Source organism: Sprattus sprattus, assembly GCF_963457725.1.
Source record: "Sprattus sprattus genome assembly, chromosome: 4".
NCBI lineage: Eukaryota > Metazoa > Chordata > Actinopteri > Clupeiformes > Clupeidae > Sprattus > Sprattus sprattus.
The window spans coordinates 15,895,449-15,967,537 of NC_137923.1; the positions used below are offsets into that span (position 1 = coordinate 15,895,449).

Below are 72,089 nucleotides of genomic sequence, written 5' to 3' on the forward strand. Positions count from 1 at the left end.
CTATCATAGGGAGAGAACTTAGCATTGTGGGTTGCTTGCCACTCAGCCCTAGCAAAACTCTGGCCATAGCCTCATTTGAGTGCATAGTGTTTTTATTTTACAGATCTTTAACTACACAAGGGTTTAGAAACCAAGTGGATAAAACATGACAAATACATGCATGCACATTCTTTCATGTATCTACTGATGGACCCAGATATCCAATGCAGAAGGACACCCACATGATGTATGCAATGTTAAATAATGCAGTGCTTTTTGCAGTAAGTAAAGTAACACATCTCTAAATATCTCTAAACACGCTCATATTTGCACTCAGAGGATTGGCATTGGATTGCATTGGAAGAATCTCAGTATAAATTCCATACAATTTACATTTCATTCTGCATAAATTAACTTTCCCCTTTACTGTGGAGGGCTATGTGATAAGATAGAAGAGCTATAAATGCAATGATTTACAACTTCCTTTGTTGGTGATACCTCTGGTTGATATAACTTTGCTGGATGAAATGTGTTTTCAAGGGATTGTGTTTTGGTTAAACTAAAGTTTGTTGAAGATTTGACTCTTTTTTAGAAAATAGACACTTCACTTCATAGACAATCTTCTGGGTTTCTCTACCTCTAAATTATCGTTGTACCTGTCCTTGGTTGGTTGGTTCTGTACATGTATTCCACTGTTCAACTTTGAAAATAAAGCACATTTTCCTTACTCAGTGCTTACCTTTAAAATCTATCATAGGGAGAAAACTTGCTTGCTTGCCACACAGCCCTAGCAAAACTCCATAAAAAAGCCATAGCCTCATTTGAGTGCATAGTGTTTTTATTATATAGATCTTTAACTACACAAGGGTTCTAAAACCAAGTGGATAAAACATGACAAATACATACGTACATGCACATTATTTCATGTACCCAGATGGACCCAGATATCCAATGCAGAAGGACACACACAGAATGTATGTAATGTTAAATAATGCAGTGCTTTTTGAAGTAAGTAAGTACCAGATCTCTCAATATCTTTGCTTTAAATTCAGTCACACTTCGTTCCCTTACTGATATACTTCACCCAGTGATGTATTTTCGAAATGTTTAACCATTCTCCTTAATTATGGGAAAATGAAAGTCCCCCTGTGCATCCTCACACAAGTACCCAGGTGCCCACCAAAACCAAGATCAATGTTCGGCGCCAAACTATTTCTCACATGTTTTCCCCGAGGAGTCCACGTATAATTGAGCAAACAAGTTCCCCCTTACGGCCACAAATTAGTCTTCTTGTGCATCCTTCTGTGGCATCACAAAATAGTTCCCACATGCTCTTACAAATCGGACCCCAAACCGGTCTTCACATGCTTTACCCAAGCAGGCCTCATATGCTCCATCAGAGTGGCTCTCATAGGCACCCCCAAACAAATCCCCAGCAACTATTTTTGAACCCTCAGTAGAGACAACGTACTGTTATTATCCAAGGCAGATGCTTTGCGGCTACAGAAAGCTAGCTTGAGCATAAATGCCTTAGATGTTGCCCTGCCTCTTCATGAACAGAGAGCACCAAAGGCTTGACAGCAATATTAGTCTTACTTTCAATAAGATGACAGACATTCTTGCAAAAAGACTATTTTTGATTACTCCTAATGAATATGTTTTCCCAGGACAGATGCGTATTTTTGTACAGAGAATGTGGTACTAATGAGTTTCAGATCAGTTTACATGGCTTTTAACCAGCACACTTATTCTGTAACATGGATGATGACACATGAGGTCACCCCGGAGAGCTCTGTTTATTTATTTGATTGTCTGTGTGAATATTTGTCAGCATGACATTTAGGTGTAATAGTCCTTGCACCACTAGAGGGCATCCTAAGTTTATCATCTGCAGAAGGTTGACCAAAATGTGGTCTTCTTAAAAGAGAGAGGATACTAAGGGTTGTTTTCAGTGTATGTCAGAAGGGTTGGAAGGTGAGACATTGTGCAGACTACAGTGTTCTGGTAAGATTTCAAAAGAGAAATTCTTATTTTTTTTAAGTCAGTAGAAAGTGAATCACTTAGTTGCAAAAGCTGATTTTGTGCATTTGTAAAGAGAGGCCAGAATGATTAGGAATGAGATTAGAGTTGAGTGCATACTGTGTTGTTTTGCTTAACATCTGTTGATTTGACTTTTCTGTTCTTATGGTCATTGTTGAACAACATTCACAAAGAATATTTGCTGTATAATATATCAGCCACTCTAATTGAAGGATCTCACTGGGTTTAAAAAAGCCTGAAAAGGAGCAATGAAGTGCATTGGAAGAGAAGTATGTATTATGGGCATGTGATTGTGCAATGCACTGCGGTTGCCGGTAAAACAGGGATGTGAAATAGCAAATTAAACTGGGTTATTTTTGAAGACAAATGAAAGATTTGTGTTAATGTTCTCATTTGTAGTAAAATGTAAACTTTAAAGTGTTGAAATACTTAAGTCACCCTCAATAATTTAGAAAGACATAATGTCAAGACAAAGGAATGTGCAATTATTGGTTAAAAATATCCCCGACAGACAGATGTCATTCCATTATTTCATCCTTAAGGCTGCTCATGTTTTCAAACCTTTGACTGGCTGATGTATAACAGTATGAGGATATCTAAAATGACCCCTCTTACTATCCAGCGCAGTCTAATTAAGGGTTTCTTGTCCTCTGCCTAGGCAGACAAGGGAACAAAAACTACAGCGTCTGTTCTAGTTCCACGTTACTGCTGGCGTAGCACAATATTTATCTTTTTTTAGTGTGCCCACTACAGCTGAAATAACCTAGTATTACTAGTGTAACACTTGCCCAAAGACTAAATGAATATAGCAAACATATCAACACTGGGAATGGTTGGTGAATGTAAACAATTTAACTGTAGACAGTTAAGGTTTAAGAAATAACATGTCATTACAAATTCAGTTGAACCAGGCTTTTGAAAAACTAGTCACATGGCGGGTTTGAACACTCGCCTGAGTTATTTCCTCTAAACAGTTGGAGGAAGGAAGAGGTGATATGCACTCAAGATATGCCAGGCATTTCAGGCTGGTTTCATTGGAAGAGCGGACATAAGCTAACAACTCTGTCTTTAAATGATCCTTCAGCTCTCTTGGTAAATTGTACACAAATGTGTTAATGGAGTAAGCTTTATTTTGGTCCACATTTTTTGTTCGGTTGCACTGTACAAAATGTAAATGAGGTCCTATCTGAAAATTACATTTGGGTTTTAAAATGTTGATAGGCTTACAATGTCTGGTGTTTCAATGTTTAGTTTACATTTTTGTTCAATGTGGCCTTTTGGGTTTATATTAACATCTCTCTTCTTTGTTTTTCTAATATCATATTCAGGGTTACAATGGCAGGTTGGGGAATGTGGTATACTTCACTTATGTTCTTTGCTGCTGTTACTCTAGAAGTAAGTTTCCTGTAATTCCTTTACCTCGTTCATGTTTCCATTTTGTACACTTGACCACTGTATTGGGTGTAGATTTATAAACACCACTTCATCTTGTCTAGAGTAAAAACTGGTAGCCTCAGTGACATGTCATACTTTCTTTTAAATTTAAAATGAGGTAGGGTCCTTCAGCTGGCATATCGTTGTTGATTAGACTTTTTGTGGCCATCATAGGTATCTTGTATAGAGATGGGTTTCGCACCAGAGGCAGTAGATGATGCATACACTGCATGCCATGAGGAGATGCTGAAAAAAATGTTGGCAGAGAAAGGAATTCTTCAGGAGGAGCTCAAGAACAACAGTGTGTTCCAGAGAGAGTGGAACACATCTAGCCACTGCCAAAAACAGATCCCTGGAGGTCTACTGCTCCATTCACAGGCTTTGCAAGCTTTTGGTAATTCTCGTTCTTTGTCTAAAGAATTCAATGAAGCTGTTATGACCAAAGGTGGGACACCCAGCATCTACAAAGACCAGTTCCGTTTTAAGTCCCTCCATTTCCTGCTGATGGACACCTTTCGGTTGCTGAAGAACGACTCACAGTGTAGTACTGTGTATTCCGGCATCTTTAAGGACTTCACTGCCGTGAAAGGAACTGAGGTGCGTTTCGGGGGGTTCTTCTCAGCAAACTTTGATAAAAGCACAGAGGAAGAGGGCTGTGCAGATGGTGGAACCCTGTTTACCATTACCACCTGTTCTATGATCAACTTGGAAGAGCATGCCTGTTCTCAAGAACATACTGTGCTGTTAATATCACCAGTGGAGGTGTTTAAAGTGGAGGATGTGAAGACTGGTGACACAGACTGCAAAAGAGAGATTGTGTTGACCTCCTCAAGATTCCATAGCAATCACAATTGTTATCTATTCCCCAGGTAAGACAATACAGAAAATGTTTAAAACAACATATTATATATTTTTTCATTTTTGGTGTGGGAAAGGGACTTAATTTTAGTATACTGGCCCTTTAGACTTTCAAATGTGCGCAATGTAACTTATAATGTGCATATTGTAGATACTCTTGACTCCTGCCTAAGTATGTATTAATGTGTGGCTATATTAGCTCTATTAGAACATTAGCATTTAAGGGTACAGCATTGTCTAGTGAGAATGTGGGAGCCACATTTTGCTACCCTCTCAGTTTACACCAGGATTATACAAGTAACTTTGTGTATGATTATACCCAGCTACATTTGTCATCATGAGACACATTTCACTATTGTTGTTCATGTTTCCTGACAGATGCATGATCTGTTTTCTGGGTATAACTAGTGCTCACATTGTGATCCACGTTTAAAAAGCTTTTCTTTAATTTTCCCAGGGATCCTACCACTTCTGTTCCAACAGCTCATACTACTTCAGCTACGGCTGATTCCCCTGCTGGGGGATCTTCCACCCAATGGGTGAGCTCCAGTGGGGTTGTTCTCCTGACTGCAGTTCTTCACATCTGCCTCATTTGTCTTGCACCGTGACTCAGATGCTGATCTGTGAAACCCTAAATAAAATCACACACACACACACACACATATCTTTCAGACCCTTCCTCAACACACGATGAGCTATGTGCTTCAAAATGCACGGAAAACATTTGCATTAAGAGGATTGCATTGTAAGAATCAGTGTATAAATGCCATACAATTTACATTTCATTCTGCATAAATGAACTTTTCCTTCTACTGTGGAGGGCTATATATGTAATGACTTAAATTGTCCTTTGTTACTGATAGGCCTACCTCTGGTTTATATAACTTTGCTGAATGAAATGTGTTTTCAAGGTATTATGTTTTGGTCGAATTGAAATATGTTGAAGTGATGAAGGATTTGACACCTTTTAAGAAAATAGACACTTCAATTTATAGACAATCTTCTGGGTTTCTATACATCTCCATGATGGTTGTACCTTTCCTTTCCTACTGTTCAACTTTGAAAATAAAGGACATTTTTCTTACTCAGTGCTTACCTTTAAAATCTTTCATAGGGAGAAAACTAAGCATTGTTGGTTGCTTGCCAGTCAGCCCTAGCAAAACTCTGGCTTTATCCTCATTTGAGTGCATAGTGTTTTTATTATACAGATCTTTAACTACACAAGGGTTTATATATAAACTGTAGTGGATAAAAAACCAAGCGGATAAAACATGATAAAATACATACATGCCCATTCTTTCATGTATCTTCATAGATTTATCTACTGATGGACCCAAATCTCCAGTGCAGAAGGACACCCACAGAATGTATGCCATGTTAAATCATGCAGTGCTTTTTGCAGAAAGTAAAGTACCACATCTCAAAATATCTTGCATTAAATTCAGTCTCACTTCCTTACTGATATACTTCACAGAGTGATGTATTTTCAAAATGTGTAGCCTTTCTCCTTAATTGTAGGAGAAAAATATAATTAAAAGGGTATGCCTCCCTCATAATGGAGTTCCTGTACAGGATGTTGTCTCTACGTACTTGAAGATAAACTCGAATGTAGTGTCAGTCCTGTTTTTTCCATCACTGTTGGCTGTTACCATGGAAAGGAAGAACTTAGTGGATTTTCCAGTTTAAGTCATTATCAGTGCAGTCTCTGAACAAGCAGCTCAGTGAGTGAGTGACCTTGAATGTTGCTTTCTCCTGGCCATGTTTTGTGGTCCAATATATTAAAGACTCATATATAAGGTTTGATTACTCAAGGGATGGAAGCTGAAGTTTACAATTTATCCATTAGGTTATATTAGAGATTTTTACTGTTAGTTTCCATGGTAGATTGTCAACAGTGCTTTCTGGATTTCTAAATGCAATGATACGTTTTTTTAAACACAATGTTTTTTGCTTTTGGTCAGTATAGCACCAAATCTTTCCTATACATATATAGAAATGACATTGATTGTCTTAAAATATATGACAACATTCTATGCCAAAAACCTTTAAAAGATATGGTGTCAATAGAACACCAATCAAAATATCAACAGAACATATCAACGAAAACAAAAGCAACTCTGGGTTGTTGATGTGAGATGGCATTTTTACTGTCAAGATAAAAATGTAATTAGTATTGTCATCATTAAAATGCAATGGTTAAACATTTATTTGATTTACATGGACCTGAAAAATTGCTTTGTTATTAGATGTCTCAAATTTCAAAATGTATTTATGGTGTGACGTTTTCGAGCATGGTTCAATACATTGTAATTTTAATACATTTAAAAGAAAATCAAGTACAATTCACATTGTCTTTATGACACACAAAATAACAAAACATTTGTTTTTATCTCATAGTATCTTAAAAAAACAGTTGAGTATTGCATTAAGGGTATCTCCCTTAATGCAATACTCAACTGTTTTTTTAAGATACTATGAGATAAAAACAAATGTTTTGTTATTTTGTGTGTCATAATCATCTCTCATCTTAAATTTTAACAGTTTAAAAAGGATGACAGCAAGATTTGACTCGCATTTATTGTACTAGCTCAACAAATTATGGGTGGAAACAATTTAATTTTAGATAATTAACATTATTTGTCTAACAATGACCATTTACATTTAGTAATTTAGCAGACACTTTTATCCAAAGCGACGTTCAGCGAACAATCAAGGTACGAGCAATAGAGACCTAGTATTACAATGAATACTACTTTACCACTACTTTACCACATTCCTGCACTCAAATAGAAAGTGCAGGAATGTAACAACTGTAAGTGCAAGTTAAGTATTAGTTAGAGGAGATAGCATTCGAGGAAAGATAAGGAGAAGTAGAGGAAGGAAGAGGAAGGGAAAGGAAGATTATGAATGAAGATTAATCTCTCTTGTTTCATGTCACACCAAAGGTCACATTTAAGCTGCAGTTCAGTTAAAAGAAAGTATTGACATAGTTAGTGACCCCTTATTTGTTCTCATATTTGTCAACTACCCATTTGCTCTCCCAACTCTCCTCCCTGCATTCCTTACAAATACCTCTCTCGGGTTCTGAATAATGGCTCCTCTCTCTTTCTAATCTGCTTCTAGCTTTCTCATCACTTTATAAATCCCTCCATCTATCCCTGTCTCTCATTAACAATAGCTATTTTTATCTGATGGCTCAGAGTGACAAAATGGAGGACATAGGAAAAGGCTTCTTCTCAAAATGTCTGATGGCAGCCCTTACTTAGACAGTAAGTAATTTTCTTTGTTAATCACACAATCAAATTACACACCTCATAGCTAATCAGTTTTATCATGTTCATATTCAAGGATTTACTGGGCTAAATAATGGTATCCTATATTGAAGCAATCACCTTTTTATTTTTCTGTAGTCATCTTAAGCAAATGTGTCTCACAAAAACAAAAACAAATAAAAGGTTTCTGTTTGTGTTGAAGTAACTGCGTGAGGGAATCACCATGACTCTCCTGAGGTGTCCCAACGTTTGGATATTTGGTTTGAAATAAAGAGGGGAAAGAACTTTGAATAGCAGGTGCATCAGTGCCCATACAGCTTGAACAACAACAAAATCAGTTGACCAGTCAGACAATGAAAGGTAAAGCTCATGTTTGACTCCAATTGACTGTCATGGAACAATAGTCCTTTGGTTGTCCTTAGATCCATGTGACCATGGACAAAGCCCTGAATGCTGTTGACAATACATTCTCCACCTGCCTCAAGGAGATGCTGCAGAGAGTCATGGGTCCAGGAGGCCTACTCCAACGTGTGCTAAGGGGCACACAAATTTCAAGGTGGCATGGCAAGGGTCCAATAAACCATGTCGGTCATACACATCTTACTCAAGAATCCACTGGCCTGCCGGGTCAGCATCCAGTGGGACTCTTTTCAGACTGAGAAGGCGTTTGTTACACCGTTACAATGGTGAAGGAACTGCTAGTAAATAAGTGCTTAAAGTGTTTAATTGACCAAACAACGGCCAATAGCTCCATTGTAAGTGGCCCATTTCTGTGTGAGAGAGAGTGTGTGACTGGCATATGCTGTCACACACTCCTGTTGGTCATTCACCTGATCAAACACAGATCCATTGGCAGCCTGAGCAGCATCTGTATACAACTTCAAGATCTTGTTGAACACTATATGGGCCATCACTGGAGGACTGGTTATGGCTTGCTTTAACACACTAAATGCCTCCTCACATTCATCAGACCAGTTGACAGCAACACCTCTCTGTGTCAGGAAGTTCAGAGGTGCAGCTGTGGCAGCTAAGCCTTGTACAAATCTTCTATAGTAAGAGCACAAACCAAGGAAGGCATACACTTCAGTGGGGTGGTATAGGCCAATGCTTGACATTCTCCAAGTTCTACATCAGTATGTAGGCACTCTCTGGAAACGTGTCCGAGGAAAGATACATGACTGCATGCAAGATGACACTTGCTGAGCTTACGTTTCAAGCCAGCAGTTTGGAAACAGGTAAACACTTCCTGTTGTCTTTGTAGATGTCCCAGGAATGTCTAGCTAAACACTAAAACGTTGTCCATGTAGATAAGACAAACTGTCCAATGGAGACCCTGCATTATAAGCTCCATAAAACTTTGAAAGGTAGGGGGGGCATTTGTGATTCTATTGGCATGACTTCAACATGGTACAGTGAACAGACAGTGGTGAAGGCTGTTTTTCTGTACTTGTTGTCTAATTCACCTAGCCAATAACCACTTGACCAGTCTGTTGAACTGCCATGGAAGACTATCCAAACCATCAGCAGTTCATTGCAGACGATATGCATCCCAGTAACTGAATAAAGTAGAAATTGATGCAAAATCTGTAGCTCTTATCCTTTTTTTACTTTGACCACGGGTAAGGCCCAGGGGCTACAACTTTCCTCAGTGATGTCATGGGCTTACAGCTGCTGAATTTGCTACTCCAGCTATGCTCTCACCTCTGGAAAGCCTATGCTGTCCTGATGGTGTGTCTGACAACATTTGTGCGGCCATAATCATGGTCATGGGCATTGAAAACATAGTCAGTCAAAAGTCTCTCCAATTGTTGTGTCTCATCTCTGTTCAATAGACAGTGACTGAGGTCTGGATGATGGCTGAACCTGCTCACTGGGCACAGTAGGCCCCATTACAGTGAACTCCTAACCCTGTTGTACATGTAACCAGGGACCAAATAGACTGAGTCTGAATAGTGCAGAAATGGCAATCCCATTTTTCACTTGTGACACAGTGCATGCTTTATACAACCCTGGGATGGTGCTTGAACATGGCTCAAAAACTCCTACAGAGCCCTGCAGTCCAGTTCCATACTGTAGGTGTTGCTCCCTCAAATCAATCACCACATGATGTGTACAGAGGAAGTCCCAACCAAGAATCACTTGTAGACTGATGTTTTTGACTACCAGTACATTATGTGTTGATGCCTACACTCCATGTCTAAAGGTACTGGTCAATGTCCTCACAGTGTCTAAACATTCTTCAGTTACTGACCTTGCTAGCATGTTTGACCATATCTTCCGGACAGCAAAAACAAAGACTGTGGGGGTTTCCTCTGCAGATAGGGGGTGTATAGGGCCTCTCTCTCCATAGCAGCAGACACTTGGCCCGTAGTGTCTGCTACCTGTCGTTTTCCTGCGTCAAGTGGTCTGTGGTGTCAAAGCACACATGCTGATGGTGTTCCTTTGTGGTATGGCGTCCTGGCTGGAAAGATCAAATGATCTGGAGAAGTGTCCCTTTGAACTTTGGGCAGCAGAGTATGGCCGCGTGTATGTGCTCATCTGTTCATTTCGGCTGGTGTGACATTAGTCCTCCCATCTGGGGCGGTAGTAGTCATGGTTGCTGGTTGCCCACCTGCCATCTTGCCTATCAGTATTATACTATAATAGTTTCCTGATATGCTCGGAACTGTGGTCATGTTCATTGTTGTTTGCCAGCCCATATGTTTATAAAGTATATGACTGAAGTGAAAGCTGCACAAACTCTGACACAAATTACATTTCATAAATTCACTAATATATGTGTCCATTTTTTTCAATTTCATGTCAGAGAGCACAGCCTTAATTATGAGAACGCAAAAAGTAAGTCATTGAGTCATTTTTAGTCCATTTGAAAGGCTTTCCCCCCATTTTTCAAATATACTGCCAAGGCTAAATTACTACATGTCCACATTTTATCCTTGAGCCAGTGACTTGAAATTGTTTTACAAAATTAAACAACTCAAATAACACAATGCCCTTTCAGGACGTAAATAGCACACCCTGTGCAGTCAGTAGTCCTTTTATACAGAGATCCCGCAATAATCATCTCAAGAAGAACCCTCATCATGCCGTCTTCACTTGTATGCTGAACAGAGGTGGCATAATGACGCCCCAGTTAGTCCTTTAACATAGTTTTTCTCGGATCAGAGGAGTGTCATTTAACATAGCAACTAACTTTATCTATAAAGCCGCGTTCGAGACCACTTGGATCTCAGATATTTTCAACTCTCAACTTTCAACGAAAATTGCACTGGAACGCCACTTGAAGATGTACATCTGTCATAGAAACTCCCCAAATCCACGGCTTCGGTGTAACACATCATTTCATCAAAATTACATTGTTGTCAATATGGTGAGGAACCAAACAGAGACGTTGACTATATCGAAAGTTAAAAACATGTAATGTGTGAGAAGCTGCTTGAAGAGGCAGTGTCAAAATGAACAGGAAATAAACATAATTGTTTGTAATAAATGTACATAATTATTGATAGCCCGCAGATAGAAGAAAAATCCACTGTTAAGTCGTCACCACATTATTGGGTTCACATTTGGCTCGAACGCATTAAAGTCGGAGCTGGGAAATATGTGGACGTTACGAACTCCGAGGTGTCTTGAATGCGCCATAACAAATGCGTCGGGTAAATACAATCTAGCCCATTCTTACTTTCAAAATCAATGATTAGTGACAGTGACACTGAAAATGAAAGCAATGTTCAAACTTAAGCAAAGTTGGTGTTAATGCTTATCATATCAGATTTGTGGGTTCTGACAACACAGTAGGCCTAGTCCTGACTGTTTTGGTTAGCTGTTGAGCTGCGCCACACCCCTATTCCGCCATGCCGGCTGTCCCGTTTGCACAGACGTCGTTCAGCCTCTCCGCTGCTGGATCAGTGGTGGAACAACAATGTTGCCCCCGCAATAGTCCCGACTTGAACGCGGTGTGTAAAAAGCTTCATTGTTTGTTTCTAATATTGAAAACCAGGCTGGTTCCTGCCGTGTAATTTTGAAAAAGGCGATGGAAATGAGTGGTAGCGGGGCGGGGGTGAGATTCCTGCTGCTGGATTCAGAACAGTCAAACAAGGGAGGGAAAGGAAACGAGACATTTCCGTTCATTCATCTCCACATCTCTATTTTATATGCTTCACGTCTTGCCTTGCAACTACTTTTCCTTTCCTTGATTTTCCCCTTTACTTACGAAATTAATCTCCAGGCCAGTGTTATGTTGTTTTCTATTTTTAATTTTTTTATCCTTCTGTATGGATTCTCTACATTTTGAAATATCAAATGCAATTTGTTTCTCAGTAATGGCTCTAGTTTGTTTGGAAACATAATTTAGCATATTGTAGCCAGCACTATGGAGGTGTTTCTATGTCATCTTTATAAAAAAAAGTGTTGTTGTTCTGCTTTATATAATAGGCTATGACCACCTAGATCTTGCTTTTACTCCCTTAACCTCCGGAAGATTACTCTCAACTGCATTCAACATTTATGAAGTGAGCCAGCAACGTCAGTTAGTATACCTCATAGCAAGTTACATTCAGTAGGGCCTACCATAAAACACAATTTCTCTGATGGTGAGACAATTTACTAACTGCATTGTCAAACCTGAAGGCAGGCTAGAATTTGTATTTATTTATTGATATTGATATTAGGATTAGAAGGGTTAGGAGCTGTTTGACTACATTGTAAAAAAAAAATAAATAAATAATAATAATTTTACAGTTAATAACTCTACATTTTTACAGTGGTTTTCTGTTTTGTGAAATTGTATACAAAACTACGTATAATAATTGAGGTTAACTATAAATTAAAAACATGACTGCTTTTTTAAGGCCAATGCCAATAATGACAAATTACATGGATTTCATTTTTTTTCTACAGAAAATAACTGTATTATTTATACATAATTTTTCCATTTTTCTAAAATACATGCAAATGTAAATAATATTACACTGATAATCTGTAATTAAATATGTAGCTCATTATATTTAGGTTTATGTACATACTTACAATTTATCATGTTTCTATGTACATTTACAGTGAATTCCTAAAAAATTCAGCATAAACATTTTTGCAACCCATTTTCATTAAACTGTTAGAACCTTGATGTTTTTTGGCAAATTCTACCTAAAATTCCATGCCCAAATGTAAAGGCCTACTAAAAAGTATTATTTTATGTTTTCCACGTACAGACTTAGCAGAGTTTTCCATAGCAACCATAGATATATGATAACAACTGTAAAATAGTTTTGGGTGCGCGCGTTGTGACAGACTGACAGGTCAGTCAACCTATGATATTAGTTACTGGTTCGCGTATCTTGCTGGCTGATTGGGTTATCCTGATAAGCAAGGGGTCATTGAAGAGCTTCTAGATGATGGCCTTTCAACCATAGATACACCTTTGCTTTTTACCGTGTACAACACAAGACTTGCCTGAGCCGGAAGTAGTTTCCATTCCACACAAACCACTTATCCACAAGATTTTGGAGTGTCTGTGGGAATTGGTGCATATTTAGCGACAAGATTTTCGCTCAAACCACACCACACTCAAAGATTTTTGTACAGACCTCACTTTGTTCATTCGGTTTAAATCAAGCCACCCCTGAACTAAACACCGCTATACATATTTGGAACCCATTCTAACGGCATCGGCAAGCCTGGTCTAGTCACACAAGAGCATTGTCCAAATTCCCCAATGCTGAATGGGCACTAAATCCAACAGACCCACTCCAAAATATTGTGGAAAGACTTCCTAGAAGAGAGGCAGCTGTTACAGAGTAGTTTTGGAATGAGATGTGCGTGAAACTCATATATGTGTGATGGTCAGGTGTCCCAATACTTTTGACCTGACCTTACCTTGGATCTGGCTGGCCCAGAGCAATGCAGAACAATAAAGACGAGACAAGGGGGAAATTACTTTGCAATGGACTGACTCACTCCATGTAGTTTAATATGAGTCTGAAGTCAAATGTTGTAACTGTTGTGGGTAGAGGCTATTGTCATGTTCCTGCTGAGCTCCGCTCCGTCCACGCCCCCATCAGCTCACTCACTGCATTCAGGTTCCCAATCACACAAGCACATACACCTGTTTCACTCTCACTCATACTCTCAGCTGCATGTCATCAGTATCTTTCACCGTCCCAGCTGCACTGCATTCAGGTCCCCAATCACATGATCACACACACCTGATTCACTCCCTATATATAACCTGCACTCCCCTCACTCTGTGTTTGGTCTCATCGCTACAAAGACAAAACCTTTGTCCGAGACCTCTAGCTATGTGACCCACTCTCGTCCCTGGGATTCCGCCTCCCGGCCACCGGCAACTACAACCCCATTGTTAGCTGGCTTCCAACCAAGCAAGCTCTCTGTCCATGGGCGTCCAGCCCCGGAAGCTCCCTGTCTGTTGGCTTCCGAGTCAGCCAGTTTGGTGCCGCCAGACTTTCAGGACGGCATTATCCAGAGTGCCGTGCATACGGCACCGGGAGTAATGTGACTGTCTTGTTCGGCTTGTAGCCGTGTACCTCTGTTCTTTGCCCTTGCACTCGGTAGCCAGAGTGAGACTCTGTGCGATCTTTAGTTCATGTTCCTAGTTCTTGTTCTTTGTGTTAGAACTCTGTCTGTTAACCCTTTCGTGGATTTGTATACTCTGCTTATGTTTTTTCCTGTTCCCGATTGTACTCCATCAATAAACTCAGCCTCACCCGAAACTCTCCGTCTGACACTCCGTCCGTCAGTTAGCAGGCCAATCACAGTCTTCGCGAGCTGTGTGGGGCCGGAGTGGCTTTGTCGGATAGTCAGACATTTTGGGGAACGCACTTAAGCACGTAAAAGAGGGTTATGTAACTGCGCAAGGGGCTCTTGTGTATCTTCCGTTGTTACGCGTTGCGTTAAAAACTGAGTATAATCAGGCCTTGAGCCGCTACGTTCAGTGACCGCTATGTTGCACTGTCGACTTCCGGTACAAATTAATTTACCTTTTGTGCCATGCTTTTTTACTTCACTTAATTTTAAACATCTAGATGTATCTGTTTTGTTTAAACATAAACTCTAAACACAAACCCTGCAAGTCAATGTTTGAAATAATTGTAATCCATTTTATATAGTACCTTTAGAGTTTTTATTTTCGTCTTCCAAAATAAAACCATCATTTTACAATCTTGAGCATGTGTCAGCACTTTATTGAATGTGTATGATCATAAAAATGTAGGAACAATCTGTAAAATGACAGTTTCTCTGCTAAATGTAAAGTACTGTCACTTAATTGAAGGTGTTTCATTTTAATAAATGAGGTAAAATCTGTAATATACCAGTGTTTCTCTGCAAAACTGTTAGGGCTGCCACTTTATTGAAGGTGGTTAATCTTAATTTAAGAAGCCTGACCTAATTAATGGTGTTTTCTCGTAATAAATTAGGAATATTCTGTAAAATAACAGCATTTTTTGCTAGATTTATAGTACTGTCACTTTATTGAAAGTGCTCAATATTAATAATAGATACAAAAATCTGTAAAATAACAGTTTTTCTCTGCTGAACTGTTAGGACTGCCACTTTATTGAAGGTTTTTAATCTTAAATATCGAGGAAAACATTGTAAAATAACAGTGTTTCTCTGCTATACTTTTAGTACCCTAACTTAATTAAAGGTATTTGCTCGTAATAAATTAGGAAGAATCTGTAAAACTGTTTTTCTCTGCTAAACTGTTAGGGCTGTCACTTTATTAATGGTGTTTGATTGTATTAATTGAGGAAAAATCTATAAAATAACAGTGTTTCTCTGCAAATCCTTAAATGGAAATATCTGTAAATATAGTGTTTTTGCACTTTATTTGAATTAGGATGATTTACTTTAATTTTAAGGTTTTTGTTCTGCCAGTAATTTACTGTTTTTTTTTTACAGATTTTTTTTCTACAGTGTAGTGTGAACAGAAGGATTTGATCAGTCAATATTGAAACATAAATCCCTCTTCATATCCAATATGTGAACACCCATCTGTTGCTTGAAGACGTTTATGCAACCCATCACCCAAATGTAATGTCTCCTATTCCAAATGTCTTCTTCTTCTCTACTTCACTGAGCTGGTCTGACTAGTGTAGGTCATCATGATCACCATCACTGTGATTCATTGTGTTTCATCTTTGTTTAATGATGCCCTTTGATTGCCCAGCCTCAACCTACGAATAGATGTAAAAATGGCTAAGGGACAGAAAGTTATTTCTAATTGGTCTTGCATTATTGGCTTATGTAAGTTATGTGGTGATAAGCTGCAAGCCTGTTGACTCATCCATGAGGCATTTTCCACACAGACAGCACCCATGCTAGACCAAAGGTCAGCCGTTTTCACATGTGTGCTGACATTGCATTACTGGGAAGAGCTATTTACACTTATTTCACTTCACTTACTCTCTTCTACTCAACTTGTACAGTGTTGGCACTATTAATTCAGTTTTCCCACAAATGGTTCATTACAAGCTTGCAATGTTTAATCTAGTGTGAGACATACTTAAACCTTCTCTGCGTAGTGTTTTGGAAAAGTAAAATGGTGTCACAACCAGCCTAGGTCTTGCAGCTTTTATCTCTGAATTCAAAGAAAAGAAAATGCCTGTAAGGCAGGGAATGAGCTTGAAGCATCACAGCGTATCTGTCGTGAGACAGTAGTACAAGAGGCAGAGATGGGGGTAATGCCAAAAGATTTCCAAATTCGAAATGTGGGAACAACTCACGCCATACACTTTTAACCGTATAAATAACTTGCTCAGGTAATTTCCAGTATTATAGGTAATTCTGTCTTTATATTCCATAAAAGTTTTAGTGAGGATATTCAAAATAATTGTTGCACTGAGCAGAATTACAACTTTTCTTGACATTCACCAATTGTTTATTAGATGGAGAATGAAGGGATCGTTAGGATCTTCACTTAATCACATAAAACAAGGGTGGACGGCTTTGCTAATGCAGAGGAACACAACCAATCAAGGCGTGCAGGAACCTGCAAGCAACAATATCTTACCCTGCTACACAAGGGGTACAATATGCTGTCCTTGGGGACCCTTCTTTAAGTCATGACCAATGATTCATATGCAGACATCATCATGCTGCATCATGACATAAATGTGTACACAGATCCCCATGGTTACCAGAAATCTTTAGGAAGGGGAAATGAAACAAAAGTAGTCAGTGTTTCTATTTTAGTCTGAATACAAAGTGACTGCTCTCCATCTTGAGCCTCATTCCAGCTCCACCATCTCACTTGCTGAATCTGAATCAGCTGGGCCACAGAGGCCTAGCCTGGTATAAACAGACCCAAATTTACTTTGTGAATAGATAGGTTCTTCTGGTCATGTTCTAGTGGGGAAACAGCTCTGATTGCAGTTTTCGTTGTGATTTAGATTTATTCTGTGGTTCAAAAGCAGAATTCATTCACCTAATTTGGAGTTCAATGCATTTTGTTGTGAATTCATTCTTTTATTGACCATATTACAACATACATATTACAAGAAGTTCACACCAGAATTATTCAAATTATGAAATGGAACTGCAAACATAATACTGAATGTGTAGTAGTTGCAAAACATCAAAAAGAACCTCAACAACAACATCTCATAAGCGGTTTCTGGATTGAGATGCTACAGGCCTTTAATGAAGTACCAACACACTCTCACAATATTGAGGATGCTGACATTTTATAAGGGTACATTAAAAACTGGCAAATGTTCATTGAGCATTTAATAGCATGTAATATTGCACACTTGTTTGGCTGTTTTAGGTAATTTCTGAAAATACCACAGCAAAAACCCTAACATGTGTCTGGTTTGCTGTTTCCTTTCTCTTCCTAGAAAAAGCAGCATAAAGACTAGAACTCACAAATGGATTTTGGCACATAAAACATACTAGCCCTCCTACATCAAAAGCAGCAATATACATTCAGAGAAATTATGCACAGACACTCATCTTACTATCATATTATATATATATATATATACACAACCATTCAATTTCATAACATTATTCTTAATTTAGAATTGGCTAGCTCCAGTATATTTTTCCAAATATATTATAACCACATGGTCCCTCAGCTGTTTATTTTTTTTCAAAAGTACAATACTGATGTTTCACATTGATGAGACTTTCTGGAGGCCATACAGGTGTTTGTGGAGGCTTTAAGACGTATGAAAGACCGTGAACTTTCAGCTCTCTTCAGCTGAGCTGCCCTGATGTCCTGTTCTCCTGCAGACCCTGGAGATCAGAGACAGCTGCTGACTCGCTCTCTTTATCACTGCCGTTAGCAACGCCTGTTTGACCAAGTGGTTTGCCAGGCTTGTCGCGGCTGCGGACCCGTTCGTCTCCATGGAGGCTGGTCTCGACACGGGACAGCGTGCACATGCTGCTCTGGTTGCGCGGCTGGTAGCGAATGGCGCGCAGCTCCAGCTCATCTGCACTGGAGACATGTACGAACGGGCACCAGCGGAGCGCCTGTTTGAACCCCGCCCGAAACCTAGAGCCAAGAGACAAAAATCCCCGTAGGGCACATGTGCTTAAATCAATACCATTTTAGGTCATTTTTGGAGATGAGTGAGTGATGATCTCTTAGTAACACATAGACAGACAGACAGACAGACAGACACACACACACATACACACAGTGAGTCGAGTGGAATTGTTCAATATGAAATTATGGTTCCAGGGCTGTGGAAACTTGCACTGACAAAACTCAGGGGGTCACATGACTAAGGTTGCCCCACCCACTTACCCAGTGTGCCAAAACTACTGCACCCCCAGCTGGTAGAATATATAACAGTTTCTGGAGACAACACATTTCTGCATAAGACTGCCACAACATTACATTCCCTGAAACCAGTAAAGCCCAGGAAGGACGTTTGGAGAGCCATTAATAAAGGGCAGGAGGAGATTAAGAGATTTAGTGTGTTTGTCTTAATTAAAGGGATGTTCAGATAGATAGATTACTTTATCGATGCCCAAAGGGAAATTGCATACACATACAGTATACAGCAGCGGAAAAAATTAAGAGATCTGAAGACACTGCATCTTTTTTGCTATTTTGACCAATTGTCATTTTTCTGCAAATAAATGATCTAAATGACAATATTTTTATTTGAAATTTGGTAGGAATGTTGCCAGTAGGTTATAGAATAAAACTAAAATGTACATTTTACTTTAACACATACCAATAAATAGTAAAACCAGAGAAACTGATAATTTTGAAGTGGTCTCTTATTTTTTTCCGCGGCTGTATATACATACAAACTACCATATTACTAGATCAAATACATATAATAAAAAATAGAATATAAGATATTGGTTTCACTGTGCAAATTAAATGTAGAATATGAATCGTGCATTGCAACTCAACGGATAAGCCTCCTCTCCAGGTACAGAGGGAAGTAACTGTATGTAGGTGGTAGTAATGACTTCCTTCTGTGTGCTTTGGAGGAATGAGTGACAATATGAATATGGACATGAGTACATGTGTGTTTTCACCTTCCATTGAGGCAGCAGTAGATGATTGGGTTGTACATTGTGGAGCTCATGGCCAACCACAGCACAAACAAATAGACCTGCTGAATGGATTTCCAGCGGTTCAGTCGTTTATTGAGGCCAGTCAAGATGAAATACACATGGTACGGCAGCCAACAGATGGCAAATGTCACCACCACCACAATCATCATCTTCACCACCTTAAAGCAGAAAGGAGAAGATGAGACAGAAACCATAAATATGGGCCAATTGGACATGATTCCATGCAGACTGCCGAAACAAAGAGATAAAGATCAGTGACAAGGGAAGAAAATGAAGAATATAAAAACAGACAGAAAGAGAGACTAAGAGCAATTTAGAGCGAAAGATGTGGAGAGAGTGAGGTACAAGCAGCTGAACTGTGTATCGGTGGCTTTCTCTACAGGCGATATCATCGCTCTTCACTGGCTCTTCACACTTCACTTCATTCTGCAGATGATGTGTGATGAGCAGTGTGTGATGGCCTCCTGAAATGCTCTAAAATAATGACACTTGCAGAGTAACAACAAGCGAAAGTAATTACCGCACTCCAGATTAATGACAACATAGAGGCCTGGGAGAAAATGAGACACGTTCACTTCATCACTTCTTTTATGACAAAAAGGACAACTAGGAGTCTGTACTGCACCTGCGCTACAGAATTTGAACAAAACAGATACACATCACAATCAAGAGTTGCATTCTAATCTGTGCTTCCTCATGTTAAGTGATGCATAGGAGTGAACAGCTGTCATGAGGTTAGAAACATCTCCTGAAACACAGCAGCTAAGGTGTTTCAATGGAGGAGTAATTACCTTTCTATGCATGAAGATGCAATGTTTTGCAGTTTGCAAGATTGAAAAACTGAAATTACTGAGTAGGTGAAGAAGAATCTAATTCCAATGACCATTTTTAGTGTGTGCAAACATAAGAATAATCGTTAACCTTGAAATCATCCTTAAATAATAATAATTATTTGTATTGACATATATCGTCATTGTTCTCTTCAGATGAATCATATTCATTTACACTCGTCATTAGTCACACTGCTGCTTTTGCTAATGTGACTCATTACATTAAGGAATCAGAACATCTGGCCCTGAGCTTTACTCATGTAAACAAGAAGCTAGTGTGCCTAGCTTCTTCTGATTATCACAAATCACAACATGACAGCTGTCATCAGAGACAAAAACAGCAGCAGTTCTTCTGGACCGCCACTCACTGCACAGAGCTTTCAGCAATCCAACTCTGCCACTGAATGCACGCTTATCTCATTTTTTTTTTTTTTTTTTTACTTTTCCCAGGAATGCAATAAAAATTGAAGAAAAAATATGACAGGGCTGCAATGCCCTCAAAAGAGAATTGAGTAATTTACGTGAAGGAGCTTGTGCACTGATGCGAGACATGGGAGGACCATTCAACCTACTGCTGGGAGGACCATTCAACAACATGTTTGAATTCATGCGTCTGGCTACAGTCGATAGCCATGAAGGGATAAAGGGTGACAACTGGTGCTCTGAAGAGAACATTCTCACAGCTACTTGAAAGGACACACACACTCTCACACACATATATACCCAGTCCGCTAATAGCGTGCTATATTCTGTGTGTCTGAAGGATAGAGAAATAGACAAAGCACAAGAGAAGGAAAGACAGAGCCCACAGAGACATTAGAAACAGCTTACAAGGATCACCTTTATTGATTGTTGATTTCTAGTCATTTGATTTTACTGTCCTTCACATCACACTTCGCATCAAGCACAACCCACTACATCCTAGACTATGTTTTAGTGGGACAGTGCTGCAAAATTAAGCTTTTGGTCATGTCTATGAGACTTGTGTGCGTGCTTTAGGAAGTGTATACAAGGACAGAGACTCCAGAGACAAGAGTGTTTACTACAGAACAAGCTCTGGCTATTCCCTGCCAAAGGATTTTTTAACACTTATAAAAGTCGAAAGGAATGCAGTGGAATGCAATGAGCTGAGTTTGACATTCACTGGGACATGACTGGGCGAATCTGCATCACTGCTCTGAGGGAGGTAGACCTCACTAATGGGTCTCGAGGTGTCAATGGAGGTTGCAGTGAGTTCCTGTCATAGACCGACACACAAAGCTGACAAAGGTTAGTGATGACGCACCCACCACAGCAGGTCACAGTGGCCAACCATCTGCACGAACGCAGATAAAGATTAAAGGTATGGGAAAGCTGAAGTTCAATGCATAAATATAAACCAAACATGCCATAATAGGCTAATTATCATACAATTCATTATGCTTTTGTGACTTCATTATGTTGGTGATAGAGTGGCTTTTGGCAATTGTGTACATGTACCAGGAGCACTGCATTTGTGTTGTACACTGTTTTTTTGCTTTGGGTAAGAATGTCTGCTTCATTAATGAATGCAAATTCGTATACATGAATATGCCATTTAAACTTGAAAAAACCTGGAACAACTGGCCCATAGGGTATTACTGAGAATGCCACAAAATATATTCAATATACAGTGGTGGCCAAAATTATTAGAACACCTGACAGATCTGAGAATATTGACCTTTTTTTGTCTCCAAAACATGATTTAATTTCATAATGTAAATGAAACATGCAGATGGTTGTTCTGAGCACAACAAATATCAGATGAAGTGAGTCCTACTGTTTTTATCCACTTTAATATTTGGTACGCCCACCTTTTGCAACAATTAGAGCAGCACATCTCTCTGGCATAGAGTCAATATATTTCTTGAGAACTTCAACACTAATGTTATCCCATGCCTTCTGCAGCTCACGCCTTTCCTTTGGATGTACAATAGATCTGTCCAGTTTATTTTCCAACTCGTCCCAAATTTGCTTGATGGGTTTGAGGTCCGGACTTTGAGAGGGATGGTCCATCATTTTCAATGTTCCAGAAGATTCCTTCTGTCACAGGTCGTACCGGCAATAGTTAGAAGAATGTTTAGGGTCATTGTCGGCTTGGAATATAAATCTAGGCCCACACAACACAACTCCCAGAAGGTACTCTGTGCCTCACCAAAATGTTATGGTATACTTTCTTATCCATGATGCCATCAATTTCGCCAAGTCACCTGTTCCTGAGGATTAAATGGTACCCCACACCATAATTTTTATATCTCTCCCCCTCACTTCATTGAACATACACTGTTCGCTTGTTGCCAAACTATTCAAACCTGGACTCATCAGTCCACAACACTTTATACCAATCTTTCTTTGTCCATTTCTTGTGTTCTTTTGCAAATTTCAGGCGTTTCACTCTATTTTTCTCTTTCAGTAATGTTTCTGGTCTGCTATTCTGCCTAAAAGTCCTTTTTCTCACAGCTTCTGCCGCACAGTTCTTGAGGACACTATTGAACCATTCGTTATTGTGGTGTTGATCTCGTCACACAGTTCTCGTGAAGTCTTTTTTTGGGTCCTTTAGACTGAGAATTCTGAGATGCTTCACTTGTCTGTCTGAAAGTTTCTTTTTTTAGCCTCTCCCCTTTCGGTTCTGGTGGCATGGCGGTCTAAAGTGTACTTTACAGTGCTTGGACTGCATTTCAAGTCCTTGGCCATGCGGCGGTAACTACAGCCAGCATCAAAAAGGGCCTTTATTCGAACCTGTTGCTCACTCATTAGCTCATTCTTCACCTTAGCCATGTTCAAAGAGCAACATTTGCTTCAAGACTGCCTCTCGAGGCTTTGAATCTATACCAATTGGTGGTGTGGCCTCAGTAACAAAACCCTGATGTTACCAATCACTTAATGCGGAAGATAGGCCTTGTGCATTCAAAAGAATCACAGAGCTGTGTCCTAAGACTCTTGCATCACCATCAATTTAACCATGATCACACCTGACAATGAATACACAAGTAATTTGGCTTCTTCTGTGAAGGAACATGATTGTGTGAAATAGGCCTAGTTTGTTTTTGTACGGAAATTTACGTTAATCTACTTATGATGGCTCTATTCCATGGTTTATAGAGCATAATGATGACTTTGTAGGTATTTCATTAGTTTTAAGGGTATTTTAATGGCCAATTCAACAAAAACAACTGAAACCTCTTAAAATATGCCTAGTGTTCTAATAATTTTGGCCACCACTGTATATTTTTATGCCTGAAAGGAGCCCTAAAGGTTTTCATTTTTTGTAGTTCTGCCTTAGGGAACCAAAGGGACAAAAACGTCAGCTTTCATCATTTGTATCAGAAGCAACGCCTTGCATTGTGTATCCTTCTTCACATCCCAAACCTGCCTTGAATTATTAGGAACACTATTTGTGCTTTTGACCTTAGAGTGTCTCTCAGGGCAGGATACGTCTGTTTGCACTTTGTCACTTGAAGAACGATATTTCCTGTGTAGGCTACTCTCTAGTCTGCAAGTAGCAACTTTTGAGCCAATAAATTAACTCTTCAGAGATTAGGAACAAAATTAATAAAATGTCCTCCTAGTACCTAGGAGGTGAAAAAACTAGAGTCAAATCTCATTCTAATCCATTAAGACAAAAAAAAGGGTTTTAGTTTTCAGGAAAACAAGACTGTCATTAATAGAAACTCATTTACCTGTCTCAGAAAGAAAGAACTCCTGGGTAATCCCTGATTTGGAGTCAACATACAGTAGAAAGTATTTTTAAAACCCTCACAGCTGTCCCACTAGACATTCATCATACGTACAGAAATGACCTTAATCCTTGTGCAAAATGAGCCCTAGAGAGCACCAACAATGGTCTGCCAATGCGTAACAGGATCACAGGAATAAAAATAGACCAGAATATATTCATCCTGATGAATTCAGTAGGGGTTCAGCATGGACAAAACAAAATCAAAATACTGCCATTATTTCAACCATTACTTATATTCTGTCTAATAATCCAAATCCATTTTCCTGGAAGGCATAGATTGGCAGAGGAGAAGGATTATGTTAATTGTTCAAAATGAGGATTGCAAATATATACATAGGCTCACCTAGGTGCACCATGGTGCTCAGTATTGCTACTCTGAAGCATCTTAAATACGCACTGCTTACCTTTCTCTTAGCACGTAGCTGATCGTGGTAGTTATCTGACGAGTCCCCGGGTATCTCTGCACCCCACAGCGTCATCCCCACAACAGTGTAGGTGATACCCATGACCACCAGGGGGAGCATGTAAATCAACACAGCCACAATGATGTGATACCTGTGCAGGTGAAGGGAGAAACAAGTGGCTCTTTTATTTTAATTGATCTTAATTATATCTATTGTCCTAACCTAATTAAGTTCAACATTCATCATTTCATAATTTTAGCTTTTTTGATAATCACTGACTTTTTATTACAAAAAGTGCAGATTTTCATTGTATTTCTTACGTTGCTTGCATGTCCCTCTGATATCTATTTGCATATAGTTTTTCTTGGATTTGCTATGTGCCTGTGTGGCCCCAAGGACTGAGGTCTGGTGTGAATAAAGTGTCATTAGGTGGTTAGTTGAAAAGTCATAGCAAGATAAGAAGTGGACATGAAATATGGAAGAGCCACAAGGCGATTTCTCTTCCAAGGTAGATGCAAAATGGTTCAAACCAACATTTGAAAAAGTCACATTAAAAAACATGAGGAAAATTCAGTAAGGCAGATATCGGGAAAACATCCTTAAGCACCACCGACTGCTTTTCCATAAACGTGCGAAAATTGATGGCTTTAAAAGAATACACTTCTGTGTCAAGAATGGGGGATTCGAAGGAAAGGGGGACATTTTGTGTCTTACATGAAGGGGTCATCCGAGGGTCTTGGCCAGGCCACATAACACAGCGTTCTTTGGGGCGTCTTCCAGGTGGTAGAGTAGTAACAGAGTGGGAAGGCCAACACAATGGCCAGTGCCCAGATGCACAATATTACCACTTTAGTTGCTGTGGCTGACAAACGGGGCTTCAGAGGATGTATTATAGCCATATACCTACATACATATGCATACATATAACAAAGACAAATATACACATGCATCAATTGACTATAAATACTGATCCATGATGACACTTGGAAAATACAGACATCACCTTTATTGCTGTCTCTGCTCAGTTTAATATAATAACAACTCGGCATCCCAGAATCTCTATTTAAAGGTTTATCTTTTACATTCTTAAACAAGACAGTCATTTCCTATGCACAGCGAGTACTACATGACTCAAAGGCACAAAACATGCAGTTCAATGTGTAAGCCTTATTTGCTCTTCAAACGCAATTAAAAATACTGAATCAGGCAAACTGTAGAGATTTCTGATGTACTGAATATTCAATGCCCTTACCTGTCAACAGCAATGGCAGACATGGAATAGATGCTAGCAAACACAGCGGTGACGGGGAAGAAGTTGTGGAACTTGCAATATGCCTCTCCAAAGTACCAGTCGCCATGAGTGGCATAAATGAAATTAATAAGTGTGTTGAAGGCAGCCATTGACGCATCAGAGAATGCTAAATTAAGCAAGAAATAATTTGTCACCGTTCGCATTCGCTTGTGAGCCAATATGATCCATATCACAATCAAATTTCCAAATACAGCAACTGCCAACACAGAACTGTATGCTACTGACCAAAGCGCAACTCGCCATGGAGGCTGAATAAACTGATTGGTGAAGTTACGCGTAATGTTAGATCCGTTCGATGACCCAGCCATTCCCTAGCAATGCATGCTTTGATGCACGAAATCTGTGATGTGAAATATGTTGTCATCAAAAAGTTGGTTTTGCTAGATGTGTTGGTTATTTTAAGTCTAACGCTAAATGTCGTCTGTCCCCAATGTAAAAAGAATGTCCTTCTGCGTAAATTCCGAAACACCGGTGCCTACATGACTTGCTAGAGGAATCTTTCATCTAAGAAAAGACTTAAAGCTCGTTGACGTCCCTAACTTCTGATCGATGGGGTCTGCAAGAAACAGGTTGTGTGTAATGACTATTGCGCATCCTCGACCGAACGTACTGGATTTACATACATTGTTCATCAGCGAGGGGCGCTTAAACATCTTCATACACTAGCACAACATGTGAGAGGAAGGGGAGGGCGGGGAGTCATAAATCCCAATCATTACGCCAAACGTATGAAGGCAGATTTAACACAAAGGGAACAGGTGAGGTTTTTGAAATTGTTATAAATAGAATGCAAACAACTGACAAATAAAACCTGCCTCCACATCTGCTGTCCTCATTAAAGCCGATTCTTTTTTTCCCTTTTGGAAACAGGACTGGATCAACACAGATTCATCACTGTCCGTAAAGTGGGGAATATGGAAGGATAGTTCAGTAACTACTGAGTTAACTCTGTAGAATACAGTGTCCACAGCTGAAACATGAATCGAAGCCATTTTGTCAGTTTTCCATCCAGCCACACTGTTATCTCAGACCTGCACATGGTTGGCTACCTCGCCACACTGTGACAGGCCAATACATTTCCAAGACATGTTCAGAGATAGCAGTAATCTATAGGTTATTCCAAGTTAATGATTCCTTTTCCTAGCGGTTAGTTAAAAAAGACACAAATGCTGCGTTGTTGTTATTGCAGGCAAAGTTGTCCAATCATATATTCCGCACATACTCAGTAGCAACCACTGTGCATGGCTGCATGCCTTAGCCTCAGGCTGTCTGTCCTGGAAACCAAGCGTCTTCTGTTCATCCTGCTGTCCATGTGGAAAGCACTTGGTACCTCTGATGCCGGCTGTCATAACAGTTCACCCTCCCTAACACTGTGCTGTCGCTGGGGGTTGTCATGTCCTCTACTCTTTGGCTAGAGTAAACAGGCACAGTACTGATTTATACCAATTTCACTTGACAGTATGGCTCTAACCATACAGAAGATTTTGACAAGGAAGCTCGAGGACTCGAAATCAGGACTTCTACGTGGACTGACATCAAAATAGCTGACAAATGATTGTGTTCCCTTCAAACATTGAACACAACATGGACATAAATGTAAATGTAAGCTGTTCATATTTCTTTAGTTTTGTAGAACAATTTAATATGTCATATACCAATGAACCAGGTGTTTGGGCATAACTACGGTCATGCCAGCAGCGTCCTAAAGAGCATTTTCCATGTGTAACCTATAAGAGGACACACTATCTAATTTACCTGCATACGGGTTGCGGAGACAGAATGCTACAGCTCACAGATGGATAAGGGCTCAGGTGCAGAACAGACTTTCATCACTCCGGGTGGCTATAGTCCTACGGTGTTCCCACAGATGTTGCAACCACAAGAGGGAGCATGTGTCTGCTTGTGTGTGTGTGTGTGTGTGTGTGTATGTGTGTATGTGTGTGTGTGTGTGTGTATGTGTGCGTGCGTGCGTGTGCGTGTGCGTGTGCGTGTGTGTGTCTCTGTCAATTAGGCAGGATTAATACTGACGCACCCTTTTAATGAGTCATTTCCCTCAGGCGCCTAGTTTCCCACCCATGGAAACACAGAGGGCAAAAACCTGGCTGACTGCCAGGCAATTTGAGGCATCGCTCTGTGGTCTGTGCAAAATCAGGTTGCCATGAGAGATCTGTTTATTGACACACAGATGGCACTAATGTTGGCAACTTTGTTATTTCTAAGGAACAGATGCCTGGAGAAGTTTAATCCCCAAAGGCCTTTGCAGGTCAGTATTCAAACCATCTATGCTTCGGACATATCTTAGATTTCTCCTTAGTTTACGCCACATATTATAATTTTAATATTGCTTTGAGCACAAACTATCTAGTGACTTGTGATAGATGCAATATGCAAAAGATATACTGTATATTTCTGTAAGGTGAAGTTTATGCATTTAGCAAACACTTTAATCCAATTTGACTTGCATAACTGAGAGCAATTTACAAGAGCAAAATTCATAATTCAAATTTATGAGGTGGTATAATATTTCGTCAAAGGGTGATCTTGAGTGCTGAAGTGATTCTTTAAAAAAGAGAGGGTTTCCACAGATCAGATGTAGTAGGACTTTACACTCTTCCTGCTCCTGTAAGTCATATTTAGCAAACATTAAGCAGTATTCAGCAGTGCCCCCTGGGATATGAAGCCATACATTCACCATTCATCACCTACAAAATAGAGAGGACCACTTTATCAAAACAGACCTATTGTTTGAAAAAACTATAATACTTTCTCTTTACACTTGCACTCTTTTTGGTTCGAACAGCCACTTCAACCCTCTAGTCTATTTCACTCAAGGGACAAGTCTACAAAACTGTTCACTCCAATTAGCCTTAAACTCCCTACATCCTGTCTTACATCCCAGCAAGCAAGCCTCCACAGGCCCTATACGGGCCCCCTTAGGGCTGGCACAAGGGCCCTTTGAGGGCTGCCCATGCAGGGCCCCTGAGCTTTTGTTCATTGGCCAAGTGCTGGCCCCTCAGTGCTGGCCCTGCGTGGGCAGCCCTAACATAGCCCACAGGAGCCCTCATTAGGCCCACACAGAGCCTGCACTCATTTTTGGCTCATTTATTTATTGAATATATTTATATATAATAGTAAAACATAAAAGTGAAAGTAAAAAACTGGCAGAGATAGTGGCACACACACACTCTGAATTTGATCTCTGCATTTTACCCATCCAGGGTAGAGACTCACACATTCTGAATTTGATTTCTGCATTTTACCCATCCAAGGTAGTGACACACACACACTCTGATTTTGATCTTTGCATTTTACCCATCCAGGGTTGTGATACACACAGCACACAGTGAAGTGAAGCACAGCACATTTTTCCTGCCGCTTGGGGATTGAACCGATGACCTTACGCTTTCCAGCCCAACACCCTTACCAGTAGTCCACGTGAGCTTTGTCCACCCAAACTCAAAAGTTATACGTTTTCTACCTCGGAGTTTGGTTTGACAAAGCTCAATAATAATAATAATAATAATTCATTTTTTATAGAGCTTTTCTGTATACAAACACACATACACACACACTTGTATTAATAAAGTCTTTAATTTGAATTCCTTTTGGCTATTGTACATTTCTGACTATACAGATGTTAGTTATGCTGTAACTGCATCCATTTAGATTTGCAGAACAAACACTTCTTTCTATTTTTTACTATCATATATAAATTCATTCAATAAATAAATGAGCAAAAAATGAGTGCAGGCTCTGTGTGGGCCTAGTGAGGGCTCCTATGGGCTATGTTAGGGCTGCCCACGCAGGGCCAGCACTGAGGGGCCAGCATTTTGCCAATGAGCAAGAGCTCAGGGGTCCTGTGTGGGCAGCCCTCAAAAGGCCCTGTGTGGGCAGCCCTCAAAGGGCCCTGTTTAGGCAGCCCTCAAAGGGCCCTGCGTGGGCAGCCCTCAAAGGGCCTGCGTGGGTAGCCCTCAAAGGGCCTGCGTGGGTAGCCCTCAAAGGGCCTGCGTGGGCAGCCCTCAAAGTGGGCAACCCTCAAAGGGCCTGCGTGGGCAGCCCTCAAAGGGCCTGCGTGGGTAGCCCTCAAAGGGCAAGCCCACACCGGGCCTGTGTAGGACTGGTGTGGGCTGGCCCTAGCCCACAGTGCCCACACCGGGCCTGTGAAGGATTGGTGTGGGCTGGCCCTAGCCCACAGTGCCCACAGCCTGCCTGCATGGGGCCGGTGGAGGCTTGCTTGCTGGGATGTGTGTGCTGACTCAGATGGCTTCCTTACTTTAGGTTTAATTATAGCAGCCACTCAATTGAATGGATTCAGTTTTCCTCTATAGTGATTACACTCGCTGTGTTCACAAATAGACCCAATTCATGTCCATAATTAAAAATCAGATGAACAGGCCTCCACAGCATACTAGAGGTAAATTGCTGTGCAGTCATTGCTGATTTCAGCCTTAATTGTTGCTTCTAATGATGTGAGAGATACTGCCTTCATTGAAAGAGGCCTCCTCTCAGAAAGACTAAGTAAGAGTTAGAGAGGTCCTCTATCATAACTTCATGGAATATACTTGATGCTTTACATTGATGGTTTAGGGCAGTTGAAATCATCTGTGCCTTTTGAGCATGGACACTTACTGTCAGTGTTAAAATGCACACAGTTACCATGTGTCTATCATATTTTGATGTGGTGTTGTTCCTATCAGGTAAATGTAAAAGTAAAAGATACAGTCGGATTTGTGCCCATAATCTGCTGTGCCTTGATTTTGTATGTCCATGCGCCCTAATGTCATTAATGAGCAACAAGCCAAGTTTGTCGCACATGAACTAAAGCTATTGCATGCCATGTGGGAGCAATACACTGACCCGACCATGTCTGTGCTTAGAATCTTGCTCATGGTATTAAATAAGCAAAATTACTTAAAACAAGCTTTAGTTCATGTGCGGCAGACTTTGTTCGTTGCTTTGCTTGTCGCTAGGTGCCTGTCAATAAAATTAGGGCCCTGTGTTCTGTCAGTACAGATTCCTCATCTACACCTTAGAATTGCTATCCTTTTTCTTTATTTTTTAATTTTTTTTAAATGTGTGTGTATCTTTCTGTGTGGGTGTAAGCATGCATTTGTGTGTCTGTGTGTATGCAAGTTGCTCTGTCAATCTGGTAACTTGTCTCTAGAGCCTGTTGTTCATGTGACTCATCTAACAGGATTACAGAACTAATTAAAGCATTAGTCTCCCACTGCTTGAGCTGGTGAGGGGAGACGAAGAGCAATGAGCAACACTGGACAAAGCCTGAATAACTGGGAGCAAAATGAAGAGGAAGAGAGATGCAGAGGTATTTAAATTTAGTGTGATGAATCTGTTATAAAAGGAGTCTTGTTTTGCTTTTGTCAGATTTATTTTATGTGAAGATGAAAAACTACTATGTGCCCTGCATCATTTGCATACTGAAGCGTCTGCGATTCTAATCCAACATACTTTTTGTCAAATTCAGTGATTGCTCCTCATGGTCCCCTTGCTGTGGGTTCTGTGTGTGGCTCAATAAAACCTCCAGTGTTTGCACAGTCCTGACTCTGATACATGGGACACAACAAAGTGGCTGTTGAGCTCATATATTAACATCTCACCAGAATTGTGAAATGCACCTCAACGTATAGAATACTGTAAATATTATGGTTATAGAACATGTATCATAATGGTTTGATTGAAACATTCCAAAACAATCAAATTCTTTGTGAAGGTCGAGCTCAAAGCAGGTAGTGCAGATTCAAACAGTACATTTGAAAGGGGCAGGTTGTGGGCAGGTTTTAGGACAGAAGCCAGCCTTGTTCACCTTGAATTTCATAGCAATTTGATTAGTAAGGGATAATGTATAGTCCTCTGGTCAGTATTGGAAAATAAATCCAATCCCATGCGCAGCGGAGGGGTCCTGCTCATCCCGCCGGGAATTATTTCCCTATACTGACCGGCGGACTATATATTATCTCTTACTTAGTAAATTGAGAGTACACACTCTCACTGTACCAGCTGCACAGAGATGGCTGTGGCTGGAAATGGTTCAGATTGAGTTCTTCAGACCTGACCTTATGGCTGTCTGGTCAGGCACAGGAAAGTCGTGATACATATTTCTGATGATTCTGGCATTTTCAGGCTGTATGCCTTACCAGGCAAGGACCTCTATTATTCAAGTCTTTAACTCGTTTTGAGGTAGAAAAGCTGGAAATGGTATTAAGCATGATTTATTGGTACAAAGCATTGTGGAACACCAATACCACCATGAAAGAATGGTTTCAGTCCTCAAAATAACAGTTGTAGCTCAAGTATAGCACAAGTTCAGTTTTAGTACTAAAAACATAAATACATTTTAGAGTTATTTTTATGATCAAACAAAGCGCAATGTCCGAAATTCACCAAATGTTTTGGTGGTCAAACCTAGCTACTATAGGTAGCTGATGTACCAGCCAAAGATAGACACATATTTGGGGGATGTCCCGATTGTGGGGTTTGCAACTCACCAAAGTCTGTTGCATATTTTGCAGCTGCAACTAACCTGTTTGGTGGCAGAATAATAATTTACCCCTTAAATGTGAAAACTTTTAAGCACTGACCAAGCTTCCTGTATTAATATGTTTCACATTTCTCAATTTTTTCTATTTTGTGTTCTTTCTCCTTGTCATTACAGCCGCCATGAATCAAATTAACCTATTTGCGGACTCTTAAAATAAGTTTAGGCGAGTGGATTAGTTAAAATGTTCAATCTTACCCCCTAAACTGGTGTTCATAACCCTGTCATCAATTTTCAACTAATGTTTGATTGCAAGATTTACTCTGAACCTGTGCAGGTTGCATAAAATCAGTGAACATGATAGTTAACCAGGAAAACACTGACATTGAGTTCTCTGGCAGAACCTTGCATCCGAAGCCATCTGGAAGGTTCTAAATGAGCCGTTTAAATAGACGTGCACTGACACGAAATTGAATACTTGCCTTTCGCAGTGTTATTGACAGGCTTTGCCAAATGAGTTGTCGGAGTGCAATGTTGATTAATTATATCATGAGGAGGTTGGCCAAAAATGCACACTGTGGATTCCATTTGAATGCCTAGGACCATTTGAGGACCTAATTTCAACACTTGCTGGCTATCATTTTTCAACTATTTCAACTTGCTTAGATGATATGGATTAACTTAATGTATACCTTTGATTTAATGAGAAATGTTATTATTTATTAAATTGATTATTTTAAACATACAGTGAGGTTTTATTTAAATGTGTGTATTATTCACTTTATTCTGTATTACATTATTTAACAACTCATGCATATTTGTCCTTTTACATAGAGGTAAAATTGTTGTATTATACAAGCATTCAAATATACAGTCATCAATTACTATTTGTTTCTTACAGTATATTTGATATTAAAGAACACATGAGTAACATAGGACAACTTTCGTTTGTTAACCTGTGAGTTGAAGGATTCAATGATTCCAAGAAAGCACCTTCACTGATCTTCGTCAGGTTGTGCTTTTGAAATCCCTGTACCTCAGAATCTCCACTCCTCTTCCTCCTTGTCTTCTTGTTGGAATGACTCAGCAGACTGGCCAGAGAGAGCGGGAGAGAGGGGGGTTTGCTGACAGGAAGCATGCTGGTTAATGTTACATCACAAGTCTTGAATGGCCTGAAATCTGACCTGGGGGCTACATGGGAGGAAGGGAGTAGCTGGGGAGAAGAATGAGAAGAGCGCATATGGAGTTAGTGACAGGCATTGGACGGAGAGGAAGGTAAGTGCAGTGGGTGAGCTGAGGCTGCTTTGGTTGTTGTCAGGCGTGTCTTACCATGAACTCTGCAGCGTGCTGGAATGTTTGTATATGCACTTTCCTGCATGCATTTACTTGTATGTGTCATTTTGTACATGTCTGAGTGAATGCATTCACATACACATGTGTGCGTGTGTGTGTGTGTGTGTGTGTGTGTGTGTGTGTGTGTGTGTGTGTGTGTGTGTGTGTGTGTGTGTGTGTGTGTGTGTGTGTGTGTGTGTGTGTGTGTGTGTGTGTGTGTGTGTGTGTGTGTGTGTGTGTGTGTGTGTGTCTGTGTGAATTTCAGGTCTTCCCTCTTCACTTAAACTTTAGTGCAGTATGTTAATGTGAATGTTCTGAGGGTGTTGCTTAAGTCCATAGTTTGCTGCTGTTAATGAAAACCAGATGAGCACTGTAGGCAGAGACAGAGAGAGTAAGGTAGAGAGAGAGAGAGAGAGAGAGAAAAAGATCAAAGGAATTACATTTATCTTGTTACATCCTGTAAGGAGGTAAGGCTGTTTACTTACCAACCTTTAATTCTCTCAGTCAGTCTTGGGTCAGTCTGCAGTATAAATGGAGGGCTGCATCAATACATAAAACGAGTAGGCACTATCAGTGTGGTGCTCTGCCACAGACACCCTGATATGTACCAATGAAATGAATAACCACATCAATTTCCCATAGAAAGATTAGGTATAACAACAAATCAGAAACTGAAACTGATTTACTCCTGGTTTTCTAAGGGAGTACTGAATAGAACAAGAGAATGATTTCCGCATGAAAATGCAAATGTGATTAGACTGCAGAAGTGAGAAAAATGGCCACTTGGCTTGCCATACCTCAGCTCAGGGTATACATTTACCTTATTTACCTTAATTTCCCTCGGGATCAATAAAGTATCCATCTATCTATCTACCTACAAATAAGTTTAAGTTGTAACTGAAGCCGTTAATATCTATGTACGCATTTAATTGTCTACATATTCACATACAGTATCTATGCATGCATTTACAGATTAGTCTAAACATGAACGAATCTCGTTATTCATTCAGAGATTCTGAATATACATTTGCAAATTCCTGTACACATTCGTAAATCTTAGTAGGCATTAAGAGATTATTGTACACATTTACAAATCTGATTAAGCACATTCAAATTGAGATATGGTTACACAACTTTCCACACACATTTCAAAATAATTCCAGAAAATAATTACCCCACACCAGTAAGTTAAGGTTGTCTGTTTTATCTAGCTACAAAACCGTAAATAAATGGAGTGTTACATGGTTTTGTGGGAAATTACAATAACTTTACAAAGACTTTTTCCTAGTCTTTGGTGTGTCATCAGGTAAATACATATTCACTCCCCCCCACAAGTGGAAATAAGAAGATGCTGAAAGTATTCACCAGGCAGTGAAACATCAGTTGATATTGACAGTGAATGTGTTTTTTGTACAGACACACGCACACATTGCTAAAAGGACATATCTAAAGTTCTGTTCAAATTGTATTGCTAAAATGTTTCCTTTGGCAACTCTGACATGGCTGACCTTGTCTCAGTATCATGTCTGGATGACTTGTCTCACATACATGTCTGGATGACTTTTCTGGATAATGTTTGCACAACTTTTTTTGGATACAAGTTTGCATTTAGGTCATATTCGATCCTTAAAGTACAGGAGATAAATGCATTTTTGGGCAGGCTTGAGTGTGGTGAAGAAATACTTCCAGATAACATATGAAATTCAGTCCAAAGGTCATGTGACTTTTGCCTTATCAGCTTCCCTACGCTCTGTCACGTTTAGCTGCTCTTTTTAACTAACCATTAACCCTGCTGTTAACCAGCCAAAGTGAGAACATGCTGAAACTTTCTGTGGTTGACCTGGTTGACCATCAGATCCAGTAACTGAGACACAACAATGTATGATCTGAGTGTGTGTTTCTTTTAATCATTGGCAAATCATTTAAAAGTTCTGATGTTGGTAATGGGATTCCGTTCTACGTTCAGTTGCTGCCACCAGTCAAAATTTGGGGGATCTGTGTAAATTTAGCAGTAAATTAAGAAGAAATTAGGAGAGTCTGTTTTAATGGGAGTCCCCATAATGCATATGAATGGGGTGTTATATTGATTTATGGACAATTAAAATGATCATTATTATATTGAAAGACTTTAAAGTTTTTAGTATGCCACCAGGTATATTATTGCATATGGCATGTTTGAAGCAACTTTCTTTACTGGGTGTAGTTTAGCTGCCCCTTCAGATTAACCATTAGCACAGGTTTTTCTTGCCCCTTTTAGAGAGAATGTGCTGAGAAACCTGTTTGTTTGGCCCCCAGGCTGACCCCAGAGACACAAAAATGTCTGACTTGGTCATGTGTGTGTGTGTGTGTGTGTGTGTGTGTGTGTGTGTGTGTGTGTGTGTGTGTGTGTGTGTGTGTGTGTGTGTGTGTGTGTGTGTGTGTGTGTTTCCTTGCCAGTTCTTCCTTACACATTAGTGTGTCTAACTTCTGTGGTGACATAACCAACTTGACGATTGCTAGAAACCCTTCTTCATATAATGTACCAGCTACTGATGACACTGTGTCTGCATCTGATATTTCTACTCGTTTGCGTTTGAGACACCCTGTCTAAAGGAAAGGCTGAGTTCTTGTCCCGCTGTGCTGTAACAGCTAATCTCACAGCAGTGTGAGGAAGTCACACAAGCAGAATTAGCACTTTTTTCACACATGAATCCCAACTGTTTTTCCTTTGGATTTGGCAGGGGGTGGATGTGGATAAACATCCTTCATCTGTTATTGAGGGGAGAGGTTATGTTTGATGGCTCTGTTTACCAAAAAATGAGGTTCAATGAACTTTATAACCAAGAGTATCATGCATTGCAGGATCAGATACAGCAATTTGAAAGACTACAAATGCAATCTAAATGGGATTATGGATTTGACTGAGAGATGGTTTCCTTGGAAACACTGTTAAAAGGTCAGTCAGACACAGGAACCATTTTGCATTTGAGAAGTGTGCTTTCAAAAGCACTGAATGAAATAGTTCAATATTTCAATGGGTTACGTCCACACCATATGAAAAACCTTTTCATTGCAGAGCATGAAAATATTATCAATGGTTCCCCTGATTTAATTCATGTCACCTGACAGTATGGATACAATGGTTTAGTAAAATGCATTCAGTGTTAAGGGATGTTGGGCTTGTATTTCAAATTAAAACAAGTTGTGAAAAACGAAATGCAGTTAAATAAACAACAGGCCAGTGGTATGTTGCATGGGTGCATGCAACATATCTTCTTTATGTGTACATTATTAACTCAATAATCAATCAAGGTGTAAATAACCTCAACTGGCTCAAAAGCAAATATGTTGCTGCTGAAAGAAAAACTGTATTTATCTGCCTTTGGTCATTTGTTCCCAGATGGAACTGCTAACTCTGCCAGCCTTGCATCGCATGGCCATCTGTGGTGGTACCCATGGCAACGAGATGACTGGCGTGTACCTGGTGCAGGAGATGGCAAGACGGCAGAAGGAGTTAGGGGATAAGGCGTGGCCTGTGCCAATAGTGCTGGTGCTTTCCAACCCACGGGCTATGAAGGAGTGCAGGAGATACACCGAGACAGACCTCAACCGCTGTTTCACTAGCTCCATCCTCAGGTGAGACTGGGCACTGGAGGGGATTTAATGGACAATCAGTCATCCTAGACCAGAGAGCAGATAAACCCTGATTTGTCTACTGCATTCTGGCCCACAACTCACATGTATCATTTGTGAATGTGACAAAAATTTGTTAGAAAGTACATTGCTTTTATTGCTAAACGTGAAATTGGAAATGCTTACTCAGGAGTTCCCAGATAGATACCGTATGTCAATTGCCTATTAAAATACAGTGACTCTCTGAATACAATTTTTAAATATTCTAACTGTGACTCACAGGAAGAAATCAGAAAAGCCTAATTCAAACTCTCCATTCTGCTCCAATGTCCTCTATCTAATTACTTTCCTACACTTTCCCCGCTAGTACCCCAATCTCAGGCAGCTCCCCTTATGAGGTGAGGAGAGCACATGAGCTAAATGCCCTCCTGGGCCCAAAGGATAGCAAAGAGGCCATCGACATCTTATGTGACCTCCATAATACCACATCCAACATGGGAGTAACACTCATCTCCTATGCTCCAAATGAATGGATCAGTCTTCACATCTACAAGTATCTAAAGGCAAGGACAATCCTTCACCTTCAGCCTTTTTGCTGCTCAGATATACTGCCTAATCTTAACACTGTGCTATACGAGCTAAGTTTAATTTTTGAAATGTTCATTTTTAATTAATTTGCAGATGAAAATGACTTCTGTGCCGGTTAGATTATTCATGGTAAATATCCCCATAAATGAGGCCTACTCCCTAGAGTCTGTGGGCAAGAATGGATTCTGTAAGTTATCTGCCATTGGTTTACTGATTTACTCATCACATTCATGTTTGTACTAACCAGTCCTTAAATGTGTTCTGATGAAATACAGAGTAAAACTGGTGCCTGTTGTTGTTCTCTTGCAGCCCTGGAGGTGGGTCCACAGCCACATGGTGTCCTCAGAGCTGACACATACAATTATATGAAGGAGGCCATCGAACTGGCAATAGAATGGGTCAGCCTTTTCAATTCAGGTACCAAACTTAGTTGCATCATAACTTGCACAGATTTGTAAAGAAGGGGGTGGAACAGGTCTGTGAGATAAGTCGATCATTTTGTGATTTCAATAATGGCCACAGAATATAACCCTTCATGTTTAGTGTTTTGTATTATATTGTTTTGAGTTTACCTCATAATTCAGCCTTCATATTCCTGTTTCCACCCCAAACTCCTCTCAGGTGCTGTAATTGAGGGTGGAGAGGTGGAAACACATATGTTTCATAAGAGCATTGATTATCCTCGAGATCCTGAGAGCAATCAGATGACAGCTGCTATACACCCACAACTACAGGTTTGATATGGAACTTCTCAGGCCACATTTCAGATAGAAGTTGACCAAAGTGCATCTGCACTGGATAAGGGCCAGGTTGGTTATAGCACCAGCATAATGAAGTCATTGCTGGAGCGATTACGTGCAATTTTCTATAAACACTGTCTCAGACGTTTCACTCTCTTTTACAGTTCATTTTTTACAATAATACTTTTCAACCAAGTGTATTATATTACATTATTATTTAACCACATGCACATCAGGACCTTTATGCTGGAAAGCACAACACACAACCAGGATAGTTAGATTAGCATGGAGCATTTTACAAACTTTGAAATCAATGCACATTTTGAGATGATGAAACTGATGTTCTCTACTCCCTCTAGGACCAAGACTTCTGCTGTCTGAAGCCAGGTGATCCTATGTTCTTATCCTTCTCTGGGGAGACTGTGTGCTACAAAGAGGAAGATTCTCTATATCCCTTCTTTATAAACGAATGTGCTTACTATGAGAAAGGCATTGCCTTTCACCTAGCTCGCAAGACCACCCTGAACATTCCCTCAGTGAAAGCTCAGAAAGATTGAGAACAGGCTAAATGATTTGCTAAATGACTGACAATTTGATAGGCGAAAGTGCACACTGAAACTAATCTTAAAGCACCTCTCACTCTGCACAGTATTAACCATCTTGACCTTATCAACTCAGGGGAAATATGTGTAATATAGACTATTTTTTTCTGAATGTATTTCATAAATAAATGTTGCAGATAATCTGACCTATTTTTTGACATCACTGAATTATTTCCCTAGCCTACTTATTTGAGATGTCAAAACATTACTTCTGTTTAATTTTGCAGTAGTCAGGGTAACAGAAATAGGCTTACTGCATCATTGGCTTAGATTAACCAGAATGAAGTAAATAAAAAGAATCCCAAAAGCACATCCATTTGGTAAAGAGGATTAAGACAAAATGCTTTGAAAATCACTGAAAGCCTGGTATTTATTACAAACAGCAAGTATAAAAACATGTAGAAAACCCACTATTCAGATATATATGTGAACTCTTTGAAATTAGGTATCTGTGAAACCAATTGTTGTGTATTGCCAGCACCTGAAGAAATCAGGTTTTTCTGTCTACATTTCCAAAGTTCACTCAGGCTTTCAACCACATTTACAGTCTGGACTGATGAAAACACTCACATTTACAAGACCAAGTGGAGATCTCACAAAAAGACCCAAAAGACACAGGTTAACTGGAGTGGCACAGCTGGAAAAAAAATATAACCTCAATAAATAATGATAACATTATCATAGAGAGTGGTGTGCTGCAAGTCCACTTCTAGACATTCAATTTACAAGTTTGACCACAATGTCTGAAATATTAACCACACAAAATCAAGCAAGCAGTGCTTCAAGACCACAGAGATGTTAAACAAAAAAGTTAACAAAAAGACAAAAATATAATGGAAACAAATACAGCAGTAAACAATTTAGAGAAGATAAAAGCATCAAGGCTGAAACGATTCATCTGCATAATCTTTCACTTTTTTTCAAAATGAGAAGGCCAAGGTTACTGCATTTTATCCCTGTAAGGGTATGAAAGCATATGTAAGGGAGAAATTCACATAAAAAAGAAAACAACAGAAAAGAAAAGAAACAAACTTGAAAATCAGGAACACACACACACAAAACACAGGTTTAATATCCCACCAAACAATTATGAATCAACACAGGTACATAACATGCTACAACTAGAAGTGACTTCAGGTGTGCTTTTATCTGTTCTTGAGCATTCCTATTCCAGCAGTGTTACAATAATGTAATTGACTGGGAGACTTTGTGGACCATGCCCCAATAGCACCACTATACTGCAGGTATTCATCCCCAATTTAGGATAAACTGGTCCATCGTTCTTGGCGTTGAAATGATGGAGCTACATTTTTTTTAAATCTTAATGGCATCGGTCTGTTGCTTCTACGGAGGTATGCTTTTGCTTGCATGGTTTCCTTGCTGGTGGTATTTAGGGGACAATTTTCACTGGTTGTTCCTGGCTAAACCAGCTACTGAAGGAGTCAAGGGTGCATGATGTTCCCTAGCCCTAGTAAAACTTAAAACTGATTAAGGGCTTACTGCTGAACGAACCGCACAGATGTGCCGAACTCTTGGGCTATATTTTAGTCATAAACCTGAGAACCATCAATCACCCTGTAGGTCGTCCAAGTAAACTAACTGTATCCCTGCAAACACAGTCAAGAGAACCTATTTTACCCCAAATTACAGTTCATAAATGACCCATTTCATTGATTAAGTGAAAACACAGCTAGTCCGAATAAAAGGGATGAAAGACTAATGGCTAATGGCAAGGTTTCAAAAAGTTGAAGAATTCAGGGCTGGCAGAATAACATAGTCTAGGCTAACAGCTAAGCACCATCAGTTACCGCAGAATGACTGGTTGTGGAGAGAAGCTCTTCCAGAAAGACAGCTGACAAACCCAGCCTTACTTAGGGGTGTGGTCAGGGGAGGTTGCTGATTGTCGCCTAGGCTACCCGGTAAGCGGTCATCCTTGTGTAATTCTTTCGGTGGCTGCAGGCAGCCCACAGGAAGAGGGCAGCGGCCATCATCTGGAGAGGCGAGGAGATGAGTGCCAGGTAGAGCGACCACCCCAGAGAGCGGTCCAGACCCTCGGGCAGCACAGAGACACGGTGCAGCAGGTCCATACCCGCAAGGAAACAGCACACTGTTGCCAGGGAGCACAGGCCTGATAAAAGAATGAGAACGGTTTAAGCATGAGTACTGGTGTGTTTGTGTGTGAGTGATGGCATTATGGCGTGTGAGTGTGAAGGCGTGTGTGAGGGATGGTGTTTCTAGTTCAGGGTTTTTCTCATTTGGTACAAATGGTTTCAGGATTCATTCTCCTCAATTCCATTTTTCTTTCTGAGCTAAACTTTGAGTGTGGATTAAGAGACACTAAACCTGTATTGTTGTGGTATGATAAATAGACACATTTGAAAATGACATGAAACAGTTCCTCTTCCTAAACTAGTGCTGTAAAGACACTTTGGAACATTAAGTGCTGTATCATAGAGATATCTGATTTTAAGACTGCTGCATCACAAAAGAGTATCAACATTTAATAACAATTAACAACCCCAGTCAATTTACGCATTTATTATGTCAGGGGTTTTGAAAGAAAGCAGCAGTTAACTCACCAGCCAACAGATGGAGCACTCCAACAACTGATGTGGGGGTAAGGCTGCGACAGAGGCAGGCACAGACTCCAATGAGGCCACTTAAGAACACCAGCCCTAAGGACACCAGAGGCAACAGGAACTGGCACCTCCACAGATCTGAACGCAAAGAAAAGACGACAATGAGAAAGAAAAGACGACAATGAGCCTCGCCTCAGAGCTGGGTTTGTGGGGTTTAGCAAGGTCACCTGTACAAACTGTACGAAATGATGATCCAGTATTGATAAGACGATTGGTTTCAATCATCAAATTTCATCCGCTTTGGGATAAGGGAAATCATTCTATTAAAAAGAACCTCAACCACTATGACCATCCAAACAGGCCAGACCAAATGCTCATGACCATCTCTAATGCCATTTTAAGTAATGACGTACAATGTTTTGCATTAGAGTGACAAAACTGGTGTGTGCAAAATTATTAAGACTCACAGGTACGGATGAGGTCCTCTCCTGAGTTGTGGTTCCCTGGTTCTTTGTACTTGCCCTCAAACTGCTGCGGCAGAGTAAAACTCACACACTCAGTCACCATTTTGGGTTCTGAGGAAGAAATGGGTCAGACAGCATTCTGAGTGAAGACCACAACCAGCATCAAATATATTCTGTTAGGTAACCTCATTGGATTAGAAATAATTTTGGAACTTTGTAAGGAGAGTACATCAGAGCAACTGTGCTCTTTGAAATTCCATTTCTGAGACTAGTTCAAAGGACACCATTCTCTGATGGACGATCTCCCTTTAAAGAGAATGTGTATCAAATGAAAATAAAGATGGTTCCTTTTTAGATGTAAAGCATTTACGAGGAGAGTGTGTGTTACACAGGCATAACAGTTTGGGGAGTTGTGTCAACGTGAGCATTGGGTGACAGGTGTTAATCTCAAAACAATCAAGACCATTGGTACTAAAAAGTCAGTCAAGATTAATTTCAATCTAAAACTATGTCTATGGTCTGTGTTTGTGGGTACCTACTTCTGGATGGAAAATTCAATTAAAAGACCATTACCTGGTTCCTGGTACCAGTGGGAATGGGCAGGCACGAGAACACAGCGCCACCAAAGACCCAACGTTCCATTGAGACGAAAGAGCGGGTCACTGTACGTCTTCTCATCCATCTCCTCTCCGCGGAATTCCTCCCGTAAGGTCCGCAGCTCAGAGGCATTGCTGGCATCGTGCCTGATAGGCGGGCTGTGGTACTGATACCAGTGCTGCGTGCCCACCGCTGCCGACAGGTATATGCAAGCCAGCAGGCTAAGCACCGACCCAATCACAAGAGCCGTGGCATAACGGTTGTCCACCATAATGTCAGGAAGTATGGCCAGGGATGACTAGTGTGTACTCTTCAAACCAATGTTAAAATATGGTGCTTCAAATACCGCGGTAGCTAGAACTGATCTCGGTTGAGAATAAAAGCTTATACATATGTTAAAAATCACGTTTACTGTAATAAAATCCCAGTCTTGAATTCCGCCTCAGCCGATAACCTCTCATGTCTGCATCTCATCGAGCCACTGTAACCACAGGACACCCAGCTGTAGGTACTTTCACACCGCTGATACACCAAACATGCGCCTCAGCACCTGGAACAAAGAGCAGCAAGAACAAACTTCTATCGTGAGACGTCGGATACAAGTTAAATGTAACTTAGCGGACCTATCGCTAGCTTGGTAACATTGAAGTCTATGGAAATTATTACAGCTAATTTCAGCTAGTTCGCTATGACAACTAGAGATCGCTTACTCACTTAGCTGGCCATGATGTTACAAAATGTTACCTATAAGCAATTAACGCAGAAACGCAAATATTACAAGAATTATAACTTCTAACATGTTGTATATGGCCAGCTAGTTTGCTATCCGAAATGTTAACAAACCCCTGCCTAGATAACTTTGTGGCCGACATTTGCTGACCATACGTAACGTTAGTTAATTTAAATAAAAAGACAATAGTCTTCTGGAACAACATACGGGAAGGATACTGCGGTGTGCAGACCACAAAACGATCGAACAGATGCACTTCCTTAATCGGATAGCTAATGTTACATATTTCCTGGAATTATTAGCTAACTAGCTTGCGCTGCTAATGCAAGTTTGTATTTTTTTCCAGACTGTAAATCCTGATCTTCCGTTTCCGTTTGAAATTGTCAACAAGGAGGGAGAGTAAAAACCTACGCCCCCTAGTGGTTGCGTCAGAGAATTTCTAACAGGGGCTCTAGAGTGCGTCCACACTAGGCCGGGTAAATGTAGAAACGCATAAATATGTCTGCGTTTGCATTGACCGTCCACACTAATACGGCGAATTCGAAGACTGAAAACGGAGGTTTTCGAATACGCTCCCCTGGCCGGAGACATCTGAAAACGCCGCGTTCGAGTAGTAGTGGGGACGGGGTCCACGGAGCTTTTCAGATACGATGACGTTCGGTTGCTATGGCACTAGGGGTGGCTCGCGCTTGAGAGGCTAGAACTTTAAAATTAACATTGGAGGAGAAATGATTATGCTGCTGTCTGTACAATGTCCTTAGTAGGCTATAGTTAGTGAATGTTGTAATGGATAACCATATATGTAGTGGCAATGAAACGTTTAAGGCTGGTGAAATTACTCTTTTTATTTTCTTCCTTTTCTAGCAGTATATTTAATAAACGGGTGAAACACCACCTTAAGAGCCATACTGGTCCATTAAACTAGACAATTACTCAAGCTTATGCATATGCATCCGTCTTTAACAAGATCCGTAGCGTACAGACTCACAGTGGCATAAACAAATTTGCGATCCCTTTATCCTTATCAAAGAAAAAGTCCAATGTATCTATAAGAAAGAAGCCTCTATAATTCCTTAAATAATGAATGATAATTTAGGCACGTATCAAATTAGGCACAAAACGAACCTAAATAATAATCCTTCTTTGGGGTTACTTACAATGTACTTAGGTAAGCACGAACTTCGTAAACCAGGAGAAGAGGCCGCGAAAGAACAGACAGGTCACGTAAGACAAACAGAGTAAATCATAACCAGTTTCTTTATTTGACAACACTTTTGAACATAATCAGAGTCATAATTATTTAGGGAATGAACTTGGTGTGGTTGATGCATAAAACATATTTGCAAGATAAAATAAATAGCAAGAAAAATAAATGATAAATGTTTTACAAAATGGAATAATATTGCCCGAAGAGTGGAGAGTTTCAGGTTGTCGAGAGGGAACCTTTACAGATTGAGTGCAATCTTACGCCCTCATATTAAAGGCCAGGCTACTGGAATGAGAGAGCCAGTGCAGGTGTTTAAAAAGGTGACCGGTACGTTGTACTACCTCAGCGACAGAAGCAGGCTGTGCAAAACCGCTAACTTATTTAGCTTGGCCCGTCGAACGGTATCAAACATTGTCAGGTAGGTATGTACAGCTATCACTCACCTTGGTACAGCACCCTGCCACTCACTCGCCTGCAGTAGCAGACCTTACCAGTCATTTCTCCCAAAACTATGGTAGCCTATAGCCTACACCAGTGCATAGGCGCTGTCGATGGCACACACATAGACATAAAACAACCGTGTTCAAATCTTTCAGACTTCATCAACATAAAGAACAAATACTTGCTAAACGTCCAAGCTGTTTGTGACTATAAGCTTACAGCTTCATTGATAGTCGTGAAATGGCCCGGTGAATTCGAAGATCAACAAGCACCTGAAAGATATGGCACGATTCCTCCATGTCCTTAGGTCGTAGTGGACAGTTCACTCTTGAAGCACATGATTTCTGCACTCATCAAACCATTCGGCCAGTCCTTTCAAAATCAATTGCCACAAGTTAAGTAGCTGAGACCAACGGCTGCTGCTTGATCTGTCCATAGTTTTTCTGTTGCTCCTGCTAACCATCCTTTCTAGCTCACGCCCAAGTGGATTTAACTTTTTGTATTGCCTAGCTATCTCAGTCTGGGTATATCAAACATTTCGGGCAGTTCTGTCAGATTTGAATTACACGGAGACTCGTGCATACCCAGTTACTGGTATAACCTACAGAATGAAAAAGTAAACGGAGGAATATACTGCTTGAAGACACAGTTGCGGGAACTTCATCCAACGACGGCTGTCAATTGCCCAACATCCACAATGCTGAACATCCACGTTCCCATTTTATACAATTGAGGGCATACCCATTGCGTTTGGTGGTCATTCATGTATGTTAACACTAAGCACAATGTAGAGTGAAGCACTTGGTAGTATAGCTCGAGTTGTATGTAGGTAATGCTCCTACCCGTGATCAGTAAATAGTCCTACGTTATATTCGGAGGACTAGAGCAGCAAGTGGCGCAACCATGACAACGATTGTCATGTACCCGTGTACACCCGTAATAGTGTGGACGGCAAACATTTTGGAAAACGATATGAAAACGCTAGTATGGACGGAGATCGTTTTCATTGCGAATACGCGTATTTGTATTTACCCGGGCTAGTGTGGACGAACCCCTAGTTGCATCCCTATCGGAGATATAATAATTCATTTGTCTACGGTAAAATTCACGTTTTTTCAAAGCCATATCAATGAAGTTACAGAAAATAAATAGTTTCAGTATTTATACAACATGACTGTCAAAAGCTTAACATTTCACAGTTACAAAAAAATATAAAACAACTAAGTTGTCCTGGTAAACTCGAAGTAATGAATGGGAATAAGCGTGATTCGTGTACTGCAGCTGGTCACTTAATTCCATGAAGGACTGTATCCACGCCTCCTTACGATATAATGGGAAAAACTAATTTCTGGGAGAAAATAAAAAAATTGCAGATATCAGCATAGGGAAAACTAACTATTCGAATCAGACACTGAAGTGCCACGGAAAATAGGCTATATTGTCATCGAGACACATGTAAATAAAAATGATATCACAAACAGAAAAAGGACTGGTTCCACCAATGTAAACAAAGAATGGAAATAAATAAACCACATTTGTCCACAAGTACACAACAACCGCATCATTTGTGGATCAGGTCATTTTTGGCACTGTTTGAGGGACCAAGGCAGCAATGCACCTCACATGTTAGGATGTGGGCTAATTGGAGTAGGTGGTGAGGTTGGGGGAAAAAAGGTACAGGTGATGTTTGTTTTGTGAGAAAAAATATTTATTTTACTGGGGAATGTCCCAACGACCCCAAAACATGTACACAAAACAGACATAAATCAAAACTCAAAAAGTACTCACAACTAGTTACAAAGTTAACAGTTTACACAGCATACCAACCGTACCCTCTCTATGGCGTCCTGAAGGAATGCGGCATCCTTTAAATAATCCAGCCCTTTGGGCCAAATTGGTCAAATTAGCCCTAGTTGGACCCAACCATTGAAGTGGGGGAGCCCTCCCCAAGTAAGTCCCATTGAAAACATGATAAGTGAAATTAACATATACCTTAGCCCACCACCAAGTTAACCATTGCACCCAAAACCACATATTACAATATTTACAAACATTACGCACACAACACATATAATAAGCATACACACATAACAAACTTAACATCAAACACCCCTCAAGACAATTCCCTTCTCCTTTCCCCGTGGGACGTCGAGAAAAATTGCACCTCAGCAGCGCGTGCTTCCACGTTTGAGCAGCAGGATGGGAGTGATGTGTGATAAAGTGTGAGTGACCGTATAAATTATCCCTGGTTGTATATGGGGAAACCAGGAGTAAATGGGACATGACATAGTGGGTACCGCATTACATGCCATAGATGGTAATCATAATAAACGGGGTTAACAGTTGCAATTGTGTTTTCTGTATAATGTGCGAAAACCACGTAGCAACCACGTCATGGAGTCAGCACCTGCACTTGCGCCAACTCACACTCGGTTAAAAATGTACATAGCAGTATGGAAAGGGTGGCTAGTAAACTATGTGGATATACCTGGCTTGTGTGTGTGTGAGAGTCAATGGCTGGTGGGTCGTGTGACGTGAGAACAAGAGCGTTTATTTGTCTTATTTTTATATAACAATGTTGATTCAGTTGTGTTATTTTCTATATATATTAGTTTTCATGTTTCATTGTAGATAGCTCTACTTCCCCATTAAGTTAAGGTACATCACACATGGCAGACACGTAACAAATTACATTGCTAGCTGTATTGCTATCGCTGAATTGTTAATGCTATAATGTTAGATAATTTGCCCTGGTTTGTACAGCACGTCGATGTTTTACATCTGGATGCACAATTAGGTTTCAATTAGCATGAGTGATATAGTTGGTTACGTGTCCGCCATCAGTAGCTATCTAAGCGATATACCTTGAGGCAATGTGGAAGATAGAGCTGTATATAGCTGATAACAAAACCGTTTTCCCCTCCTGTGTGCTGTCTCGCCCCCTTGTGGTAGCACTCCTATCGCTAGGCGAAATTAATGGGATTCTCCATATAGAAGTTTATACAATACATTTTTCTTGGTCCACTTCAAAAGGTTAGTGGAATGGCAATGCATACTGCTTGGTTATAACAGTACATACCGTATGTCAGGGCAGTGCTGCTACTCACAGGAAGAGCTGACAGTTGGTGTCAGGGCTAACATGAAGGACCAGGCATGCTGATCAGAGCATGTGACTTGAGTTGCTGTCCATTTAAGAATCTTAAGGAGCAACTGCAACATTTTACAACAAGGCAAAATATTACTTGACATTTTCACTGTTATGGTTAGGTTAGGTAATTGCTATACAAACACTGAAAAGTATGTGTCTTTCGATAACTTCACTAATATGGCTTAGTTCTTCAGGATTGTCCATGTAAACTGCTCTCTGACAGGAACACAACCCCTCGGGTTGTAGGTTTTCACTTCTCCCTAGTAAGACCTCTTCCTATGTTTATGGGTGTGTCCCATTTATGTCATCCACATCATACGTGGTTGTGTCACAGACATGTGATAATGGAATGATGTTGGAAGTCTAGTAGTAGCCTATATTGACCTCAAACTCCAAATAACTGTGTCTATGGTTTTAGGGACCAAGTCTTAACAACTTTCATAACACTGCTATAATTAGATAATGTATTACTGACTCACCATCCACTCATGAAGCAGTTAAGTAAAACAAAAACTTAAAGAATCTTCTCAGAGGGTTAAAAATATTTAATCAACTTTGAAAATACAAAAACTCTACCAGAGGATATGAAAAATAAATGTAGAGTTGCAAATCGCATGGAGGATGTAACTGAACTGAGTCAGAGCAAGGCTACAGTAAAATGTAAAAATTATATAATAAAAAATAATAGGCTACATACAAGAAAGTGAATAAAAACATGTAACAGTTACAATGTTAAGACTACGTTTAAAAAAGACATTCCAGACAATCTGAGTCTGAAATTCACTATGGCAATGGTATTAGAACAGCAATAAGTAAAAGTCAGAGTTAATCACCAATGTGAGATGAAAGCAAGTAACGCAGCATGAGCGTTCTAACATATAACAAGGTTATTTGAGGCCAAAAAAACATTTGTAGATAGACAAAAAGAAAAGTAAAACAACTCTAAAACTTTGTAACAATAGATGTCTGAGTTTGGATATTTTGTTATGTCATTTTAACATTATTAAAAAGCAAAGTGATATTCAAGTATATTACATTGTCATTGTGTAATGATATTTAGGCAGTTGCACTGTCCTGTGGTATTTAATGCCATTTTAGGTTACTTTACTCTGTTTATTTACTGAGAGAGCACAGATGAAAATTGCTGGTATTTAATCACATTTGAGCAATTTTACCTGGAATTTCAACCAGTCTTTAGGCTGGTAAAGTAAACACGATCATCCTTATGTATAGGAAAACATATTCTTGTGCATTACAAATGCAAATTATGGCAAGGCAACGGGCTACTGAAGATAAGAACAGAAAATAAAATTAGACTAGGGTAAAACAACAATAATTTACAACCAATAGAACAACAAAAGAAATGAAAACAATAAAGGTAAAACATAACTGAAGATGTAAAACCAGGGGGAAAACATAAAAGAATCACAACCGTAAAATATTAAAAGTTAAATCAGGTGTACGTTTTTGTTAATAAGCATGTGATTTTTTTTTTAAACAGAGGGTTCAGGACCAGGGTTTATATGGACTGAAAACAACTAGTTTTAACGAAGAAGCCACATATGATGATTTAGATCATATAGGCCCATTTAAAGAATGGTACAGCGTGACCAACAACTCTCTTCTACTCTTGGAGGGTTGGAATCCATGTCAACTGCAACATGATCATTTATTTGTCTTCTCTCTTTCTTTGGCTTTGACTTTTCTGTTCCATGGACCTGTCCCAAGAAACTCTTACAGTCAGAGATGTTGTGAATTTCATGAAGAAGCCTCTCACTGACCTGGTAAGTGTGATCATGGCTAAAGTTTCTTTCATCGTCATGTTGTGTCACATAGACTTTATTCATTTTTCCATTGGATTTCAAGCCAATAATTAGGCGGTCAGTGTTACTTCCATCTATGCGGCCGGTGAATTTCTCTTTGACATAGTTAGGTAGGTCGTATGCTCCTGGTTTGTGTAAGTTACCCACTTCATAGTATGAGCTGCTCTGACAGGGTAAAAGTCGACCCTCTTCTAAACTATCAATTCTGTTTTGGAAGTAATGGAAGCCAAAGCTCCTGTCCGTTGGATTGTAATTTATGTTGATCTGGTTGTTGTTGTCAAAATGTATGTATTCTTTAGCAAACCAGAACAACAGCTGTAGCCCATGTCTGGGGCTGGGCTGACCAAATCGTGAGACACTCAGTTCATCCATTTCTCCCAGGAGTTGAATTTTTGCCATGACTGCCCTCTGTAGGTAGCTGGAAAGAAATATATGATTTGTGACAGACCAAACAACTGGACATATAGTTTTCTGCTTCTATAATGGTAGCATTTTACAGTTTAAATCCTATTTAATGTATTTTGACTAAATAATTTGAAATGATTGCATAACAATGAACAGTCTACCCATATAGTATAAGCACGTAGCCTGACGATGTCATACTCATAATTCTAGTCAGAATATGAGTCTGATACTGACCCATTGGGCTGTGATTATGGGGCGTGTTTCAACGAACCAGGAAAAAAATGCCTCTTCGCTCAATTGGATACCTAACCTACAACTAATCAGAGCAACATAGTATGACTATCTGATACATTAAAACTTTTACCGGATCCCGTAGGAAGGACGGCAAAAACATATTTTCAATCGACAAATGCCTTGATCGCGTTTCTCTGTTCCTCTATAAATAAACGCGGTCAATATCTGTGAGATATGCCTGCTCACGTACTTATTAGCAGCTAGGCTAGCTAGCTACTATGTGTTTCAACTGATTTTTTGTCTAAGCGTTAGCAATAACCTATCAATAATGGTCTAGCGCGCTTCAGTTAAGACCTGCAATCCTCGGCAACATTCGTGTTGCACATACACAACTAACCGAGTCAATGTAGACATAAAAAAAAGTCGTGTAGATAGCTTAAATCACATAAAATATGTCCCACTAAGCTCCCGAGACGCCACCATATTGGTTCGATTTATAATCTATCTATCTTATCAACTCAAGCGTTGGTTGGTCATCTGTCCATCATCGTATAAAGCCCGCCCTGACAATTTGATTGGTCAGATCGCTTTTCCGAAAACTTGAATCTCTCCCAACTAGCTCAAAGCCAGACTGAATCTCCCAGACCAAAAATGTTGTGGGCGGAGTTCAGGTTGGTATCCAGGCTAATAAGCACATATAAGAACAATAAGAATCAGCGTTGAAAATAGATTATATAGGTCCGGGTCCGTCGCATGACCTAAATTCAACGTTGGATCGATAACGCGAGTAGTTGACATGGAAACAACTTTGAGTTGTATCTTCAACGCATCTAAAAGGACGTCACATCAGGATTAAAGTTGTAGCTGTGCCAGTTTTCAGCATTGCGTAAATGTTGACCATCACTGACCATCAACACATCTATGTAGAATATAAGTTCATATACAGGGGATTTTATGGGCACAATGTAAGCAAGTTAGTCTCAATGTGAGTTAGTAATGTGTCAAAGTGAGTTAGTAATGTGTCAAGGTGAATATGTGGGTGGCCATCTTTGGAATATTGCTCCTTTAGTCACTGACGAAACCAAAACAAATTACTTAAAAAATATTAAAACACCCCTTGCAGCAACGTCTGACTTTAAACATAAATCAACAAAAAAAAAAACATCCAAATGTACACCATTGAGTCCCACTAATGTGACACAGAGGCAGAACACCATTGGCTCTACAGAGTACAAAGAAAATGTACAACTGTATTGTCTGTATTGAAATTCAGGTCTTAGATTCGTGGTGTTCATGTTGGTAAACACAATAAAACTCAATACAAAATCACATCACACAACACTACTATTTGAGTTGACACCCCACTTCAAAGGCACATAATATAATGCCATTGCTCTACACCTGGAGTTCTTGTGGGGGGGGAAATGTATTCTGCTGACAATTAAGTAAGGGATAATGTATTGTCCGGAGGTCATTCTCCAAAAATAATTCCCGACGGGGCGAACAACACCCTGACGCGCTGCCTTTGATTCAACGTTGGGCATCAACGTTAAATAGCCTATGTGTCTGTGTTGAGATGGAGAACGATTCATTCGGCGTGCTTTTGCTATCTGGGTAATCTTAAAATGAAGCAGTTCTCAGTAGCCTATACCATAATTAGAACTAGAAACATATATATTACACAAACTGAAAGGAGTGGCTCAATGAATCCACCCCCACAGTACTTTCTGACCAAACATTAGATCATCTTTTCATCCCTAGTTCTTTCAATGCAAATAATACACATTACCTTCTGTTGCATGCAGATGATGGGATAAATCTGAACTAGTTTCTATCGCGCACCTCTCTTTGAAGCTTTCCTTAAGTTTCTATCGCCACCTTTCTTCGAAGTTTTCCAGGAAAAACGAAACACACCATTGATGAGGAAGCGAAACTAAAGTGTACACGCTATAACTGGTGATGTAACTGGGAGTGTCAAGCCTTGGGCAGCAACATTTTTTTGTGTGTTACGTTGCAAACATTTACCTGTCCTTCACCATCACCATTAATTTGAGGATGATACCAAAAGTAGTTTCTCATAAAACATACCTAGCCTACCTCAAAAAGTGACAAATTGTTGCATATTTGCTTTAAAGAGTGTAAGCAATAATATAATTACAAATGGATCCCATTCTAACCTGTTTTCTTTGCACAATCTATGTTTTCGAATGTCTCAATATTTACATAAGACCAGGGTCAAATCATAATTGCATTTCTATCTAATTCCATATGAAATTGAGTGTCTGGACTCAACAATTCTCTCACTATACTATGGCAAACGATACTGTCGAAGTCATGTACACACATGCCATTTCTGTAAAAGTTGCCAACCTACCACTGGAGGTGGGGGGAAAAACATATCTGCTAGTCAATGATACAGTGTATGATTGAAAGAGTAAGGGGAATGTAGCACCCATGTATCACTACATTTAAAAATTCTGCATGGGCTGGTTGTCTAAACTCCGTTGATAAACGAAATTATCCACCAAAGTGGAATTTTGGGGGTGGTGCAATTTGAATCCGCCAATCACAAAACATTTCATGTTCCCCATTTTTCGAGAGAGTGGCACATAATACCTACATATAACTGTAATAAGCAGGAAAGCAGGGAGGTCACCTGTGTTGTGAGTTAATGCAATCAATCTAGCTCAGGTATCCTCCAAGTAAACACATATCATGGCAGGCTTTTAAAAAAGAAATAATGATTTTGGGAGGTAGTCTAATTTGACCGACTTGAAGTAAATGCTCAGTCAGCAGTAAACAAATGTCATCCATGATGTAAATGAGCAATGCGTATTGTGCTTAAACTTAATATGGCTCTTCACATACTGTATTGTAGTCTAATATTAGACTAAGCCAGAGGAATAAATGTCGTGCAACACCAGAACCAGAACATACAGTCATGGACAAAAATATTGGCACCCCTGCACTTCTGTCAGATAATGCACCACTACTCCCAGAAAATTGTTGCAATTACAAATGCTTTTGTATTCACATATTTATTTATTTAGTTTGCATGTTCTTTTCTTTGAAGGCCTCATTTCGTTGTCTGTAAACTGCTTTACCAAAAAGCTGTACTTTGGTCTCATCTGTACACAGGACGTTCTCCCAGAATGATTTTGGCTTCCCCAAGAAAGTTTTGTCAATCTCCAGTCTGGCTTTTTAATGTCTCTGTGTCAGCAGTGGGGTCCTCTGGGTCTTCTACCATAGCATCCCATTTCATTCAAATGGCGACGGATAGTGCAAGCTGACACCGTTGTACCCTGTGTCTGCAGGGTAGCTTGAACTTATTTGGAAGTTGTTCTAGGTTTTTTATCCACCATTCAAACAATTTTTTGTTGCATTCTGTCATCAATTTTTCTCTTCCTTCCACATCCAGGGAGGTAAGTGACAATGCCATGGGCTGTAAACTTGTTGAGGACACTGTGCACAGTGGACACAGGAACATTAAGATCTCTGGAGAGGGACTTGTAGCCTTGAGATTGTCCATGCTTTTCTATAATTTTGGTCCTCAAATCCTCAGACAATTCTTTGCTCTTTTTTCTTTTCTCCATGCTCAGTGAGGTACACAGACACACAACACAAAGGTTGAGTCAACTTTGCTCCATTTTAACTGGTTGCAAATGTGATTTCTATATTACCAATATTGCCACAGGTGAGTTTAAATAAAGATAAAAGGAGTATTACATGCTTAAAATACAATTATTTCTTATCATTTTGAAAGGGTGCCAATAATTTTGTCCAGTCTACTTTTGGAGACTCGTGTGGAATCATGTCAGATTTGGCTTTTCTTCTCTGCTTTTTTGTGTTGTTCCAATGCAGACAATAGAAATCAACATGTGAATACCAAAGCATTTGTAATTGCAAAGTTTTTCTGGGAGAATTGGTACATTATCTGACAGAAGTGCAGGGGTGCCAGCATTTTTGTCCATAACTGTATAAACGTGTCCACGATGGAATTCACAGATTGCATTCAGGTTGGTCTAGGTATTCGAATTTATCAACATTCAATCGAGGTGGGATCAAAAATGTCCTTCGGCTTATTTAAATGTACCTTTCCTTCGAGGTAGTCATCCAAATGTCGACGCGCCACAGTTCAAGTCGTTAGCGCAGAATGTTTTCCCTCAGACCCTCGGACGCCTCAGAATTGGCGTTGACGGCCTGACCCCTGGGGACGCACAAATGACCTGAACTGTGGCGCGCTGGCATTTGGGTGTTCCATCATGACAATGCGCACGCTTATAGCATGTGGAAAGTTTGCAAGTTTCCAACATGATTGTCGCTCCCCACCACCCATACTCGCCGGATTTCGCTCCCTGCGACTTCTTCCTCTTCCAAAAGAAGAAGCTGAAGCTGAGGGGTCGCTGTTTCACACAGTGGAGGAGATCCCAAGCTTGGATATACCTGTACTTAAAGAACAGGACCTCCAAGGAGCGTCCCAAGCGTGGCTGGACCACTGGGAGCGGTGTATCGCTGCACAAAGTGACTATCTCCAATGAGATGGTGTGGGATATGCCATATCGTTATTTTATCTACGCATACTGTCACCAGTAGCATGGTGTTGAACAAATGAATAGCCTACCTTTTTGTCCACTCTCTTCCGTTGATTCAGTGGTGAGCTAAAAGGCTTTTACCTGTACGGTTTTGCAGGTTTTCTGGATGCATCAAATGGACTAAATAGCCTACAGCAGGGGTTCCCAACCTTTTCGACTCTGAGGCCCAACTTTTCGTATTTGTAACAGGTCGGGGCCCAACAGACACCCCGCTTATTTAAGCAAATTTATATTCCATTAGGCTAATTGAATCTATAATCCATTCATTCTAATTAATAAGCAATTGACCCTTCCGCGACCACTCCCCAAAACGGTAACTGATCAATCATAGCATAGCAACGGTTACTAAGCTCGGGACCTCAGTCAAGCGAGCCATTTTGATGAATGGAAGTCAATGAAAATGACGTCTGCTCGAGAAGAGAAAATGAAACGTTGCGCTTATGGAGTGTGTAATTCTGACAGCCGATATCCAAAAAGGCTGGAGGGAGGGGTAACATTTTATCCCTTCCCGAAACCCAAGACCCAGAGAGAGAAATGCCTGCTGTGGATCAAACAATGTGGACGACCCCCCCCATCAGCTGAATGTCAGCAACGTAAACAGAAGCACCTACTTTGTTCCAAGAAGCTATGTCGCTAAAATCTGCCCACTGCATCGAAAACGTGAGAAAACCCTTGCTTAAAATACGATTCAGTTTTACCACCTTACATGTTTGCGTAGCGGCGACTGTGTAGATAATAGAACAAATAAACATAGCTGGAATTAACCTGTTAGCCTTAGCATTTGTCTGTCTACAAACACGACATGTAATGTCGTGCTTGTAGCCTATATAAGCATATTGCAGACCCTTTTGCCTGCTTCGATCTGAGATCTTGCCGTTTTTCCAAAAAATGCTTGTGATTTCTTTGGGTACAGCTGAAATTGACACGGTTGAAAACATGTTGCCACGCCATTCATACCAATGCTGAGAACCTGGGAAACGTGAATGCTTGACTGATATAGCAATCGTTGATAAGGGGGGCGGAGTTTGCGGAAGGGTCCATTGTTATGTGTGAGAAAAAGCAACATCAGCGCCTGCCACAGGTGGAAGCCTATAAATAAATAAAATAAAATCTTACTCTAGATATTGATTCAAAATTGTATTGTGCACCAAAAAACAACATAAATACAAACAGATAACTTAATTGCAGTAGGCCTAGGCTTTTTTTGTGCACAGCAAACAAGCAAGGTAATCAAACCAGAAAAGACACAAAAGATAGCATGTACTCAAAACAAGTGATGGAACATGCAAACAAGACCACTCAGCTAGGCCTAATTAAAATAGGTGATGCTTCAGACATGCAAACAAATAGGTTCAAATAGGTCAATATAATGATTAGAATAATTTAAATAATGATTTAAATCTGTGGCTGCAATCTATGATCAACATAAATAGCACCAATCATTCCTGGGCAGTCGTTTGAGTTGGTAGCTGTCCACAGAAAAGAATAACCACTCGAATGATAACGCACAAAAACAGCACTAATGCAACTTTACTTACGTCCGTCGAATGCTATACATTTACGAGTAATCACTTCAGACAGCGTGTATTTTAGACACTGTTGTTTAATGGTATTTGTTCGTGCTCTCGACGTCAAGCAAGGAATATATGCGACACACAATGCTGCCACTCAACGGTAAATCGTAACAATTATCCCCTGAAGCAATTCGGAACACCTCAGTCAGCCCACCGTCTTCAACTATGTTGAAGAGCCGACAGTCACCACCAACCCAAACTGATACAGCGTTTATAACCTTTTTACGGACTGGTCTAGTTATTTTCCTAGAAACGTCGTGGAGTGGGGTTGGCAACCATCTAACCTGGGGTTGCTTTCTGTCGGGTGCTTTTGCATTAAGGTGATAACTTAAAGACGAGTTGCTTCTGTGACAGCTAAATTCAACTTGACAAATGCTACATACAACTTTAGATTTGTCGATTGTTTCGTCATTTGGCCTCTTAAACAGAAACTTTCCGCCAAACAATCCCTGAGCTTTCCATCTTTCACTACCGTCTCGGTCACTCCTGCCTGACTGACTGCAGGCACAAGCCGGTTTAGTGTCAGCGGCAGTAGGGCCTTACATGTGCCACTGAGATCAGATCAGTTTATCGTATCGTATTCGCGTGTAGGTGTGAAGATTTTCAAGGGAAACGGCTCTTGTCGTTACCTGTAGGCTATACATGTGCAAAATGTGAAGCGGTTACATTGCCTCGGGCATGCGCAAAGACCACGGAGATGTGCTCCCACCTGGTTTGTTTACTAACAACATCAACGTGGATCCGCATCGGGCACAGGCAGTGTAGTGGCTTAAAGTTCCCTTCTTTCTATCAGCATATAGTTCTTAATATTTTCTTTGAATAACCACTCTCGGATGGAAAGAAAACGAGTCTACGCGTGGATGTGTTTCAACAACGGTAGAAAACTGTGTTTGCTCCGTCTTTTACTGGACTCATAATTATATGACAGTGGTATTAGTTACAGTTGAGACACCCGAAATAACTTGCATGCGCAGCAATCCTGAGACGTGATTTTTAGTTTGCACATGAATACTAACGTCTTCTTTGATCCCAGGAAATTTGAGCACATAACCCATCTCCCTTACGGAGATATTGGCGAAATTAACCTACTTCATTGCAAACGTCTAGTTTTTCAAACGTGTCTAGTTTTTGTGCAGTAGTGAATAGAGTCTCAGTCTACTACACCATACATAGCATATCATGTTTGTAGAAAATGATTAAGGTGCAACAAATGCCAATAAGCATATTTAAATTAAATGATTCACATTGCAAGCAAAATGGTGCGGCTGGAGCACAGGGAGGGACAACGGTGACGCAGTTTGGATGTAGCGACAAACATTTATGTGCTGTCACAAACAGTGTTAACCAGTATGTGAGTAACGTGGCTTTTATTAAAACATAGCGTGTGTAATGTGTAGCTATTTCATTCCGTTTATTAACCTTTCCGGCTGTCTGTATTACTAGCCAGCAGCAGACGTAACGGAAAGGGAGCATTTTACTCCCCGGCAATCTCTCTACAAACTTCCATATAGACGCGGGATCAGCAGAGGAAAATACTTTCCTTTTGGGAGAAACCAGGCCAGTCGTTCCCACGACTACAGCACCTTGCAAAACGAATTATATGCGTTCCAGCAACAGGTGCTGCGAGTGAGCGCTCCTTCAGTGCAGCAGGGCGCGTTATAGAAGCCAGGCGAGAGCGCCTGAATCCTGACACTGTAGATGCTATTTTATTCCTGCATAGTGCTAAGACAAATTCTAAATAGAACGAAGGTTAGGCATATCAGCAGAGGTATATTTTGGTTACATTAGGATGGCTACGTTTATAGCTTGCGTTTTGGGCGCACCACAATGCCAAGAAGTTTGTCGCGACTGTAATGGCATATTTCATTGTGGGGGTGATTGATAGTTTAAGGCTTACGAGACACGGTGTTTTGTCATGACACATCGGCCTGATTTGACACGCCCTTTTCTAAGACGAATGAACGTGGTAAACCACCTCTCTCGAAAGGCTCAGACGATCGGCGGAAAAACTAACGGTTTACATCTAGACCCCTTATACATGAGGCAACTGTAACACGTTCGCGAGTTTCTATCGTGGTAGGCGCAATGTAACAGCTTTACATTGACGCATGTATAAGGGGCTAGTGTTGCCAAAAAAAAATCACAAGAAGTCGCTATTGGTTCACTGAAAAGTTGCCAGAAGTCGCTAGATTGCGTCATGACGTCATGCGTGACGTAACCACGCCCACCCCGCGTGTGACGTAAACACGTGGCCAGGCGGAACTGAGCTTTTTGTAAATGCTATAAAAAAAGTGCTATACCCACATTTTACCAATAGATGGCACTGTTTTAGCATGTTTCACTTGGTTTGGTTTGACCTGACCCTGCATCTGACCGCCGTATCTGACCGTGAAGTGGATTTTAATTCGTGCAGGCAGCATTTCTTCTTCTTTATTATGCACGGCCAATGTTTTGATGATAATCCGCCTCAACACTGCCAATGTCTTTTATTTGCACTTCAAATACATCAACACTGCGTCTATATGGAAGTTTGTAGAGAGATTGCAGGGGAGTAAAATGCTCCGCTGTCGAAGTAGATTACATGTTTTTAACTTCGGGGTTAATTCCCTTTCCTTTATGTCTGCTGCTGGTTATACAGACAGCCGGAAAGGTTAACAAACGGAATGAAATAGCTACACATTACACACGCTATGCTTTAATAAAACCTACGTTACTCACATACTGGTTAACACTGTTTGTTACAGCACATAAATGTTTGTCACTACATCCAAACTATGCGTCACCGTTGTCCCTCCCTGTATGTGCTCCAGCCGCACCATTTTACTTGCAATGTGAATCATTTAATTTAAATATGCCTATTGGCATTTGTTGCACCTTAATCATTTTCTACAATATCATAGATGTACGCGTTAACTTTGACGCCCTTAATTAATATTGTTCTCAATTTAAAATCAGTTACTCGCTCCGCGGCCCACCATTGGGGGAAAAAAAAAAATCGGAAACATTTTCGCGGCCCATGGATAGTGCTCCGCGGCCCATTGGGTTGGGAAACCCTGGCCTACAGTTTGTTGGCAATTCAAAAAAGCCATACCATAAATTACAAATCACTATTAGTGCAATGTTCAGAAAGGTTCAGTTTGTTTATAGGCTATATAGCTACTCTTTGGGGAGTGAGAAATAGTGATAAAAAATTATGACATAATAATAGCTCATGTATTCCTTGTTTGGTGTTGGGACCTTACACAACTCTTTTCTGGAGAGGCTTAGTCTGACCCTCTCATGGCATTACATAAAAGCTGTAAAGGAAGCACTCCTTTGCATATAAGGGCGCTTACATTTGTATCAGCCCTTTCAGGCAAGGGTGGAACGAGGAGCGATTTATTAATGTGCAGCCTGGTCTTATTGTGTCATTCATCCACTTTTTGAGTTGCGGGACTGTACTTCACTGTACTGTACTGACTGTACTTCACAACACAGGTTACATTGGTGCAGTGCTGTGCCGTGCTGTAGACCTCACCCCTTGACACCTTAAGAGACATGCTAGTAGTGTGGGACTGTGCTTGTCTACACAATACAGGTTGGACTGAACTGAACTGAAAAATGCCTAAAACCTGCTGTGTGGTGGGATGTACTACCAACAGGGTAAAAAACCCAGAACAAAGTATTTATAAGCTGCTGAACTGAAAAACTGAGCCTTTAAGGAGATTTAATGCTAGCTATCTGCTAAGCTAGCAGACTTCTGGTTAAGCTTCTCTTGCAAACCACAGCAACCACAGACTCTGGCTTGACGTCAGCCTCGAAGACTGTGCTGTCTGAGTTGACTGCTTTATGGTGGAACACAACACAATCCACTAACAAAGTAGTTGTGGGCATCCTAAGAAGATCTTTTTCATTGCTCTATGAGTGTGTGTTCCAAACAAAAGGTAAGACGAAGAACAAGCATTAAGCTCTCACTGAATACTCCCCCCATGCCAAGCTTTTTTTATTAGATCAATGATTACAACATTGGGGATGTAACTTTCACATAGCTTAAGATATGTGCCTTAATTGGTATTAAAAAAGTTAGAAGCTGAAGCTAACTAAGCTCAGCAAGGCCTGGGTTTGGCTTCTGGCCATTCAGTCTAATTCCTCCAAGAAAAGCACGGTAATTAGAAGGGCCCTTGAGATAGACTGACAATATTGAGTTTGTTAATATCCTGTGGTGAGCTAGCCAGAAAGAATGCACAGTGATCTGTGTCTCTCCTTTGGCCCAGCAGGTGGCCAAGAGCGGCAGACAGCAGGTGCGCTCCCATAGCGGCATTTTGGCATTTTTCAGTTGATTGCTAGCAGAGGCACCTTCACACAATGCAAAGTCAATCGAGTATGATTCATTGTTTTCCCCTCCTATGTGGTTGGGACTTAATTCTGCTCTGTCTCGCCCCCTGGTGGTAGCGCTCCTACCGCTGGGCGAAATGAATGGGATTCTCCAAATAGAAGTTAATACAATAAATATTTCTTGGTCCACCTCAAAAGGTTAATGGAATGGCAACGCATACTGCTTGGTTATAACAGTACATGCCGTAGGTCAGGGCAGTGCTGCTACTCACAGGAAGAGCTGACGTTTGGTGTCAGGGCTAACATGAAGCACCAGGCATATGCTGAGCAGAGCACGTGACTTGAGATGCTGTCCATTTAAGAATCTAAAGGAGCAACTGCAACATTTTACAACAAGGCAAAAATATGACTTGACATTTTCACTGTTATGGTTAGGTTAGGTTATTGCTATACAAACACTTAAAAATATGTGTCTTCCGATAACTTCACTAATATGGCTTAGTTCTTCGGGATTGTCCATGTAAACTGCTCTCTGACTGGAACACAACCACTCGGGTTGTAACCCACTAACCCCTAGTAAGACCTCTTCCTATGTTTATGGGTGTGTCCCATTTATGTCATCCACATCATACGTGGCTGTGTCACAGACATGTGATAATGGAATGATGTTGGAAGAGCTTTCCTGTGGTCTAGTAGTAGCCTATATTGACCTCAAACTCCAAATGACTGTGTCTATAGTTCTAGGGACATAGTCATAACAACTTTCATAACACTGGTATACTAAGATAAAGATGCTTCTGAGACTTTTACAAATATATTTAATCAACTCTGAGAGTAGAAGAAACATTCAAGACTACAGTGCCCACTCTAGCAGAGTATATTAAAAATAAATGTAGAGTTGCAAATCGCATGGAGGATGTAACTGTCAGAGCAAGGCTACAGTAAAATGTATAAATGATATAATAAAAAAGATAATAGGCTACATACAAGAAAGTAACTAAAAACATGTAACATTTACAAAGTTTAAAGTCTGAAATTCACTGTGGCCATGGTATTAGAATAGCAATTAGTAAAAGTCAGAGTTAAACACCAATATGAGATATAACTAAGTAACACAGCTAGAGCGTTCTATAATACATGCAACAAGGTTAATTGAGGCCATGAAAACATTTGTAAAAAGTAAAACAACTCTTAGACTTTGTAGCAATAGAAAGTGTTTCGTTATTTTAAAATTATCAAAATCAAAGAGATATTCAAGTATATAACATTGTATGATGTTATTTAGGCAGTTGCACGGGCCTGTGCAATTTAATGGCATTTTAGGTTACTTTACTGAGAGAGCACAGATGAATATTTCTGGTATTTATTCGCCTTTAAGCTATTTTACCTTAGGCTGGAAAAGTAAACATGATCATGCTAATAAAACATGCACACTTGATGAAACAAACACAAATTATGGCAAGGCAACAGAGAACTGAACAAGGAACAACAACAAAAAGGTTAAACCGGGATAAAATAAAAATAATTACAACCAATTGAACAACAAAGGAAAAATAAATAAAAAATAATAACAAAAGAAAGTTTGGTTGTAAGTAATTTAAGTTTTTGTTGTAAAAAATAAGCATGTGATGTTTTAAAACATAGGGTTCAGGACCAGGGTTTTAATTATGAAGCCACATCTAGATTATGAACTTATAGATCATATAGGCCCATTTAAAGAATGGTACAGCATGGACAACAACTCTTTTCTCTTCGAGGGATAGAATACTCTGTATCAACACCAACATAAAAATTCTCTATTGGAGGGTTGTAATCCATGTCATCAGCATCATAATCATTTATTTGCCTTCTCTCTATTGGATGGTTGTAATCCATGTCAACAGCAACGTGATCATTTATTTGCGTTCTCTTTTTCTTTGGCTTTGACTTTCCTGTTCCAATGACCTGTTCCAAGAAACTCTTACAGTTAGAGATGTTCTGAATTTCATTAAGAAGGCTGTCACTGATCTGGTAAGTGTGACCACGACTAAAGTTTATTTCATCTTCATGTTGTGTCACAAAGACTTTATTGATTTCTCCATTTGAATTCAAACCAATAATTAGGCGGTCAGTGTTACTTCCATCTATGTGGCCGGTGAATTTCTCTTTGACATACTTAGGAAGCTGCTGAGCTTCTAGTGGGTGTAGGTTACCCACTTCGTAGTATGGGCTGCTCTGATAGGGTAGAAGTCGACCACCTTGAAAACGTTCAAATCTGTTTTGGAATTTATGGAAGCCAAAGCGCCCATAACTTGGATCGTATTTCATGATGATCTGGTTGTTGTTGTCAAAATTGATGAATTTTTTAGCAAACCAGAACAACAGCTGTAGCCCATGTCTGGGGCTGGGCTGACCAAATCCTGAGAGACTGAGGTCATCCATTTCTCCCAGGAGTTGAATTTTTGCCATGACTGCCCTCTGTAGGTAGCTGGAAAGAAATATATGATTTGAGATGGACCTAACAACTGGACATATAATTCAAGCCTTTATCACTTTTCTTTTTATAACTTTTCTGTTTCTATAATGGTAGAATTCAAACACTTCACATTTAATGTATTTTGGCTTAATTATTATTATAATTATATTTGAAATTATTGCATTACAATCAAGAGTCTACCCATGAAGCATAAGCACATTGAATCAACGTTGAGAATTGGTTTTATAGGTCGGGGATCCATCGGGCGACCTAAATTCAACGTTGAAACGACAACATGAGTGGTTGTTCTTTTTGGCATTCCATGACGTTGAGTCAACGTTGTTTAGTCAACATGATCCAAAAGATGTGAAAACAACATTGAGTTGTAACTTTAAAGCATCTAACGAACATCAATAAGGAGTCAAGTTGTAGCTGTGCCAGTTTTTCAGTGTTGTGTTGTTGACCATCAACACATCTATGTAAAATATAGGTTTGTATACAGGGCATTTTATGGTCAGAATGTGGGTAGTTAGTCTCAATGTGGGTTAGTAATTTATCAATGTGGCTGGCAATCTTTGGAATATTGCTCTTTTAGACACTGATGACACCCCAAAAAAAGCACTTAAAAAGAACAAAAAAAACTAAACACCCCTTGCAGCAACGTCCGACTTGGAACACACACCCCCCCAAAAAAACTTTAAAATATACACCATTAAGTACCCCTAATGTAACGCAGAAACAGAACGCTGTTGTCTCTTCAAAGTACAAAGACAAATGTACACTTTCATTGTCTTGTTTGGCATTTAGGTCTTTTTTGTTAGTTGTGTGGTTCATGACGGTAAACACAGAATATGTAACTATTAATCTCATACAAAATCTCATGTAAATAACACATCACACAACAAGATTATTCTTATTAACAACACCCCACTTAATTGGCTCATCATTTAATGCCATTGCTCTTAACCTGGAGTTATTCGTGGGGGAACAAATTCATCTGGTGACAATTAAGAGAAATCTGCTATTGTTTCTTGAGAAAATACAAAATTATTATGAGAGGAAAAAATTGAAGCACAGAGACGATCTGTGTAAGGATTATTGTTGCCTAAACATCAATCAAGAGTTTGAAAGCCAAACTAACTAACCTTAAAATGACTGATAAAATACAGCAGACAGCAAACATCCAAGACTTAAACTTTTTTGAAATGGCCACCAACACCATTTCAAAGACATCCTACTTGTAATATATATAAGAGCCACTTTCTGTAAGATTTTGGAACTTTATTATAAATGCTGATATATGACACCTTTAATTTCTTTTTTTCCCAAAGATAGATATCTATACTGAGTGTCACCCAAATGTCAATGCCCCAGAGTTCAAGTCGTTAGTGCCGAATGTATTCCCATATCATTAATACATTGAATCAGGGATTGTATGGGATCTAATTCATCAGGAGATAGGGTTATGTACAGTCGTGAATCATCTGCATAATAATGGTCATTTATTTTGGAACACCACAAAACACAATGCTTACAATAAATATAAAATAAAATAGTGTAGTAGTTTAGTGCTATTAACTAAACGTTTTAAAGTCTTGCTTCTCTATTGCAAAACAGTCTATAGTAAATGCACAGCTGCCATGAAAACATCCATTCCCTCTACACAGATGTAACAAAGCAAGATAAAATAAACAAAATATACAGCTTATCAACTTTAAGAGGCAGGAACATGGTACTGTACCTTGGTAATGGAGCACAGGTACCGAAGGCTGATGTTGCCGTGTGTTCAATGCTTCCTGCTTCCTCCTGTTTTTCTCTGTAATCTCTAGAGTACAGCCCTCTGTTTTCTCAGAAAATGAAACATAAAATTGCTTGGAAATATTTTTTCTGTGTTTCTGTGTGTGTGTGTGTGGTATATCTTACATTCCACTAGGGGCGCTACGATGGATATTAATGATACCTGAGGTAATGTATGAGAGTATGTTTAATGAAGAAGAAAAGTAAAGAATTGTTCTACACTACGTCTGCTCCGTTACTGACTTCCACCCTATACAACAGGGTGTACCTAGATTATTATGTGTGGACGCCACTGTGTAAGAGCTATATGCATACGAAAAGGAACCTTTTGTCCATGTTTGGGTCAGAGGTGATAAGAAGGGTCGAACTGTGCTTGTTCGACCTTGTGTAAAATTGACATCCTTGCTTGACAGGAGGCATAGTAAGATGACCTTGGACGTCTAAGACCCAACAGGTGGTTATCCCTGTTGACAAAGTGTTTGGGCGTCTGAGAATGCCAACTTCTTTGTATATAAACCTTGTGTGATATGTTTTATTTTCCTTCTCTCGTCTGCTGCAGTCTGGGAGTAAGCCCGGGCTCTCTCTCCCTGAGAGCGGGCCTCTTCCTTTCTCTGGCCTGCCAGGACGTGGGTGAGCCTGACAAGCTTGTTTTAGTTGAATGAATATACCTACATGTTACTCGGGAGTCCTGAGATAACTTGAGTGAATTTTCACCTAACACTAGAGTTCATATTTAGGTTACTCAGAATTCACAATTCTGAGTAAGACAGCTAATTGCCTTGTCATAGTTTTGTAATTAAACCATTATCTTCATTAAATAACCTGTCGCTTTTAACAGCCCCTCTGAAATCGTTTCCTAATTTCTTGGAGGGCCGAGAGAGATGGACACTTTCTATTTAAGCTAATGACTGCCCACTTGCTGTAACTGTTTCCAGGGTGCGATTTGTCAAAAAAACAGAGGGGTGGATGTTTTTTTTTTATCATGAAAAAACAAGCAATAAATAGGCCTAATTCTTTTCAAGTTAACAGTTGACATTTAATGCAAACTAAAATATATAAAATGCATGAAATATTTTTTGGGGTAAAAACCAGACCATCCCCCCCAACAAATCGCACCCTGACTGTTTCCCCACATTACACAATTACACTGGCACAGTTACCAAAGACCTTTAGTTTTAACAGGCTTTGATGTTTTTTATGGCCCCTGACAGCCACCGTAGCTGCTACACACTTTGAAAGTGAGAGGATTCTTAATAGGACTAGTTGTTAAAAGATACCTAAATAAAGTGCTTGGGCTGCGTTCAGTGGGGCCGAATCCGGAGGAGATGGCTTTGTCCGCCGTTTCTCCCCTTCCCGGACGAAGGTTGTTATCCGTGGGAAGGTAGACTGGGCATTTAGAGGCATGGCATTGGTGGTTACCCTCACCTTCTCAAGTTCGGCAGCCAAACACTTCAGCACTTGGTTGTGGCGCCAAGTGTATCTTCCTTGAGTTAAGCCTGATTTATGCTCGGTTACGTAAGCGTAAGCGCAAGCGCAAGAGGCCGCGCAAGCCCCTTGCGTGCCCCTTGCGCGACTTTTCACGTCTTGCGTGCGTCGGCCCCTTTTTCTAGACTTGCGCCATTTTACGCAAGCCTATTGTTCTGGGTGTGAATTGCTTGGCAACACCTCAAACGCAACGCGTAAGCACCTAGCAATTCATGCTCCCTTTAGAAGCATGCAAGGGCCTTTAGGCTGAGATATTCAGTAGGTTGCAATCTCAAGCCTTACTACTAGATGCCCGGTTTACTTTGATGCAGATGCTTGTATAGCTCCTACCTCAGTACTACGGCGATTTTGATCGTTAATGGTCTTTAGTAAAAGTTTGGACCCAAAAAGATCTAAAAACAGTAAAACATGCATAATTAGTGTCACAAAAAATGTATTGCCACAAAGTATTGGGCATGCTGTGGAAATTAACTCCATTTAAATTAGGTTACAGGTTGCAAGGGAATGCAACTAATCACTAAACTTCACTGTGCTGCAAAGTACTGGACAACACAAAGCAAACAATCTGATTTCGTCCCGAATCCCTTTTGAGTTCAAGTCTTTGCACAATCACATCAGTCAATGAAATCAATTCAGATCAGTTGCATGTATTTTTTAATTGTACCACTGACAAAAAGTACAACTTCGAGGGACTTTCAAATATTTGTGTCCTCAATATCAAAAGACCAAAATCTAGGAAAGGCAGTTTAGGCATTACTGTCACCATTGTTCTCTCTGACACCCATTAGTTGAAAAAAATGTGATAGTAAGAGATTTGGTGTCGTGTGTAAGAGTAAGATGGTGTGAAACACCAATTAAGGTAAAACATTAATAATGGCCTCAATAGACTTAGAGTGTAGAAAAGGGAAAAGTATAAAAGCTGACATTAAAAATGATCACAAAATTACAAGGTCAGTGAGTCCACCGGTGGTAATTGATGACAACCATGGCAACAACTACAATGGCAACAATGAAGACAAATAGACAAAGGCATTTACACTCATAGCTGCTCTCAGTAGGCCTGGTTCTTGGGGGTGTGTAATGCACATCACCACGATAATTTGACTGCAGTGCATATCGAAGCTCCCGTTTACCCATCTCTGACAAAAATTTGGTCAAATTCAGGCTACGTATAATTTCCACAAGGCTTTGGCTGATACGATAGGTGCAAGAGCGTGAGAAATTAATGCGGTCAGAATGCTGAGTTACATACACTCTATGAATACACCAATCAGAGTCAATGGCTATAATAATTCGGTCGGCATTACTGCTGTCCCGGAGGCCGGTGTATTGTTCTCTGACGTACATGGGAAGGTGGGAAGTGGCTCCCTCATTAAGGTTGCCAACCTCATAATATTTAAGAAACTGATGCGGAAGGAGTGGGTTGATGTCATCATCGTCGATCCTGTTGTAAAACTGGTGGAAACCAAAATTGCCACGACTTGGGTGGGATGTAGCGACCATTTGATTGGATTCGAAACTGACGAAGTCATGAGCAAACCAGAACAGAAGCTTAAGTCCATGTCTTGGGTTTGGGCGACCATAGTTGGAATCCCAAAGCTGGCTTAATTCATTCAGTGTTTGTACAGGCATGGCTAAAGGGAAATAAAAGAAAAAACAAAGAGTTTGTGTAGATGTGCTCTTATATGAAGGGTAGGGGAGCATGGGGAGTTTCAACAAGGGACGGTTGCAACACACTGATTTGCTACAATCAGGAACAAGCTAGATTGATGACACTCATATTGGACATGCTCAGTTGGTCCCTCTTATTACTTAGACAGAATCAGCTCTCTGCATAACAGACCAAAACTTATTTTTCTTTTCATATTCAGTTTTTTTGTAGTGCTGGCCTGGGGCCGTATTCACAAAGAATCTTAGGGCTAAAAGTAGCTCATAAGTGGCGAATTTAGGAGAAACTCCTAAAAATAATGGGCGTGTCAGTCTTAAATGTAGGACTCCTAATTTTTTTTACTAAGAGCAATTCACAAAATATTTTATCCCTAAAAGTAGCACCTAAGTCTAGGACAGCTTAAAACTCCTCATGAGGACTCCTAAGTCACTTAGACCTATTCACAAAAAATCGTAAGATGGCTGCAGCCGACTTGGAATTGATAAAAGACATTGCTTAAACCGTGAAGGTATTAATATTGTCGTAGAATTAGCGCGGGATGCAATGACGCCTTTAAACAACGATGTGTCCCGAAGTGAAATGTTTGGAAACATAAAGATAGCCTATTTGGCTTCGCGGAAAACGCAAATGACGACACTGGGAATCATCATTTAATTCATCAAACTATCAACGCACTGTAGACCCCACATCATCCAACAGTTGGATGTACCGATGACTTGTGCATTTCAACGGAGAGCGGTCTGCAGCAGGTTTTTGAGAACTTACCAGCTGGATGCCGCTGGGGTGACAGTGGCTATTGGTCCTGGGACCAGTAGGCTTTCGCTTAGGCTATACGTTTCACGTTCGTTTCGCTTTGATCAATTAAGATTGGAGGGCTTAAAGGGCCGCATGTGCTGATATTTGAAGTGGTCAAGGGCTGGAAATATAATAGCCTAACAGTTTGCTGGGTGCTTTAATTATTACTGCCTTGATTACATGCAATTGCCATATTTTATATTGATCGCTTTATATTTCTCTTAACGTGCAAAGTGTCATTCCCGTTGGATGCACAAACTTGTCATCATGCGTGTGCATTCTGCTAACTGCACTGTCCATAACTATTTAATATGACTTAATTTGAAGCCTAGGTTATTCTCTTATTTTCAGTCGATATAGTGGGATTGTTAGAGAGACGTCACAAATGAGTTTTTAATGAGAGAGCCTGTCAACAACCAATCACCGTCCTCACCCCTTCTAAACTCGTGCATGAGAAGCGACGTCATCCATAGCAACAGAGTTTTTATCTTAAGCTTAGGAGTTGGTATTATCTTTAGTATGAGTAGGTCTCAGAGCCGTTGTGAATCACTTTTAAGATATTACTCCTACGTAAAAGGTTTTAGCGCGAGTTAGGAGCACTCCTAATGGTAAGATAAAAGGCTTTGTGAATACGGCCCCAGATCTTTAGCTTGAATGGATCAAAACTGGTTGAGTTTTAATAAAGTATATATTTCTTTTTTTAATAAGCATGGTAAGTTTGTGTAGATGTGCTCTTACATGAGGGGTAGGGGAGCATGGGGAGTTTCAACAAGGGACAGTTGCAACACACACATTTTCTACAATCAGGAACAAGCTAGAATGATGACACTCATATTGGACATGCTCAGTTAGTCCCTCTTATTACCAAGAAAGTAGCAGCTCTCTGCAATAACAGACCAAAACTTGTTTTTCTTTGCATGTTCAGTTTTTTTGTAATGCTGGCCTGATCTTTTGCTTGAACGGATTAAAACTGGTTGAGATTTAATGAAGGTTTTGTTTTGTTTTTTCATTTACATGGTTAGCATGTAGCAAGGTCATTTTGTCTGTGTTGTAGACCTTGTTTTGGCATGGCTGCTGGATGTTGAAACTGTCCCTGAACTCAACAGACATTTCGAAACACCATGAAACACAATGCTTACAATAAATACAAAATAAATAGTCTAGTAGTTATCGCCGGGCTGGCCTTGCGGCGATGTAAAACTTTTGGAGGCAGTGTGTCAGACGTTTTTAGAAAAATGGCAAATGTTTTAATGGCTAGTTGCAGCAGACAAACACGGCAGAATGTAGAAAAAAGATAAGAAACAAAAACTCTAAACAGTCATTTTCAGGAGACGTTCCTTAAGAAAGGGGTCCTGTCATGATTTGGGACCTTCGGGCCTCTAGAGGTTGCCACCATCAAAACACTCTTGGGCTTGTTGTGTTTGTACATGTGCACGTGTTTACTGTCTGTCTGTTTTCCCTCCATTGTTTTCACCTGCATGTCGGTTGGTCACATGACCAATTGACTAGAGTAATTATACCTGGCATTTTGTCCTGTTCTTTGCTGTGTCTTTTTCGTATTGTTTTCTGGTTTGAATACTGGTTTCAAGTTCTAGTCTCGAGTTTCCTTGTCTCCAGCCGCAAAAACACTTTCCCGTACATCCTGCACTTGGGTCCTCCTACTACTTTGCTCAGTGAGTTTCGTGACTGAACCAGGAATCCAGTGGCCCGGGTTTGGTTCCTGATTCCGGCCCTGACAGTCTGTTTTTTTTCAGTCAGCTAACTCCGTAATGTTTTATTTCTGAAATTTGATTCTTGCAAAATATTTTAAAATATTTTAAACATATAATTTCCATGTGTATCTACCCTATAATTTCCATGTGTATTCTGCCCTAGCTCAGGATTGAGTGTCATCAACACTGTACACTGGCCCCCCTTAAGAATGGTACTTTGACCTAAGTAGCTTGTATTATGTGGGAAGTAAAAGAAGATTTCAGAATAATTGACATTGAAGAATTGTTTTTCATATACTTTCTAAAATGTTTATCTAGAAAGCTAAATATAATGCCTACAATACATATAAAATGAATAGTCTAGTAGTAAAGTGCTATTAACTAAGGGGTTTAAAGTCTCGCTTCCCTGTAGCAATACAGTCTATAGACGTAAATGCACAGATGCCATGAAATCATCCCTTCACCCTCCACAGATAAAAACAAAGTAAGATCAAATAAACAAAATATACAGCTTATTAACTTTAAAAGGCAGGAACATGGTACTGTACCTTAGTAATGCAGAACAGGTATCGAAGGCTGAAGTTGCAGTGTGTTCAATGCTTCCTGATTCTTCCTGTTTTTCTCTGTAATCTGTAGAGCCCAACCCTTTGGTTTCTCAGAAAATGAAACTTAAATTGCTTGGAAATATTTCAGTGCATTGTGGTATGGAGAAGAAGAGCTCTGAATATTTAGCATGAATAAGGAAGGTATAGAGGACGGAAAAGGAACAAGGAAAACCTGTTCAGTAAACCGGCCCTTCTGCTTACATTTGAAATGAGAATTATTTATTATTAATTATATGGCAGTGGAGCTGAGCTGCAGTTCCTGGGTTGCTACATACAAGGGGTACTACAGTTTCTAAGGATTTGTAATAGCCCTGTTTTACAAATTCTTTGTAATCCTTAGTAATTCTTCTCCCATCATTATTTTAAGTCATGGAACTGGTGATAATTTAGACATATTCTTCCATTTTTAGTGATGGGCACAAATAATTGTTGGGTAGTAGGTTTTTTCCACTTTTAAACAGTGGTGGACAGTAACGAAGTACATGTAATTCGTTACTGTACTTAAGTAACATTTCCATGTATCTGTACTTTACTCAAGTACATTTATTTGGTAAGACTTTATACTTTTACTTCACTACATTTAAAGCGAAAATTATTACTTTTCACTTCTTTACATTTACAAAAACACTCGTTCCTTTTTTATTTTTAATAAAA

The 72,089-nt window shown here is 40.0% G+C and overlaps 4 protein-coding genes across 5 annotated transcripts; 2 read left to right on the top strand and 2 right to left on the bottom strand.

Annotated features, from left to right (window-relative positions):
- Window positions 1-1,940: 1,940 nt before the first annotated feature.
- On the top strand, window positions 1,941-5,374 carry LOC308364208 (ecto-ADP-ribosyltransferase 5-like). The gene is made up of 4 exons (XM_080837242.1): window positions 1,941-1,983; window positions 3,348-3,414; window positions 3,628-4,322; window positions 4,769-5,374. The coding sequence occupies exons 2-4, from the start codon at window positions 3,355-3,357 to the stop codon at window positions 4,917-4,919; spliced, it is 906 nt and encodes a 301-aa protein (XP_080693368.1). The 5' UTR covers window positions 1,941-1,983; window positions 3,348-3,354; the 3' UTR covers window positions 4,920-5,374.
- Window positions 5,375-17,739: 12,365 nt separating this feature from the next.
- Window positions 17,740-25,750, bottom strand: tacr3l (tachykinin receptor 3-like; the record flags this gene model as incomplete). The annotated part of the gene is made up of 5 exons (XM_080836559.1): window positions 17,740-18,096; window positions 19,101-19,297; window positions 24,131-24,281; window positions 24,845-25,033; window positions 25,383-25,750. 5 exons carry the CDS (start codon window positions 25,748-25,750, stop codon window positions 17,799-17,801), a joined length of 1,203 nt encoding a protein of 400 aa, XP_080692685.1. The 3' UTR covers window positions 17,740-17,798.
- Window positions 25,751-27,600: 1,850 nt separating this feature from the next.
- acy3.2 (aspartoacylase (aminocyclase) 3, tandem duplicate 2) lies at window positions 27,601-38,764 on the top strand (the record flags this gene model as incomplete). Its single annotated transcript, XM_080836759.1, has 7 exons — window positions 27,601-27,705; window positions 36,647-36,882; window positions 37,247-37,442; window positions 37,561-37,654; window positions 37,777-37,884; window positions 38,089-38,201; window positions 38,567-38,764. The coding sequence occupies 7 exons, from the start codon at window positions 27,601-27,603 to the stop codon at window positions 38,762-38,764; spliced, it is 1,050 nt and encodes a 349-aa protein (XP_080692885.1).
- Window positions 38,765-39,161: 397 nt separating this feature from the next.
- On the bottom strand, window positions 39,162-43,520 carry cldnd1b (claudin domain containing 1b). 2 transcript variants are annotated; one of them, XM_080836731.1, is made up of 5 exons: window positions 43,387-43,520; window positions 42,426-42,999; window positions 41,856-41,963; window positions 41,389-41,526; window positions 39,162-40,937 (listed from the first exon to the last, which is right to left on the bottom strand). In XM_080836731.1, exons 2-5 carry the CDS (start codon window positions 42,718-42,720, stop codon window positions 40,717-40,719), a joined length of 762 nt encoding a protein of 253 aa, XP_080692857.1. In that variant the 5' UTR covers window positions 42,721-42,999; window positions 43,387-43,520; the 3' UTR covers window positions 39,162-40,716. The 2 variants fall into 2 exon arrangements, with proteins under 2 accessions (XP_080692857.1, XP_080692858.1); XM_080836732.1 differs by lacking the exon at window positions 43,387-43,520 and having other exon boundaries at window positions 42,426-43,014.
- Between the last annotated feature and the right edge of the window lie 28,569 nt (window positions 43,521-72,089).

Excerpts from the sequence above, each read along its gene's own strand:
- cldnd1b (XM_080836731.1), bottom strand. The coding sequence starts at position 42,720 with ATGGTGGACAACCGTTATGCCACGGCTCTTGTGATTGGGTCGGTGCTT. Across the intron at positions 41,527-41,855 it reads AGAGGACCTCATCCGTACCT|ATCTGTGGAGGTGCCAGTTC; the intron begins GTGAGTCTTAAT and ends CTTTGCGTTCAG. Across the intron at positions 40,938-41,388 it reads AGTGCTCCATCTGTTGGCTG|GCCTGTGCTCCCTGGCAACA; the intron begins GTGAGTTAACTG and ends TTCTTTTATCAG.
- LOC308364208 (XM_080837242.1), top strand. The coding sequence starts at position 3,355 with ATGGCAGGTTGGGGAATGTGGTATACTTCACTTATGTTCTTTGCTGCT. Across the intron at positions 3,415-3,627 it reads TTGCTGCTGTTACTCTAGAA|GTATCTTGTATAGAGATGGG; the intron begins GTAAGTTTCCTG and ends TGGCCATCATAG. Across the intron at positions 4,323-4,768 it reads AATTGTTATCTATTCCCCAG|GGATCCTACCACTTCTGTTC; the intron begins GTAAGACAATAC and ends TAATTTTCCCAG.